General features: G+C 44.7%; 3 protein-coding genes across 4 annotated transcripts; 2 read left to right on the forward strand and 1 right to left on the reverse strand.

The window, feature by feature from the left end:
- Positions 1–232: 232 nt before the first annotated feature.
- MKRN1 (makorin ring finger protein 1) lies at positions 233–22,659 on the forward strand. 2 transcript variants are annotated; one of them, XM_086479476.1, is made up of 9 exons: positions 233–408; positions 8,623–8,751; positions 13,333–13,559; positions 14,954–14,997; positions 18,273–18,527; positions 19,011–19,225; positions 19,923–20,033; positions 20,478–20,616; positions 21,055–22,659. In XM_086479476.1, exons 1-9 carry the CDS (start codon positions 233–235, stop codon positions 21,265–21,267), a joined length of 1,509 nt encoding a protein of 502 aa, XP_086335602.1. In that variant the 3' UTR covers positions 21,268–22,659. The 2 variants fall into 2 exon arrangements, with proteins under 2 accessions (XP_086335602.1, XP_086335610.1); XM_086479484.1 differs by lacking the exon at positions 14,954–14,997 and having other exon boundaries at positions 18,292–18,527.
- Positions 22,660–28,206: 5,547 nt separating this feature from the next.
- Positions 28,207–32,180, reverse strand: RAB19 (RAB19, member RAS oncogene family). The gene is made up of 4 exons (XM_086467964.1): positions 32,168–32,180; positions 31,837–32,050; positions 30,783–30,966; positions 28,207–28,472 (listed from the first exon to the last, which is right to left on the reverse strand). The coding sequence occupies exons 2-4, from the start codon at positions 32,029–32,031 to the stop codon at positions 28,207–28,209; spliced, it is 645 nt and encodes a 214-aa protein (XP_086324090.1). The 5' UTR covers positions 32,032–32,050; positions 32,168–32,180.
- A 4,024-nt stretch (positions 32,181–36,204) lies between these two features.
- Positions 36,205–55,009, forward strand: SLC37A3 (solute carrier family 37 member 3). The gene is made up of 14 exons (XM_009954149.2): positions 36,205–36,305; positions 37,258–37,372; positions 39,899–39,991; positions 40,497–40,580; positions 41,808–41,953; positions 42,579–42,675; positions 43,793–43,877; positions 44,950–45,131; positions 47,668–47,809; positions 49,055–49,156; positions 51,091–51,138; positions 52,116–52,267; positions 54,005–54,070; positions 54,917–55,009. Exons 1-14 carry the CDS (start codon positions 36,205–36,207, stop codon positions 55,007–55,009), a joined length of 1,506 nt encoding a protein of 501 aa, XP_009952451.1.
- Positions 55,010–63,633: the final 8,624 nt, after the last annotated feature.

The following is a 63,633-nucleotide window of genomic DNA, read 5'->3' on the forward strand; positions in this document are numbered from 1 at the left end:
GCGCACCTCGCCCCTCCCCCCCCGCACGTTCCCGCCTGGACGTTCCCTTCCGCCAATCGGAGACGCCGTTCGACCGGCGGAGGGGCGGTGCCCGCCCGGCGCGAGGGAGGAGGCGGGGCTGGTGCGCGCCTCAGCCGCCCGGCCGCCCGTTGCCGCCCGGCCGCCGCTCCGCCCCGCCGGAAGGATGTGCTCCCGGAAGTTCCGGCGCTGCCGCTGTGTGGGATAAACAGTAATGGCGGAGGCGGTGGCTCTGGGAACAACGGCGGGCGCCACCGCGGCGGCCGCGGCCCTGGGAACATCCGCCGCGGCGGCCGCGGGAGCGACGGCCGCGGCCTTCGACTTCGCAGCCGTGCCGCCACTCGCCGCGGGGCCGGGAGGGGGCGGCTGGACCAAGCAGGTCACTTGCAGGTACGCGCTGTCCGCAGCGGGGACGGGCGGCGGCGGCCGCCCTTTCCCCCACCCCCCCCCCGGCCGCCCTTCCCCCCCCCACCTCCCTCGTGGCCGTTTCCCTCAGCGCCGCTCCCTCCCCTCCCCCCACGGTCACGTACGCGCAGCGCGCGGCCGCAGCGCCCCCCCTCCCCCCCTCCCTACCCCGCCCCGCCCGCCGCCCTTGGGGAGGCCTGCGGCGAACTGCGCAGCTGGACGGGCCGCGCCCGGCCCCGGGCGGGAAGCGGCGATGGCGGCGGCCCGTTGCCGGAAGTACCGGCCGGCGTCGGGCGCGCTCGGGGCCTAGTCCGCTGGAGGCGCGGGCGGGGGCGGTGCGGGCTGTGGGCTTTCTTCAGCCCCTGCCTTGGGGGGGAGGGTGTTCCCTGCGGCCCCGCCGTGCAAATGGCGTGTGGCTGCCGTGCCCTTGCCGTGCCGGGCGGTTGGAGGCCTTGCTGGCTCCTTGCGAGATGCCGCCGGCCGCTATTTATGGTGTGAAAATGTGCCGGCGGTGATCGGCGTGAAAGAGGCCGTAGGGTGGAAGCCCTGTAAGCGCGTTCCAGAAAATGCACTAAAGCAGGAAATATGGGACGGTTCAAGTTCCTGTCCGTTTGAATCAAAATTTTAAAATGGAAATGAATTCGTCATTGTTAGAGCAAAAAGTATTTATTGAACCAAGGAAAAGGAATAAGTCATGATAGGCTGCACAATGGGAGGAGTGCTGTTAACTTGCGTTACGTTAGGATTCTGTGTGCTGCGTCATTTTCTGTTCGTATTTTCGTTTAAACTGTGTTTCTGATAAATCTTTTATATAGGATTATGCAAATCATACTGCGTGTGGTAAAGCCTGCCAGATGGACTATTTTTAAACTTAAACGGCTGGTCTGTTTGCAGGCTGAGGGGAATATATAACAGTTTTATGAATATAGAAATATATTAGTCAGGTTATATGAAAGTGAGTAGTAATCCAAGATTAGCATCTAGGAGCACCTCCCGATGCTTTTTTCTAAATTATTCTTTTTTATTTATTTAAATAAAATAATAGATTACGTTTAACCTGAATATGTTTCTAGGCAAATACATTCCAAGTCACTTAGAAGCAAAAAGGAACATCCCTTGGGCAGAAAGGAGGAGGCTCTGCATCTTGTGAGCTCTGTATCTCTTCTGCATGTTTTGCCATCTGTGCCAATTGCAGATGGAAGTAGTGGTATTGAGAACCGTTGCTGGGCTCTCACGGGGAGCGTGCTTGCTGTATCTCTTTTGTGCTGTTAAATACGCCCTGCAGTATTTAAAGCATTCCTGTTAACTGTTGATCACTGTTTATTTTGGTTAATGCACTGTTAACGTGTCCATTTGGGAAGCACTGTTTGCCAGCTCTCCCTTGCGTACTTGTGCATACAAAGAGTTTTGCCTGTGAATACCCGGGTTAATATTTGATTCATGGTAGTTAAAGGTAGGCCGGTGATGAGGAAATGACCGGGAACGATGCTTAGCTCGGCTTTTAAGTGAGCTGCAAGGGTATAGGTTAGTGCTCCCTCAGTGCAGATTGCCTCATAACTTCTTAAGATCGAGAGGCTCAGTTAGGTGAAATGGATGGGCGATATCTGCGTTCTCGGGTAACAGACACAGTGAGTCAGTTTGCTGAAGACAGGGAGTGCCGTAGTACAGAAGCAGTCAAGTTCAGTGAGTGCGGCGGGCAGTGAGTCTGTCTAATGAATATATTTATTTACAAAACTCAGGACTAGTGGGAAGTTAAAGTTACTCTTTTGTAATGGTTAACGTGCTTTAATGTGAGCTTAAATAACAGTCAGATCTCAACTTTAGACCTAACGAACCTCTCAGTTCTTTTTGACTAATCCTCTTAGTTAATCCCATTTTTTTGCCTGCTTATTTACAGGGCCATTCGAATTGTAGGCAGAATAGCTTTCCTCAGACTTTAAAGTGAAATTAACAATTCTGGCTTGAGCTTCGGGGAGTGTATGATAAGAGTTCTGTTTTTCTAAGTTTGGTTTCAATAGGACGCGTTCATATTCAAGACAACATATCTCTTATTATTAAATCTTGTTTTACCTTCATAAATGAGCTTGAGGATGTAACAGGGATGAAGGGGTTGAATTTCAAAATGAAGGGTTTTTGTGTAGTAGGTAGAGCAGTTTATGTTTTGAGTAACACTGCACAATTCTGTTTATTTATAGGCTTTATTTAGTTGAGTCATCATATGGGCGACACTAAATGCTGCCTGAGAAACTTCTGGGAGATAGTAATCCCTTCAGTGTAAGGACTTAGGGCTTCATGGCTGGTGAAGCAATACTGCTGTTTTGCCAGAACTGGAAGTTTTAGTATTGGTAGAATAAGTTTTTGCTGCTCCTTTGAATACCCAATATGATAAATGGGTTGGCTAATGAGTTTTATTATGCCAGTGTGATATCCTTGGGATGGGTGATTGATATCTCAGTGAGACACAGTGACTAAGATGAAGGACTTTAATTTCTCCTAGACATCTAGTTTGGCAGATGTTGCCCTTCTGCTTTTCTTGCAGGTAAAGTTTAGCAGTCTCAGGGTGAAACACAGGAATTCATCATGTTCTTTAAGAGATGGTGAAAAATATTTTTCTTACATTTCTTCTATGGTTTAGCTGTTTTTGAAGCTTTTTATGGTGTATAATAATTTGTAATATTTTAATCTGGAATAATCCACAAGGGAATAAAACTGTAATTCGTTACTGTTTTTTATTTAATATTCTGATCCTTTTGTTATTGATATCTTTAAAATAAGAATGGTGGTTCTTACCAGGTTTCTCTATCCTACCAGTCTCAGATGGATATGGGGTTTTATTGAGCAGGGGCATAGCCAATTTTTTTTTTTTCCAAAGACTTGACACCGGTAGCTCTCCAGATGCTTGGGTTTCCAGATGTCATGCAATAATAGTTAAGGTCATCAAGTTGACGTAAATAGGTTACATTTCACTTGTTTGTTTAGTAACTGAACATAAATAAAACCCTCGGCAACTAATTGAGAGTTGTCTATGTGTTTGTGTCTTTGCTGTTCTTTCTGAAAACCTAGATCTGTCTTTTAATATGAAGAATCTGAATCAGTAAAGTGTGCCTCTTAATTCAGTGTGGCACTAGCGATAAGGTGTGGAGCACAAAGCTGGATCCCCCACTAGCTTCTTGCTGAAGGAGCTTATGGACAAGAAGGGACAAGGAGTTAAATGCTTTTAAGACCTACTTTTCTCTTTTTTCTTAAGGTTACTAACTCATGTAGAATTTCATCAACCACTTACGTGGCTGTACACCCACGTGCTGTGCTAGAACAGCGTGCCTGGCCTTCTCCCGCTACTGGTACAAAATTCGGAGTTTCCCAACCCCCTTGCTTTCTAACGCTCCTCAGGGAGGTGGGAGGCTAGGTGCAGCCGGGTAAGGATTCTGAGAGGAAAACTCGATAACAAGAGTGTTATTAAACAGGCATTCTTTATTGTGGTGCTGGGCGGCACTGGGGATGTTCCACCATGGTTGCTCCAACGGGTTAGCAAAACACATCAGTTCATATACCCCAAAATCATACATATTCGTCAGATTTCCTGAGAAGGGCAGTCTTACGGTGATAAGTTTCCGGAATTCGTTTACATAGTCCAAGCATGCTCAGTAAATTTAGGGTGAGGGTCTTTTCAGCTTCTGGTGGTCTCTCATAGCCTTCCTCACCCTGTCTGCTAGTTGAACTTTGGCCTTCCTTTGTCCATATATAGTCATTGAATGAGCTCATCAGTCCTTTGGCCTTGGAATGTTACAAGGGGTCGGTTTGAACTATCTCCTTGGGTGCTTATCTCAGCTGAGTTCATGTTATCAGTGACTTACACAGCAAGCCTAACGAACTTGCCCAAGGTCTGTTTAATCTTGCAGGTAAGATGTTACCTATGTATCAGCTCTGCTCAGCAAATAGTTAAAACCGTCCTTGTGGGGGAGGAAAAACTGGAAAACAAGGATGCAAGCAAAACTTAAAAAAAAATGCAATCAAAGCTTTCATGTATCACAGTGAGGTCTTAAGTCAGGGATTGTCAGAGGTTTAGCTCTTTCACTACCACCTTCTCTGGGACTTCTCAATCTCTGTATGGTTCCTGAAGAAGCTACTGGCTGTAGCTGTCTGTATTGTCCTGAAGTTCCCCGTCTGCCTGTCATGGCAGTGTCTCAGTTTTTGAAGGAGGTCTGTTGCCAGGTGTGACGTTCTAATTCAGCAAAACCAGTAGTTTAAAAACCAAAATGGGGTTCCTGAAAGCAGGATTGAGTGGGCCTGAAGTAAAGAACAAGCTACACCTGAATAAGCCAACCCATTGCAAGCTCCAAAAGCTATGGAGAGAAGTACTGTGTATTGATTTCACTTATAGGCTTGCAGGGGTGAAGACTTAATATATAGAAGGAAACGTCTGAAAGAAGCTAGTAAACGTTCAGGGTTTAACACTGCAGTGTCTTTGCAGATTCTTTTTCTCTGGCTTATGGCAAGTAATAGAAGTAATATTGTTCTAGCAGTGGAAAATAAAATCTTCAGTAGATTATTATACTTTGAAGCATCATGGAAATCAAGGTCACTGCAACCTGGATAAATGTGAAAATTGTAAGTGTTCTAGAAAATTAATTGTAGTGTTTGTGACATCTGACCTCCCTCCAGTGCTTGGAGTTCGGGGGACTTGGAGACACTATTAGTTTTGTGGCCTTGGGCAAGTGTTTTCTCTACACAGCTCCAAAAAATGCCCACCAGATCTTGTCTACAACTTGAGGCTTCTGGATGTGCAAAGCCTGGTTTCTATGATCTTTTTTTAAGTACCCCATGTAAATTGGGTTGTGCTAGTTCGATGAAGGCATCCATAACTAGACATGAATTGAAATGTTTTTCAGTGATAGAATGCCGGTGCAGGCAACTATTAGTTCTGTGTGGTTGTTCCATCTGTTGGTATCACTCGTGTTTTGTGTAGTCATGGGTTTGGATCCCGATGAATTCTCTGGTCTGGTTCCCCATGCAGCCCCACCAAGTTACGCTAGAAGACAGAGAGCACTGCTGCCAGAAGTAGTGCATTTGGGATGACAGAATCATCGGTGCTCTGAGAAAAAACAGTTCTATACTTGTCTTGATCTAGTTCTACTTTTTCAGATGAAATTATACATGTTCTCTGGGTACTTGACAATGCAAATTTCAGATATCTTTCTACGAGTCACTGAGTGAGGTGGGTGACTCATGTATTTCTCAGTTTTAAGGATCCTTTTTTCCTGTAACCCAGAAACAAGAGGCTGGTATTGCTGTTGTGTAAAGTTACAGTTAAATAGAATACTCTGTGTGTGTAAAGAAGCTCTCCACCAGAAGTTTTGTTACTTTCCACCAAAAATAATGCACTCTGTTTATTTTTTTACGTTACCAAAGCATTTTTTAGCCAAACAAAACAATTTCTTTTGTTAAATGTTAAATTCTTTGTGACCTTAAAATAAAAAAAATCTTACCTCTTGGTGGGGGAGGAGGGGGGAAGTTGGTGTAATCATTAGAGAAATAGATTTTTCTCTCCTCCCACCCCAGCCTTCTTGTTCAAATGATGCTGAGTTTGCTGCGTAGGATTGCAGGCCTTTAAAAGTGATGCGTGAATTAAATTGAGCTTCTGAGTGCTCCAGGTTTGATTTTTTTTTTTTTTCCCCCTTTGCAGCCTACCATCTTGATATAATGAATTGTGACAACTTTTAGAATTATATAGAATCTGCATTTGCAGATGACTTTCTAACATAAGCTTGGAAAGAAGGGACTTGGAGCTCTGTTCAACAAGAGTGGGAGAGCCTGATTTTGAGGCTTTTATATGTCTAGGATAAGTTATGTTGACCAAATACTTTCTAAAAGAAGTCGTCACTTCAGGCTGGTGCCTCTTCTTAGTCACTTATTTCAGCTGCAGTGGTGTCCCAACACTTTGTTGGCTTACAGAGCAGTGCGGCTGTGCAGTGATCTGATCTAGATTAAAAATAACCGTGGGGACAGCAAAAGCAATGTCAGGTTACATCTGAAGCCATTTCTTGATCTGAGTCAGCAGGTGGCTTTAAAATTGCGTGCCCGAACACATGGGGGAAGCAGTGCTGTGTGGAAATAAGGGTGGAGATAACAGTTGTTAACAAGAACAAACGTTTAAGAACATGAAGTATTTTTTACCCTATTGGTGTGACTCCCTCCCATTTCTTTTAAAAGGAAGCCAGAAATTCCAGTTATGTTCTGGTTCCACAAGTTCGTGGGTTGTTGGCTTTGAGGTGGCTGATTGTGGTGTTGTGGTGGGGTGTGTGCGGGTGGTGGGTTTTTTGGTGTGTTTTTCTTTTTTGTTCACAGTAGAGAGGTCTGTTTATGGAGCGTGGGGTTTGTTGTTTTGTTTTTGCAGCACCCTGTTGCTGGTGTGTGCTGGCATAGCTGTTTGTGCAGCCATCTGGCAAACCCAACTGGGGTACTCATCTCTGAGGAGAATGTCCTGCAGAGCCTGATCTTGGTCTTACACCACTTGCTTTTGTGTAGGACCACATTTCTTACCTGGTTACTGTGCAGCTACAGTGTACAGACAGACGATTGTTTTCAGTGTGAATTGCAGCCCGATGGCAAGTGCCAGCTGATGGCTTATGAAACCACTTCAGATTATTTTTGTCCTTAGTACCTTGGATACATCGCTGGTTTTGCGCATGGAGGGTTATCAGCCCTCTTGAGACTCGCCTCAGGTTTTAATATATCCCTGGTACTGGATTACAGATGTAGGTCTGCTTATGTCATTTGGAGAATCGTTCACTTTATCTGACTTCTTAAAAATAGAGCAGACTAAGAACCTATGCAGAAGTTCACACAGTTCAACAACTTGACACCTTTTAAGTTTAGGAATATCGACTTGAATGTGCCGTTTTGTGAAGAGCTGTCCTAACTTTAGTTTGGGCTGCTGAAAGGTGATCCTTCTGTCTCTTGCGCTGGCTGTACTGCTGCGTGGCTGCACAGTTGGCTGCTTGGGGGACCTGCTGCTTTTGGCTACATAGGTGTGCTAGCACCAACACGAAGTGTGTAACAGGGGACTGCCCCTTTCAGCAGCAAGGTGGGTTTAGAAGGGTATAACCTGTTTCCCAGTCTTCCCTCAAGTGGTGTTTTATAGGCAAGCGAAGAATTTGTGAGACCTAAACTGTAACAAATTTTATTGTTTACCAAGTCTTGATATTTCCAATGAGTTCAGAGTTTGCAGCTTAGTTGGTGTCTGGGGCTAATGTTTCTCTTTCTAAACTGAAGTATTGGTAAACGTGCTGATGGATTCGGTTCTTGCATGGTTGTTGGTCTTTGTCTTTCTGTTTCTTGGCTCGTGTTTCTGTGTTGATCACGAAAGATGTACTTAAACTTGTATTTTCAGTTGTGGCTTTGGTGTGAGCATGTTGAGTCTGAATAGTTACAGCGCTTTAAATGTAAAGAAGCTTGTGTCTCCTAGGTTAAAATTCAAACTAAATGGAAAATCACTGTTCAGTTTTCTTGAATAGCCAAATTGGAGGATGCTCAGTTAAACTTGTTTTTTATTGACATGCTGAAATTCAGTGAACTGCCCTCAGAAGCTTTGAAACTCTACTAAAGTCTTTCAAGACAGGTAGCACAGTCTTGAAGCAGGGTGCTTCTACTGATTATTTGGCTCCTATGGCAAAAACTAACATGTATGTTTTGTCAGATGTAATTGTCCATAACAAACATATTTTGTGTTCTCAGAGGGGAGATTACTTCTGATTCAATTACTTACAAATTCAAAATAGATTTAAGCCCTCAGGAAACTTTTTCAGGGTGTGGCTGATTTTGATTTTTGGATTCAGTGGTGGGCTTCTCTAAGGTTTTTGTTTGTGTCAGAACATAGGAGCTACAAGTAAAACTTTGTCCTCGTCTACTTTGTCCAAGACTTTCCTCTCTGTTACAGCCCAGGATAAGGTTTGCTTTGCAGGTTTTTTCAGGCATTTGTAAGTGTAAGTCCCTAAATGTGCAGTGCAGTTCACTGGAATAGCTAAGGCTTCATCTTTTCTCAAACCTTCTTATATTTTATATACTGGGTTATGGTCCCATGAGTCGTTAGTGGTGTTCTTAATTCAGCATAGCTTGATTTATAGAGTAACTTGCCGACCAAATACTTGGTTTATAACTTCAGTGCTTCTCCTTAATTCACAGTGATCTTCTGTTTTACAGATATTTCATGCATGGAGTTTGCAAGGAAGGAGACAACTGCCGCTACTCCCATGACCTCTCCACGAGTCAGTCTGCCATGGTGTGCAGGTATTACCAGCGAGGATGCTGTGCTTACGGAGATCGCTGCAGGTAACGAAACACAGTTGACCATGCTGTAGGGGAGTGATTTCACACTGAGTCCCTCAGTAGAGAGCTCACAGAAAGGTGATTTTTTTTTTTAATCACTCAAAGAAAGTTTTTTCCTCATTGCAACTTCAGAAATTTATAAAAATAGCCTCTTTTCACAAACTGCCTCCTCTTGATAAATACTATAGTGTGTGCTTTGCTATGGAAATAAATAAATAGCAAAGGCAAGGCAAGAAGAGAACTGGTTTTCGTAAAAGTACTAGTTTACAGGGTGTCGGGGTGGTTTTTTGTTTGTTTAATAATAACATGAGTACATGAATTAATTGAAATCTGAGACTACATTCAAACTAGGTGAACCGATGGAACTGAGTTACATTTGGTAAGTGGTCATAAAAGCCTGAACAGGTAAGCTTTTTTTTTTTCCAGTTGTATATGTGTCTTCAGGAATTGCTACTCTGACACTTGAACTGCCAATTTGGAAAAGTAACTGGAGTGTAGTCACTTAGGTTCTAAAACATTGCCTGTACAGAATGGCCCTACATTGTGAAAACATAGTATCACTTACCCCTGAAATTATTAAAAAGAAAAGAAAGTGTGAAGAAAGGAAACAGGTGCTTTCCTAGTGTAGCAAAGCTTTACAAAGGCTCAGGGATGTTTGTGTCATCTGAAGTTCACTTTATTAAAATTTATCGGGAGTTTTAACATTCTGTCTTGTTGCAGCTGTAATGCATGATTAAGTATTTGCATCATGATTTCATATGGTAGTTCAGTTAGCTTTATTTTCACATTAATATATGGTTGCTATGTATAGGAAAGATAACAAAAATAAGCCTCGTGTAGCCTTCTGTCTGTCAGTGTTGCTTTCTTGATCATGTAGATCAGCCGTCTCCAAACTTTTGATCACACACGCCATCAGTGAAAATTTTTTTCACCATATATATTTATTTATAGATTACACGTATATACTACTGTACTAATATATTATGTGCACTATAAAACATACACAAAAATCAGAATTTTAAAAGTATATAATAAAGATCAAATAAACATTATTTTATAAATATTTTATTAACAGTCCAACACCATTTTTGCTCTTGCTAAAAGCATCATTAGTGATAATATTTTTTCTGACAATAATGTTGATTGAATATCCTTCATTATTTTCTAAAATCCTAGGTTAACATTTTGTGATATAGTGATATTGAAGGTCTCGTTTCAAGTTTGGTTTATTTCAGTACTTGGTTTTAATGGCTGTCATAGCTGAAAAAGATCTTTCACAAAGATATGTAGATCTACAAGGAAGTGTATTGTTGGCTGCACTTACTAATGTATGAAATTCATTTTTCAATCTCATCCAGCAATTACCCAAAGATTTTTTTGTTAAAATTTGGCTAGTAATTTTCCATCTTCCCTGATGTCAATCATCTGTTCTTGCAGATGAATTGGAAGGCATTGCTTTTTTATATTTTTAACAAATGGGCCCAAAACCCGTTGAAATTCTGTTTGAAAGATTTTTAAAGATGTTAGAGAATTCTGTTTCCAAAGCTTTTTAAGAGTGCAAGGTGTGAGAGTGTAGTAGTTGACACACCTGCATCCCTTTGGCAACAAAGTTGCACAATGGTGGAAATGTTTCAGAACAGCTATTTTCATGATGTTGTCTCTATACTACAGATTTCTTTCGAAAAGCAGTTACTTGTTCTTAAAATATTGCCTTTACTTTGAAGGGACATGTTGAGTGTGTTTGTTTTTTTGAAAATACCTGCTGGGTAGCATGCTACTGACAGCAACTTGTCAGCACATTTGGAACACCTGTCTCTTTGTGAAAGAAAAAAGTGTAACTTATCTCTAATAATTTTTAAGCGCTTTGCCATGAGATAACCAGTAGACCTCTGTGTGGTACAGAAGATTTTCATGGTCGCTTTCCATCTCGTAACAAAGTGTTGTAAAGATTTGACCATGTAAAGGTCTTGGTTTAATAAAATTAACCGTAGTGATGAAACTCTGTAGCGTTTTGTGGGCTTCTGGCTCCATCATTGCTACAGTATCTTGCCTATGAAGGATGGAGTGAATGAATTTCTGGTGGTGCTATCTCTGTAACATTATCCTGGAATCTTTTTTTTTTTTTTAAATTCTAGTCAAAGCAGCAGCTCCATCAGTGGTTACACTTTCACAGTTTTTCCATGAAACACTTTTTATTAAAGAAGTCATTTACTGTTGAGAATACATATCCTCCAGTATATCTTTTTGTCTTTATTAAAGAAGTAGTTTGTTGAGAATATATCTTTTCTGGTACATCTTTTCTTTAGTGGCTCACAAAGAGTAGTTGTTTGTGTATTTCCTTAATGAAAGAGAACCTAGCGAAATATAAGCTGAGGCATGTTAGAAACGTCTGTACCTTCATCCAGCTGTACAGCAAGCTTACCACACTGAAATTTGTTCTAATACTTGCTTCTTCAACTCTTCAGCAATGTTTTCTATGCATTTCCTAACAGTATTTGCTGACAAAGTAATGTGTTTTACTTTGTCACTGTATTGTTTTCCCTGCGTTATTTCAGTCTTTTTTACCACAGCAGGAAGAACAAGTGATCCAATGGTATGTGGCTTTCTGTCTTTCAGTGTTATATAAGAAGCCTCAAAAGAGGCTTTTAAACATTTATTGTGAAGTTTTGCTAAGTGCTGGATTGAGTATTGCATGGCTTGAAATATCTCTGAAAAAATTGTAGAGGCTTGTCTTCATGTTTTGAGTGTTTAGATCTTAAATGTCTTGCTAATTGTGGTGGCTTCATAATGTCATTAGCGAGTATTTCCAGGCCCAGCATACACCGCGAACAAGGTTCATCGTTAATAATAGTGAATATAAATGTGTATTTTCAAATAGTCTTCTTGGTAATCTCTATTCCCCCTCAAGTTCTTGTCAGATCTGATTTCGCTGGCATTGTCTTTACATTGTAACGAAGAGCTCTTAGTAGGAGTAGGCGAACTGTTAGTTCTGATATTTTCTTGTTGTTTGCTTGTGCTCACTTTATCAGTATTGTCTTTGGCCCACGGTTTATTTGCAGGAATCTTTTTAAGCCACTTGTTCGTTTTGCCAGAGTTAGTTTGGGTAAAACAAGATAATATAATCTGTTGGTCCATTTAATGAGGCACAAACAAACTGCAATGTGTTGAAATATGCTGAAAGTGAACGACCAAGTGAGTGCCACTGCCAGTCCCACTGCCTGGTGGAACACCTACTCCTCCTTCAGGACACCTTGCGCACACCATACACAGGACCCTCTGGCATACAGACCGGGTGAGGACATCGCTGTCGATCTGTATGTTAAATATTAGTAAAACTTAATCTCTTATTTAAAAAAAAAAAAAAAACCAAACCCAAAAAAACCCAAAAAACAACCGACGTTCTAGTATTTTTTTCCTGCACCCCAGTGGATTGCCTTGCGCACCCCTGAGGGTGCACGCATACCACTTTGGAGGCCACTGGTGTAGAGGTCTGAAGACTTAACTTTTAAATCTGGGCTTCACAGCTTCCTTAGAATGTCAAAGTTGGCATTCAGTTAGGAGCATCTCTTCAATATGCAAGAACTGTGACACACTGTATTCAATTTGACACAAGGTAAATGAATCACAGTTCTTGGAAGTTTTGTGTGATCTCCAAAAATTCCCTACCTTTGTTCTTGAAATTAATCAGCAAATATCTAAGACTTCAAAGGTACACCTGTAATTTATTTTACCATGTAGTCTACTAATTGCTGGAAGACAGATTTTTTTGAGGGAAATGGTGCTTCTCTGTTGTTTGTGGGTGGTAGGGATCAAAGCATTCTGAGCATCATTTTCCACAGTAGTTTGAAAGAGTCATTAGAAATAACTACTGAAATTCAACATAAAATCTGAATGAGACGAGACACTTGGATATAGGAAAAGAATCACTTATGTTGGTGGGGATCTCTGGAGCCATGCTGAAGGCAGAACTGGCTTAGATCAGGTTGCCCAAGGAATTGTCCAGTCAAGTTTTGATTATCTGCATGGATGAAGATTGTGCAGCCTCTCTGGGCACCTGTTTCAGTGTTTCACTACTCTCACAGTGAATTTTTTTCCTACTATCTAATCGTAACCTCTCATTTTGGACTTATGTCTGCTGGCTGTCATCCTGTCTCTGAGAAGACTCTGGCTGCATTTTTCCTGTGGCTTCCCACGAGGTAGTTGAAGACAGCAGTATCTGCCCTTAGTTCATTCAGCTTTAAAAACAGAAGACTATCTCGTTCAGTAGTACTACACATGCATAATAGGTGCATGACCAGTTTTGGACATAATTGAAGTTCATTCTTTATAAGTTGAGTAAAAATTGTGCATGCTGCTCCATGTCCTCCAAAATCGTGGAGTACTTTCTGTTTCTTTGAGCAGTGCTGACAGATGACACGAGTGGAAGCATGTGTCTATAAAGGGTCATCAGTGGCTTTCTCTTCCAAGCCATTTCTAGGTCCTTCAGAATAGCATGTTTCCATCTTAATCGGTTAATTTGCAATCCTTGGCCTGCTTTATGGAGGTATTTGTGAAGATTTGACATGATGTGTTTTAACTTTTTAGATATGAACATACCAAGCCACTGCAACAGGAAGAAGTGACTGATGTGAATGCAGATGCAAAAATTTATCCCTCAGTATCCTCAGACTTTGCATCGCTCCCTGAAACAGTTGAAGAAATTATTGCTGAGATTGAAGATGAAAATGCAGATCTGGCAGCTGCTGGAGTAGGTGCTGAAGACTGGGTGAATGCTGTAGAGTTTGTTCCCGGGCAGCCGTACTGTGGACGTGGTAAGCTGATGGTGGGATAACAGTACATTTCTGTCATGTATTTATACGTAGTGCATTTATTTTAATGCTTTTGGTTTTGTTGAGTACAGGTGTTCATTGACCACTTCAAGTGATCTGTCATTAAGTTATGCATGAATTTCCTGATGTGAATAGTTGGAGCGTTCCACATCAGTTACTACGGCTGTGTCCTGATGTTCTGAAACCCAGTATACTTAAAGAGAGTCTCTGCATAACTGGCTTCTGCCTGTTATGGCTCTGAAGGACTTGGTGAATCTTCTTTGAAGTTTAGTTTGCATATATGACGGGAGAAGAAAATACTAGTGCAATTAATATTACTATTCTGGAAAGATAATCTGCCTATTGGGTGGGTGGGTTTTGTTTGTTTTTTGGGGGTGGTGTTTTTGTTTTTTCTTTTTTGTTTTGGTTTTTTTAGTCTTTTAAAGGTTTTCTGTGGAGGTTCAGATTCGTGTGGAATTAATTGAAGCCTAATGCTTGCTTTCATGAATCCCGTGACAATTCAGACCAGAGGCTGACAATCATTTATTCTAGTTACTTTACTGAGATTTGACTTTCTAATTCTGTGACAGCTCATGTTGAGAATGAGATTGGAGAAGCTCCTTATATGGGACCAGGCTGTTTAAGTAGCATACTTGTCATCTGGTTTTCCTGCAGAGAGATAGCACAAAGATTTAAAATTTAGGTGGAAAGTAGGCTGAATATGTTTGCTTTAGCATAATTTCTAATGTTTGGCTCTCTAACAGGGTGCTTATGGGCCTGAGTACTCAGATTGTTTGAATCCAAAATAGACACCTTGTGTCCAGAAGAATTTGGAGCTGTGTCATACAGCGCTCAGATTATACTTCTTTGTCTCCACAGCACTACTCAGTTTCTTGGATCTGAAAACAGGATTTACCTTCTCAGTGTTACAGGGTGCTGCTGGAGCCTGGTCTGATCTGTTTTGAGCAAGGGCAAAGAGGAGAGGAATGGTTACGCAACATTAACATTTTGCTAGCGTTGTTGAGAAGTTTGATTATAGAATTGTTCGCTGTATCTGTGACTTGGGTGCAATCCAAAGGAACGAAGACTTGTCTTCTACGTATTAACAGTTGTGAAAGATACAGCTTATGTGTTTGTTGAGACAAAGGTTCCCATTTTAAATCTTTTAATCAAAATAGAATCATTTAGGTTGGAAGGGACCTCTAGATTTCATCTAGTTCATTTCCTGCTCAAAGCAGGGTCACCTATGTCAAGTTGCCAGGGGCTTTGTTTAGTTGAATCTCTATTGTCAGAGATGTTCAAAATGCCATAACCTCTGGGCAGCTTTTGCAGTGTTGGACTCCTTTCACAAGGAAAAACTCTTTCCTATTATATAATTGGATTTTTCCCTGCTTCAGCTTGCCTTCTGTCTCTTGTCCTGTGCACATCTCAGAACATACTGGCTCGGTTTTATTTTTTTTCTATACCTTTCCATTAGGTAGTTGAAGACACCAATAAGATTGCTTCTTAAGCTGAACAAGTCCAGTTTCTTCAGTCTCTTTTCATGGGCTTCAGCCCCCTTAACGGCTGGGCAGCCTTCTGCTGGAATCAGTTCATTGCTGGTTTGAGCAGCTGGAGGTCTTTTAAATGCACCTACTCCTTATAGGAGAGCTGGTGCTTTCTTCTAAATTCCTGAGGTGTAAGAGCATTTCATTAGACCTTTAACTCACTTAGTTTTACTGAAGCAGTTCCTTTTTCTAGGAGGTCAGGCTTATTTTTCATGGAAACTTGTGGTTGCCACAGTGTGAGTCAAGTAACATTCTCTTTGATTCTTGTTCCAATTTCTCTGTTTTGTGTCCTTTGAAATTTGATATGTTTAATGTACAAACATACTCTGTTTCTGTTCTGAGCAGTGCTACATGATGTTAATTCACATGGTAACTTAAAAGCTGTGTTGTAAAAACTTTTCTGAAGCCACTGTCTTTATCAAGCTATAAAAATGAGGAACCTTGCTGTAGTGATTACAAGGATGTGTTCAGTGTGTTCCACAGTGTATGCTTTAAAGCCTTACAGATTATTCTTTTTAAATGTCTGGAGAAGCGTACAGGTGCTTGGAAACTTTAAAGTGGAAGCTATTTCTCAAGATTAACGAGAAGCCGGTGTGTTTTAAATTCTTAGAAATGCTGAAGATTCAGGGTCGGTAGTTTAACTATGCGTAGCTTGGGCTATAATGCTCATCTTTTACTGTGAGACAAGACATTCTGGTAATGCAGATGGTTCTCTGATTTGGGACTAAACCTGGTATCTTGAAGATGACCTCAGGGCCTAGCAAAAAAAAAATAGTGACGATTCTTCAGCTGTTCATGAGCTTGATATACAGATGAATCTCATTTCCAAATTTGTTCTGCTGCTACTGCTGCTAGATGTTCTGGAATAATTGAAGAAGAGTAGAAATGCAGAAATATAAGAAACACTGTGAATTGGGTGGCTGTTTCCTGCTGCTACGTGCTGAACGAATTTGATGCTACCAAATGTGTCCTAGAGTGAAAGCAGGTGGTGCGTGAATTGAAGGTAATGAACCATTTTTTTCACCAGTATCAATTTAACCCTGGTGACTGAAATGGGCAGTGAGAAGGTAGGTATTGGGTCCACCTACTGGACAGCAGTGGTTTTGAGAACAGTGCAAATGTTACTCTGAGGGATGTTGGATTTGGAGCTACTGAGGCAATGGAGTCTTGTGAGTTTCTCTAACTTTATTTTCAAAGAGGAAGCAAAAATGTAGCAGATACAGTGCAGCAGATGCAGGAGATATGCATGCAGGGCTTCAGGTTATGGAAGCTGAGATATTCAGAAGTGGAAATAGTAATTTAATTTTTATTTCATAGAAACACAACTCCGTCTGAGGGGAAGAGCTGGGCCTGGAAAACTGATGTAACTTTTAGCATGTTTTTCCTTCTCTCACCCTCTCACACTGTAGAAGTACCCAGAGCCATTATTACAGACTGACTCTTACAGGTCTGTGTCTTGTTGGTTAGATGTCTGGTCACTAAGAACTGGTTGTACTTTTTTTTTTATGCAAGGATGATGTGGCCTGAGCTGGAATTTAGTAGCTGTACTGTACTTGTTGACTGAAGTAGTTGTTGGGTTTTCTGTTTTAAGTGTCAACTCTGTACTTTTTTTGAGCCAAGATGTGAAGCCCTGCTCTTCTGTGGATCAGCATAGTAAATAAATGTATTTGTAAGTTGGTCTGGAGGGGTAAGACTTCAAAGCCTATATTCTCAAAGAACCTCAAGTAATAAGTGGTGGGTTCTTGTGATTTTTTTTGTTGTTGTTGTTGTTGTTTTGGGTTGGGTTTTTTTAGATGAATAAACCCCTTACTGAATTTCTTTTGAGAGCTACTATTTTCCTACACTATTCTTCAATATTTGCTTATCCCCCCAAACTGTGAGCTCTCAGGGAACTGCTTTTTCGTTTTCTGTGTATGTCCAAAAGCTACAGGCTGATACGTGCTTATTGTATCTCTTTGCTCCATGGGGATGAACACTGGGAGTGTGCAGCCTCTGATTCTTTTTGGGGAGGAGTCTGTCCTTTACTTTTACTGTTCCAAGTATGCCTTTGAAGTTTTTGCTTACACAGCTTATAAAAGTTACACAGCTTATAAAACTTACACTTCCTTATAGCATGGATGACATTTTCCTCCTGTAACAGCTACTGGTTATGCAAATGAAGTCCAGTTACTGTTCTTGGTGTTGATTCTGAATATAGCAACACTTTGGTTTTCTCCTGTGTTAATTGTATCTTCAGTTTCAAACTGCTTTTGTCTTGTAGCTTAGTTTTTCATCCTACTTATGTAATCATCTCAAAAGGCTGTTTGACTTGTGGTGACACAGACAAGTGTATGTCCAGTAGGTACATGGAGAAGTGTTAAGCAGCAGCTGTCTAAATGGGGAGGAGAAATGGTACAGATTTTAGTTCAGTTTAGAGTTAGATAAGGAAATTTACTTAGTCAGTATTTTGCAAAACTGATGACTAGCTTAGAATGCAGTGAAAATACCCAGAATTTCAGTTTGTTAAAGCTAGGTTTACATGTCTGGCTGACAGACCAGATACCTGTTTAGGATTGGGTTTTTTGGCAAATATCTAGAAAACAGTTATTTTGGTGAGGGGTGTGTACACAGCTCTTATGTCATTTGTAGAGGTGAATGGGAGCCTAGAAGTGAAAGTCTGTTGTTCAGGCATATCAGGCAGTGCTGGTGTGGGGTTTCCTTGCTAGTGTTTGGTTGTGCTGGATATGCGCCTTTATTGCTTCAGCTGTGTAATTTCTGGGAAAAAGCCTGTTAACTTCAGCCAATGTGAAATCGGTTACAGATCTCTCACTGCTTTGAGAATCTTATTGTTGCTGAACCAGAGTTTGTATAAAAATGTACTTAAGTTGCTGAGGACTAGTGAGATTTTTCTGGTGTGGACTTTGCCTGTAAATGCATCCAGATCTGACCACTGAAACCTTGATAGCTTTTGTCTTGTCTCGGTTGAAGGATGAAGAAGTTAGTCGTGCTTTCTTGAGTGGGAAAATAACTTCATTCTGGTTGAGAGTGTGTGAAGCTTGGAGTGAAATAAACCTCGGTTGATTTTATTATTCTCTTTGGGTAACTTGAGGAGGGTTACCCAAAGATTACTTTGCATTAAAACAATATATTCTCACTCACAGTGCTCTGAATCTGTATGTATTGCTTACAGTCCCTAATTTTGTTCCCAGCTGCCCCTTCCTGTGTTGAAGCACCCTTGCAGGAAATGCAGGAAATGGTGATTGAGGAAGAGTACGAAAAGCAGGAAGCAGACGTGGAGATAAAGAAGGAGCTGTGCCCCTACGCTGCAGTAGGAGAATGTCGTTACGGAGAAAACTGCGTGTATATCCATGGGGATGTGTGTGATATGTGTGGACTGCAGGTCTTGCATCCAATTGATGCTGCGCAGAGATCCCAGCACATAAAGGTAAGCAAACAACTGTCTGGTGTTAAACAGCTTTAAGTCGCTGCTTCCCAGCTCCCCACAATCACTTGTCCCTAATTCCCTTTCATTTGAAGGTACACGTGGGTCAGACAGTGAGTGAAATTTGTGTTGTAAACTGGACTGTTTCCTGTCAGGGCCACACTCAAAAGCAGCTGGGTTTCCTTACCTGTGCTGGGAGAGCAGTCTGATACTAAAGCTTTGTTCTTTGCCTAGTAAAACTGGATGGTCTTTTAGATTGCCTTTTTCATGTTTAAAAGCAATGTCTGAAGCAAGGAATTGAACTCTGAATTGATTCCTCCCCACTGTCTGAGCACTTTTTTTTTTTTGAGGGTCAAGATTTTTCCATTTAATCATACCGTGTTCGTTCTGCAAAACAGCAGGGTAAAACTAAGCTTAAAAACCTGTTTAGAGTTCACCGGGTGGCCAGTTGTCTCTGTAGTCGTTTTCTTTGTGTCTCCTTTTCAGTCTTGCATTGAAGCTCACGAGAAGGACATGGAGCTTTCATTTGCCGTCCAGCGTAGTAAAGACATGGTGTGCGGGATATGCATGGAGGTGGTGTATGAGAAAGCTAATCCTAGTGAGCGCCGCTTTGGGATCCTCTCCAACTGCAGCCACACTTACTGTCTCAAGTGCATCCGCAAGTGGAGGAGCGCTAAACAATTTGAGAGCAAGATTATAAAGTGAGGCACTTTCCCATTTTGATTGTGCTCTGTTACTATGGAAGAGCTTAGTAACTTGTGACAACTTGCAACAGACTTCCAGATGCAGATTGCATTTAATGCATACTGACTTTAGTTTGGAAGTGAAATAATTGTTAGGCATAACATTTACACTCTGATTTGGTTAATATGGGTTAAGCTTGCAAAATCCAGTTAGTAGCAGAAAATAACTTTCATTTATTTAGTAGCATGTTGTCCAGTGGTTACTGTTTGTCTTGGACACCCAGCCAGGCATCTGAAAACAGATTAACCAGTTCAGAATGTATGCTGCTTAATTCATTACCGCCCTAGTTCATTAGTCAGTTGGCAAAACATTTCTCCATATAAAGGCTGTTTTAAAAAAACAAAGTTCCAATCAAATAAATACAGAAATCAAACTAAAATAAATTTATTTAATTCTAAAGAAAAAGGAGTCTGTGTGAAGTGTTTTTTCAAGCTTTTCTGAGACAAACTGACCAGCTGCCATTGCCATTGAGCTCTTGAAGAAGAGCGTTTAGGTTATCTTCATGTGTAAGGGAGAATCTAGATTGAAAAGCTCGTACAGCAAGTATGCAGGTACAGTACATCTTTAGAGATGGACGTGTGCCCTGACGTGTTATGTTGGAGAGTGAGCGCCCTGTAATGTGGAATTTTGCAGCACAGTCTGTTCATTCCCCAGGTCCTGCCCAGAGTGTCGGATCACATCTAACTTTGTCATTCCAAGTGAGTACTGGGTGGAGGAGAAGGAAGAGAAGCAGAAACTCATTCAGAAATACAAGGAGGCAATGAGGTAGGAGCACTGCAGCCTTTTGTCAGGTTGAGACTGCAGAGATGAAGGCACACCTGGGGAAGGGTGCTGATGTAAAGCCCTCACACACTTCCTTTCCACCACCACATGTGAAGTGCATCCTTGCCTATCTGCCCGCAGATGCATGCAACCACATGGTCCCAGAGCTGTTCCTGTGTTCTTTGATCTCAGTCTTTCCCTTCAATACGCAGAACGCTGGTGGTGCCGCCGTAAGGCGGTACGAGCGTGCGCGCTGCCAGTGTCCCTATGCATGCATCGACCCACACACGTTGTGTAATGCATCGTTTCTGAGCCTGGGGGTTACACTGACCCAATACCTTCAGCTGTCAAATGGTACCTGAGATCCTTTTGGACTACAGGTAGATGCAATTCGAAAGTCTGGTTGGGGTCTGCTGTGAGTAAGGGTTGCGGTATTTTCCTTTCCAGCAACAAGCCATGCAGGTATTTTGACGAAGGCCGTGGGAGCTGTCCGTTTGGAGGGAACTGTTTTTACAAACATGCATATCCTGATGGCCGCCGAGAGGAGCCACAGAGACCCAAAGTGGGGACATCCAGTAGATACCGGGTCAGTGCTGCTGTTTTTTTTGTCCTTTCTGTACAGAGAGAGCACAAGAGGGGTCTGTGTTCAATCAGCTGCCCTGAGAAGAGGACAGGGAAATGTTGCCTTTTTTTTTTAAAAAAAAAAAACCCTCTGATTGATCTGTGTAATGGTGAATTTGAAGGAGGTGGTGCTCTAAAGCTTGTGGATGCTGGAGGCCAAGAGGGAAGGAGTGAATTTTAAAAACTTTCCTAGTACACCAACATACTGAAGTAGAAATATTGGGTAGCCATAATAGGGGTGTGTAAGTGTCAGTTCTACTGGAGGTCGGTATCTCCCTGAAAGAGAAACATGGTTTCTTGCATGTCAGAAAGTACGCCGGGGGCTGAACCTTGTCAGCCTCTGGGAAGACTCCTGCTTTGTACTGCTTGGTCACCTGGGGAAATACTTGTGTTCCACTTGCAGGCCCAGCGGAGGAATCGGTTCTGGGAGTTCATCGAGGGGCGAGAGAACGGTGATCCGTTCGAGACCGATGAGGATGAGGTGGTGACCTTTGAGCTTGGTGAGATGTTGCTTATGCTGTTGGCAGCAGGCGGTGACGATGAGCTAACGGATTCCGAGGATGAGTGGGACTTGTTTCATGATGAGCTGGAAGATTATTATGACTTGGATCTATAGCGCCTGTCAGTGGAGTGTGGACTGTTGTCTTGGCTTCAGGCAGTAGCTATTACCTGTGGTGTTGTGGCAGTGCCTGTGTTTCTCCTAGGCAGGCCGATCAATTCCAGGTGCTGTTGTAATAACTTTTACCCAGGGTCTGTCTCTTCCCATCCCCTCCCACCCCAGGAGTGTTGTTTTTCCTCTGTTTAAACAAATAACAAGAAATAAATCTTTAAAATGTTAGTTTTTGTAAAAATGAATTTAACTGTCAAACAGTTAGCTTAGGTTTGTTGCTTCATCTGTGTACCCAACAGAGTTCACCCAGTTCCAGGGTTAAAGTGTTTACAGGACTTCCACACTCATTTTGAAGAGCCCAGATACAAAAATGAGCAGTGGCCATGCAGTGGGGATGTAAATTGGCTGATGGCCTCTTTTCTGTCTTTGTACCAGTATTTCTGACTTCAAGCCAGATGCAAATACTCTCTTTCTGGCATCAGCTCCGTTCCAGCCCCCTCATGTACACGTCTTCATTTGTGATTTTGGTCTCTTGTTTACTTGCACATTACTATTACTACTGTGTAACCAGAACCAGGTGTGAACGTTCTGGGTTTTTACTGTGTTTAGCATGAAAGGAAAATGTCTTTGTGAAAGGAGAACTCTCTATGTGTATATACAGATAAATGTAGAGTTGGACCTCAAGGATGGGGAGACTCTGTGTAAGTTAAAAAATAACAAAACCATCTTTCATCCCCTCTTGGTGCATGAAGTCTAGCCTCCAATTGGACATGAAACTGGTTTAGTGGTCTCAGCCCAGTCTGTGGCAGTGATCTTAACTATCGCTTAACTTAATAGATGGCGCTCCCTAATACACCAGCTCTCTTTCATGTGTATGATTAGGGTTGTCCAGGAGCAGAAATCCGGTTAGCCAAGGTGGGGTCAGGGGAACACCAGAGAGGCCCCTTTAGCTTTATCGCTCTGTAAGTTTTAGAATCTGGTGTAACCACTTAAGCCGTGAGCTTTGCTAGGAAGTCACCGTGCCTCTCGGCTGGTTTGAGGTACACGCGCCTCTCGGCATCCGAGTTGGGCAGGTTGCCTGGTAAAGCTGTTCAGTTTACGTGAGTTACTGCTTACAAAGGCAGTCATGCAGTTTCTGGCTGTAATTTGCATTGAGAAGTTACTTTGCCACCAAAGCCCCAGCACAGGAATTTTAACCTTGCATTACGTTATTGCTGTTTTTTATTGACTCGTGGATGCCCCGTGATCTGTTCTCCTGCTGCTCTTGTCCCCTAGACTGCCTCTCCTTTCACTTTTAAATGGAATGAGAAATTGTTCTGAGGTCTATAACGTATTGTTTTGCAGCTGCCTTTTGTAAGAAGCACTTTTCCCAAATAAAAAAAACCCAAAAAAATTAAACAAGAAGTCTGTCTGTTCCTTTAAGTTTGAAGCTTCTGTGTTTCAGCTTGATTATTTTTGTGGGTGTGTTTCTGTAAATACAAAGGCAGTTATGGCACTTATTCTTAACTTGTGCAGAATCGTGTCACGCTAACATGGAATTTTCACGTGGTTATAACCTTTCCAGCAAAGAGCCTGTAACATAAGGAACACGTTCTGAATGGGCAGCTGAGACAGTTGAACTGTGGAACGAATATGTGGGGCCGTTGGTGGGAACAGACGTGGCTTGCTTTCTCAGAAGTGGGTTCTGCGCTATGGTGTAAGTTGTATTTGTCCGAACAGTCAATTGCAGTACGTATTCTGTTGATAGTTTCCTGTTGTAATGCTGTTTGGACCGCAAGTCCAAGCACTGGTACGGGCCATTTCCTGAGAATCCACGTGCTTCTTTAAGCCTATGTGTGTTCAGAAAGAAGCACTCTTCGGTGGTAATACATAAAGTTGGAAGTAAACTGCTAGAAACATACTTGGATGTGGAGGGATATGACCAAGAAAAGCTTAACTGAACAGTCTAAAACAGTCCTTGGTTTGTTTTTTTTTTTTCCAGAGGCAAGTAGTAGAGGCAGAAAATTATTTGAATGTCATTTGCACAAATGATGTTTAAAACTGATACAGGGAGAAACGGGAAAAAATGAAAGGCTTTGAAGTAGAGCTAGCCTTGCCTCCCCTACGTAGTGAACTTAAGTTGTTAACATGCTGTTGGAAAGCTGCATTCAAATGTAAGTTTAACAAAGGTGTGTTCTGGCAAGATGGAAAAAGGTGATAAATTTACCAGCCACAGCACATGCATCAGCTTTGCTTCATAAGGGGTCAGAAACGGCATGCTTTATTTCTTGTGTGGGTGTGTGTTTGGCAGCATGGTGGGTGCTGCTGCACCCAAGCCGTGTTTCTGCGCATGTTAGGGGAAGCTGAGAATATGCAAATAGGTGATTTGCTTTGGTGGAGTCTGTCCTGTCTAGCTGCAAGGTGGCCGATGTAGTCAAGTGCATCATGATGAGTGGTTTCTGTTGGTCTCTTGCTTTGAAGGGTCCTGTGCTTCTCGTTCTGTAAGGTAAAGAACTGTGTGTGTGTGTCGTCAGGTGGTGCTGCTGTGTGTCACTGCCAGTTGAATCTTGCTGGTGGTAGGCCTCTTTCTAAGCTTGCTGTTGTGCTGATTTCCACCCCCCCACACCCCAAACTGAAAAGAGTAGGCCCTTTGAAATTAGTGAAGTATGTTAGTAGGCTGCTGTGTTTTTCCTTTGTAAGCACAGGAATAAATTCAGTAGAATTAAGGCAAACTTTTAATATTAAAAAAATTCAGAGTGTAACGATTTAGGCTGTGCTACGCTATTTTTTTTTAAGCAAATACCTATGGTACAGAAACTGTAGAGGCCAGACAAAAATCTTCAGAAAAAGATGCATGCTCTCACCTGAAGTGCCTTGCCTTTACTCCCTGTGCAAGAATATATGTATACACACATAGTTTGATATAAAAAATTTTGCATCTCATGGTAAGTGTGAAATAAGTGTCTGCTGCCCATTCTAATGGGTCTGAACATGATCATACAAGCGAAGAGCACTTCTTGCAACCTTTGCTGCTTTAGTTCAAGTTGTGGTAGCACAGCTCTTTCCCGATTGTAGCCCAAGGCTACTGTGGTCTTGCTGGGGGGGGGGCGGTTCATTTAGTGAAATACGAAGTAACTCTCCACTGCCACAGCAGGTACAAGATAAATTTGTTTGGAGGATAGGGTGAGGCGTGGGGTGTCTGCTGACTGGAACTGGACTTGTGTAGGTGCTTCATGCTGCAGCAGCTTAAAACAGGAGGAAAACTGCATGTAGTCCCTTAAGACTGAGGCACAATACAGTGACTGTGCTGTAGGAGTCGGGCTGCTGCCAAAGTCAGTTCTAGGCTGGTGCTAGCGTTAGAGAGGCGTTGCTAAACGGTAGTTGTGAGTGTCGCTTCAGGTAAGCAAAACTAGACGGACGTGGTAGTGAAAACTAATAAGCAGTGATGTTCATGGGTGCAGCTGTGGCAAGGAAATAGGGGACTGCAAATATGCTGAACTTCCACCCTGCTTGCTGCTGTTGTCCTTGGGGCTGTTTGTCAGTTGCAGTCAAGCCAGAGTTGACACGTGTTTGGCAACAGCTTGATGTGATTGCATAGACAGAGCCTGTGCAGGCGGCTGAGTTAGGGTTGATTTTAGAATAACAGCTCTAGAAAAAGTGTTTTAAAAGACTTAAAAGTCTGACCTCTCTCAAACTGCAAGTTCCTATTAAAAGTTGAAGTACTCTTAGGTAAAAGGAGCTCTTAGCCTGTCTAAAACTACTCTCAGAGGATTCTGCTGTCCCAGCATTGCCTGTCGTAGTTCCAGTCCTTAGCACACTTGCTTGAGAGAGGTGCTTGAAACTGGCTTCAGGAGTCAGTACGGTGAGCAACGAGTATTGCAGCCCCCCTGCCTGCAGCCAGGTGCTGTGTTCTGGGAACTGAGACTTGTATAAATCTGCCTATTGGCAGCCCGCAGCTGGGAAGGGGCACCTCTAAACAGTGCTGTGGTTGGAGCACTCACCTGGCTGTGGGAAGCTTCAGGGTCAGTTCCCTGTCCAAAAGCACAGGCATGCATCTCCTTCCTGAAAGAAGGCTCCAGGATAGAGCTCTCCATCTCCTTTCAGGGCCTGCAAATGGCTGTCTCCTTTCCAGCTCTACTTAAACATTAACAGGAATGATTAGATGAGAACCTCAGCTTTTGTTACTAAGAGCCTGTCCCCCATTGTATGAAGAAAAAAATTTGACCACATAGGCAGTGCCATGTGCCTTCCACATCACTGGGTTGCAGTTATGTTTGCTTTTAAGCCAGTCAGCTTCTGGGAGGTGTCACAGTGTTTTAAATTAAGAGTTGAGAGTTGGCTGGATGGTCACACTCAAAAGTGTCGTGGTCAACAGCTTGGTGTCTGAGTGGAGATCAGTGATGGAGTGGTGTTCCTCAGGGGTCAGTATTGGGACCAGCACTGTTCAACATGGACAGTGACATTGAGTGCACCCTCAGCGAGTTTGCTGACAACACCAGGCTCTGTGTGTGGTCAACACGCTGGAGGGAAGGGAGGCCACCCAGAGGGACCTGGACAGGCTGGAGAGGTGGGCCCAGGCCAACCTCATAAAGTTTAACAAGGCCAAGTGCAAGGTCCTGCACATGGGTTGGGGCAATCCCAAGCACAGATACAGGCTGGGCAACGAGTGGATCAGGAGCAGCCCTGCGGAGAAGAACTTGGGGGTGCTGGTGGATGCAAAACTGAACATGAGCCAACAATGTGTGCTCACAGCCCAGAAAGCCAACCATATCCTGGGCTGCATCAAGAGAAGTGGGACCAGCAGGTTGAGGGAGGGGATTCTCCCCCTCTGCTCTGGGAAGACCCCACCTGCAGAGCTGTGCCCAGCTCTGGGGCCCCCAGCACAAGACAGACATGATGCTGCTCAAGCAGGACCAGAGGGCCCCTGGAGATGAACACAATACTGTTCTATTAAGGTCTCCTGGAAGAAGATATTTGCTGCAAATACTGTCTCTGGTATATCTGAAAAACAAAGCTTGCTAGCAGTTTTAAGTGTGGATACTAGAAAAAAGGTAAAACCTGCTACATTACAAACCGCTAGCAGGAGTAATTCGGAATTTGAACACAGAAGAATATTAAACTTGTATTTGACTCTTTTCCTAGTGATGAGGTATAGAAACTAGTTGCTTGGAAGCTGGATTGCTACTTGTTCAGCTGCTTTGAAAGGTGGTAGTGTTTACTGTTGCTTAAATACACAAACTGAAATGCACCTACTAGGCTAGTATCAATTGAAGATGAAATTAAGATTTAAGAAGTAAAGATCAGAAAGGGAATGCTTGAAGATGAAGTGTTCTCCACAGCAGGCAGTAGGAAAAGGCTTAGAGGCTAACACTGAAGACTTCTCCCCTCAGTTTACACATAGCTGAATTAACCACTGCTCTTCTCATGTGATAGCAAAGAATCTGGCCAGAGGAAGCTTTACTAATACTAGAAACATTTCAAGACTATAAATCAGTGATTCATTGGGCTTTATTTTTTTTTTCCTCAAACTACATTTTCCAGAACCATTTGCTACATGTTTTCCCCTATATTTCAAGAACTTGTGAAACATAGGTCTGCTGCCACCTGGTAAGCTACCAGCGTACCAGCCTTAGCTGGGCTTCTTTGCGTGTAGCCCACGTGCTATTGTATCATTACAGAGTTTGCGTTCCAGTTTGTAACTTAACAGTAAGTACTGCACTTTGGTACAGGTGGACTGCAGTCAAACTTCCTCTGTATAATTCTTTCCTGCCCTGTTTCTATCTACTGGGAAAAAAAAAAACAGAACAACACAAAACAAAACCAACCCCCCCAAACCCTTCATTCAGTTCTGGTACACAGAAGTGAGCCCCCAATAGCAGAGCTTGCATTTGGGAGGAGCGAGACAAAGCCCTCTGTCGCTACCAAGATGCTCAGTCTCCCTAGCAGTAGCATATACACTTGTCAAGGGGCAGCTTTCTGCTGTGCCCCATACCTTTTCCCTTGCTGCTGTAGGGCAAGTTACAGAATTAAACCCCCTTACCCCTTGCTGTGTTTTACAGGAGCTTGAATCCTGTCACACCCCCTTGAAAGCCTACAGGCATACTCTCAAGCTGCTCACACAAACTACAGAAGGCTTGTGATTACAATCAGCACATCAAAACATCAGGTTGGGGAGTGGGAAGTCCTTTCACCCCAGCATGGATTTAGGCCATTACTGGTGCCTTGGAAGCTTCACTACAAGTCGTATGTAGCAAGACAGAGGTCAATACTGGAAACAATTCTTGTAATTAGAGAGTGAAGTGAAAGACAACTTTTCCCACCCCAGGAAGAAGGTTGGGACCATCGTGTATCCTGTTCTGCCTGCTATGGAACCCCAGGGGTGTCTCCAGGTTTGTCTGGTGAGGAAGCCAGTACAGACCTGAAATCAAGTAGTCTTTCACAAATGTTAGCAAGTTCCTCGGGATGGGTGGCTACATGCCTGACGTCAGGACTGCCCTTAAATGAAAGATGAAGCAGCAGTGGGTTAGCACTGTCCAAGCATGTGTCAGACTTCATAAACCTACTGGCAAAGAGTTAAGTGCTCGCTCTATAACAAACAACATAGCTTAGAAGAGTCAAATCAGTGCAGAGCTCTGGTGCAAACTTATCTTCTGACACAGCCAGAAAATCGTTTAAAGGATATAATTATAAGGCAATAATTTTTACAGTTCTCTTTGGTTAAGGCAAGGGCTGGCAGCTTCCCGAGTCCTCTCAGCTCAGAAGTTTGTGTGAAAGTATCAGCTGCCATGTTCAAAGCAACCTGTGCTACCAACAGCAACAACGATCTCAGAAGGTACTTACAAGCCAAACTGCAAGGCAGAGATATCAAGAGGTGGCTTGAGACCACCTAGCACACTTTCATCAACTGAATAACGTTAAACAGCCTCAGAAGAATGACAGCTTCCAAGTTCTTCCTGAAATTTCTCTTCAGCAGAGGCACTGGGTCTTCTCCACACTTGGGCTGGCAATCACTGGCCTGGAATCAAGATAGATGCTGTTTGGAGGGTTTTCTCCGTGAAGTTGTAAGGTGTTTCGGGCTATTAGCTCCTTAGCCATTAACACGAACACCTCTTCTATGTTCTGAGCTTCTTTTGCCGATGTCTCCAGGACAGCCAAGAGCCCGTGCTTCTCTGCTAGCGTGCAGGCATCTTCAAACAGGACTTGGCGCTTATCCAGTGAATCCGATTTGTTCCCTTAAAAGGAGGCAAATAGATAATTTAATAATTTAGTGTCTCAAAAATTAATCTTTAAATGCAGTACATTAATTACATCGTTACAACAATAGATTTATGTTGGGAATAAGAATTATTGGGAACACATCAGAGCCACAAACCTAGAACATGGATCAAAACCACAGCTAATCCTATGATGATAGCAAGTAAGTTAAAAATCCAACCAAAACCTAAAAACCTGTGTTCATCTAGTTACCTGCTGTAGGTAGTGGCCCCAGAGGATTATTTGGAAGCAATTGTTGGTCCCTATTCCCTGGTGGTTTTAAACATTAAGTAGCATTTAAGTTAATTTTTTTTTTTAAAAAGAATAGAAATTTTGTAGCTATAGCAATTGCACACAGTAAACCAAAGCAGTGCTGCATCAAGGTTTATTCCTCGCTCAACCTTCAGTGGAAGCCACATATGTTATGCTGCCTTGACACATCTCAAAGTGGATGCTCAGCTCTGAAGATCTGGAATGTTGTTGGTCTAAAGCAAATCTCCTCCAAAAAACCCCCACTAGAACCCTGCGCTCAACTGTTAATCAGATTTTAACATGACCTATTTATACAAGCCAGTCATTTTAAGATGATGTCAAAGAAGAATTTACACCAGCTACCTTAATGCTTAAAATGTATACTTAAGAAGTTTCTGCACGTATAAATTTGAAGCCATTTAATCAAAGTCTGTCTGAAGTCATGAAAGACCTCAGATTAAATACCTTCATGTATTTTAGTTGTTGCAACACATGCAGAATTGTCATCAGTTCTGGTACACGCAGTACCTGGCTGAAGTCTGCATTCATAGTTTCCAGACAGCCCTTCATCAAATTCCAATCTTGAATTTGAAGCTTATATAAGCCAGCTCCCCTCCCATTAGTCGCTTTCAGGTTTTCTAAAAGGAAAAAGCCCAAACCAGCCCACCTCATAAAAGAAATCCACAACCCCCCCGCAAAAAAAAAAATCACCTTGCTTGAGCACTATTTGCCTCCTTCAAGAGAGCCCTCTCTCTTTCCTCCTTGAGTTCCAGGGGGAAAAGTTAGACATTTTAACCTCGTGCTAGAAAGGTGTATAACATGACTACCTGTAAGTAAATACACAAAGACTTCCTGCCAAAGTCAGTCAAGGAAACGGCACCAGCTTTGGAAGAAAACTCCGAAGTGGATCCTTGACAAAAAGCTTTATTTTTACCAATTTCAGAACTTCTTTATTAAAAAAAAAAACAAACAAAACCAGAACACACCAAAATACCAACACCCACGCCCCCTGATAGGTCTTGTTCTTTAGACTCATGAGTTAGAAAAACCCTACCAAAGTTTAGTGTGGGGTTCCCCCCCCCCCCCCCCCCCCCCCCCCTTACTCATTCAAAGCACCACAGTTAGTTACAGGCAGGTCAGAATGTGTTGTTTGTTTCTGCAGAGGAAGAACCACCCCAGCAGAAGCAGCCGCAGCAGCAGCTCGGGGCCCACGCCTGCTGCGCTGTGGGGCTCGGCGCTGCCTGTCCTCCAGAGCCAGCCTGGGCGGCTGCGCGCGTTGCTCTCGGCACAGTGTCGCAGCGGAGCAGGCAGCAGGGTGGAATGTAAATAAAGGCTCTGTCACTTGACTACACCAATTCTTTCATTTGCAGCTTCTTCCTTGGGGGGTGGGGGGGGGGGGTGGAAGAGCAACAATAACCTGAAACACAAAGGGAAAGAACCACGCTGCTTCCTATCAGCTCCACTCCCGGCAATTTCTACCCATTCCTTCCCTCGTTCAGGCATTTCCTGAATGCTAGTGGAATAAACCAGGAGGAGGAAGAATGCAAGCAGACCACTTCATGCTCTGCAAAAGCCACGTCCTCATCTACTTGGAGTCCCATTACAGAGCAACGCGCACACATCTCAAAAGGACAGAGAGGGAAGATGAGAACGGGGAGTTGTGTTGCTCTGTGCATTCCCCTTGGTCTTGAATTATTGAGCCGCTAAATTCCTGCACATCAGGAGCATGGGGTCACACTTACTGCAATTCTAGACTAGCAGCAAGCTTGTTGCGTTATTCTAGCAGGAAAGGAACAAGTAAAAATGTTTCACTGTCTGCCACGGGCTTGGTCCTGTCAGGACCAGGCTGTGGCTTTCCTCATTTTTTTTAAGCTTAGGCCAAATTGATACACTTTCTGATCTCTTTCAATTAAAACTGCATTGTTCTTTAATGCATAGTTTATAGATCCTTCAAGCAGTGGGGGGAAAAGTGAAGGGGATTTTATATACGTATTTAAAAAAGCTACATAACATAATATTTAAAACCAGATTCCTACCAATTAACATCATGACCAAGTTTGCAGCGCCATACTTTTCAATTTCGTGAATCCAGTGAGGAATGGATTCAAACGTGGATCTCCTAGTGAGGTCATAGGCAAGGATGGCCCCATGGGCGCTCCTGTAGTAAGACTGGGTTATTGTCCGGAAGCGTTCTTGACCAGCTGTGTCCCACACTTGGATCTGTAGGAGAAAGGACAGAAGTGGTAAAGGCCAGCAAATGCCACTTCCTAGGTGTTTGCCGTCAGCATCCACACTTTCGAAAGCATCTACACTTGTCTAGAAGGCAGCTAGACCTGTCCCAGCTCACTCTGCTACACCACAGCGTGGCTTTGCCCTCTCTAGATCTGCAGAGGCCTCTATGCTGCCTGTAAAGACAATCTACACAGACCAAAGAGAAAGCTGTATGGGTAAACCCAGCTTTGCAAAGAGGTCAAGAAACCCAGTTTCAACAACTGTACTAAATGATAATAGAGCATTACAGCCTTTTAACAGGAAAGAGCGAGCTAAGAAGCCCCGATGCAGGGCTGGGCAGAGCAAAGCTATACAAAGGGCAGGCCTCTGAACTTTCATCTGCGCACAGACGTAAGTTCTAGCTAACAGCTTCTGGTGTTTTGTCTTCCAAGTCTTCATCTTCCCTCAAATCAAGCACTCATCAAAGCGGAGCCTTTGCAAACTAGAGGGTTTTCCCGGCTCAGACCCCACACCTCTGAAGGAGGGATGAGACACCCACCTCCAAACCAGAGCCAGCTTCCTAAGAACTCCCCGCAGGCAAAGTGCGAGCCCTCTCCACAGGTAGATCCAGAGAAGCCACAAGAGCGAGTATGTACCCAAATTAGGGTGACTGCCTCCCCCGGGCCATCCCCTTGAGGGAAAGCTCCCCTCGGAAACACCCCCGGCAAGAAAGGCAGCCAGCTTTTGCCTGCTGCCTTCAGCAGGAGACGCTGTGCACCCCACCGCCTCCTTAACACCCGCACGGGAACGGCGGCACCGCAATGGCGACACGGTAATGGCGAGCAGGTGCTGCCCACCGGGCTCGCCCCGGCCACCGACCTTCACTTTCTTGCCGTCGATGTCCATCGAGCGCACAGTGAAGTCCACGCCGATGGTGTTCTGCTGCTTCTCGTTGTACTGCCCCGTCTTGAAGCGGTGCACCACGCAGGTCTTCCCCACGTTGGAGTCCCCGATCAGGATGATCTTGAAGAGGTAGTCGAAGGCATCGTCCGCGCTGGAGCTGGAGAAAGGCATCGCGGCTCCCCGGGAGGGCCTGCGGCGGGGAGGAGAGGGGAGGGGAAGAAGGAGCCCGCCGACAGGGCCCGGCTCACGGCAGCCCTGGCAGGAGTCCCTGTCCCGACCAGCCGCCCGCTCACCTGTTGGCGCTCACCTGCCGGGACAGGTAGCGCCCGCTTTGTACCCGCCCCGGCCCTCTCGGGGCCGGCGGGAAATGTAGTCCTCGCCTCCGCCTCCTCCGCCCGCCCCCCCCCCCCCCCCCCATCCCCCGCGGGCTCGGCTGGGGCAGCGGTGCCGGCGCCGCTCGCTCCCCGCCCCCAGCGAGGGGAGAGGCGGGTGGGGGTCCCGGCGCGCCCGGGGGCAGAGCCGGAGGACCCGCTCTGGCGGCGGCGAGGGGCCGGACTACAGCTCCCGCCGTGCCCGCGGGCCCCTCCCGCCGGAAGAGCCGCCTCCCTCGGACTTCCTGAGGGCCGCGCTGGCCGCCGCGCCCGGTACGCGGTGGTGGATGGTTTCCCCTGGGGCGGTGGCGGGGGGGGGGGGGAAGGGGGCGCGGGTCGGGCGGCGGGTTAATGGCCGTGGTTGGGCTAACAGTTATGTGGAGCCGGTGCGTGCCCTGCTGCTGCCGGCTCGGTTCCCCGTCCCGCTAAGGACGTGGTCGCTGGGCTACCTGCGCCGGGACCCGAGCGGGGTTCCCTGAGGCGGGAGAGCCGCGTCTTCATCGTCTGCCTCGGCGGGGGAGCCGGCCCGAGCGGCCTGGCCCGGCCTGGCGGGACAGGGCGGGGCAGCGTGTGGAGCCGGCGCCGCAGCCGGCCCCAGGTGAGCCGTGCCCGCCGGCGGGAGCGCGGCCTGGGCGCCGGGCTGGGCTGGGCTGGGCCGGGCCGGGCTGCTCGGCCCAGGTCTCTTCTGCTGGAGCTGGGTTACCGCCGGGGGCGGCGGGGGGCAGCCTGTCGCCTCCCTGCGCTGCAGGCGTGACCGTGCTCGGATCGACCCGGTGCTTGGAGGAATCCCTTTTCCTCCCCGAACGGCGTCCAGGGGGACAGGCGGGTCCGCTAGTGGTGGCTGCGAAGGGCCCCGTGTGGGTTTGTGTCTCTTTTCTTCCGTCTGTTTGGAAAAATGGCATAAAAGAGTGGGGTTTGGTTGTTTGGGTTTTTTTTTTTTAAATAATACCTTTGTTTGCTTTGCACTTTGGAGGTCCCAGGAATGTTAATTCTGGGCTTTCCTGCCGGCTTTGGAGGACGGCAGGGTGGTATTAAGGAAGTTTATTTTGAACTTAAAGTGTCTTGTTTTGACCTTAAGTGAAGGGATAAGGGAGCACGCGGAAAGCTTAACAAAAGCTTATTCAAAATATCGGTTAGCTGAAGGCAAATAGTGCTAAACAAGCAGACAAGGCAGTCTTAACACCCTAAAAGCAGTCCTCTTCCTTTCTGAAAGGCTTGTGCCTCACTGCCTTGAGTTCTGTGGTTTATCCTGCCTCCCAGCTTTTGCTCCCCCTCCACTACAAATTTAATGTGGTATTCTCAGAATAATTAGAAGACTAATTTGTAAGGCTAAGCTCCTAGTTGCGTACTCTTTTAGCCGAGGGAGAATGCCAGTTTTGAATATAAAAAGGACAGGATGAAGAAAGGAGGAAAAAAAAAAAAAAGGAAAACAAAATCTTTCATAGTCATCTCTACACTGTAAGAAGGTGAAAAGTGTCATCCTGTGCCGGAAGGTAGTCTTCTAGAAAACTAGCTGAGATTGAAAAGTTCTGAGGAACAAGTAATTTCAATAGTAAATGCTATAAAAAAAAAAAAGGTGACTCTAAGGCCAAAACCAGATCTTAGCTTTAAAAAGACATGGTATCTTGGATAAATAAGATCCATATTTGCATATGTTGACATGAAGCGAGTAGTAAATCTCGTGCTTCGGGCTGTGAACTGATTAACCGAGGAAGGAACTTTTTCCCGCAGTGTTGCACAACTGGCAGCATTTCGCTTTCCTCAGGAGAGCTCTGTTATCTGCTGGTGCCTGGTAGGAGGGGAGGGAGAGGCCGGGAAGGAGAATGAACTCTTGTGTTTGACCAACAGACTACACGGTTCGCAGGCCTGTAAGGGCGGTCGTGCTGGGAAATTGGAGTGCCCTGGGCTCCTTTCTCTTCTTCATGCAGCTTCTGTGGGGGGCATCCCTGAGCAGTGTTACTGCTGCCTGAAAGGGAGTGGCGCCGTGTGATACTTGTGTGGATGCTGAGTTTGCATTCGTTGATGCTGAGAAATTGTTTGGTACCTTAGGTGGAGGTAGCATCAAGACTACTTGCAAAGTTGTCTCTTCCAGGTTTGGCCTTGCCTTCCCACAGCTCCTACTGTAGGTCATTTTTTTTCCCTCTGCACGAACCCAAGCAGCCTAGAAGCGTGTCTCTACTAGAAGGTGCCCCTGGACCTAGGTGGGCTGTGCTGCACTTGGGCTGCGTAGATGCGGACAGTCTCAGATCTTGTATAGACTTGCTGCATTTGTCCTGGATGAGAATGGAGGTGTTCAAGTGTGGTGTAGGATAAATGTGACTCCAGTGACTCAAAGCTGTAATAGCTGGGTGCCTGTTACTCAGAGGATCCAACTTTGGAGGTCAGATGTGGCCCCAGTTTCCACGATGGTTGATGTATCTGTTTGTTGGTCAGGCATGCGTCATCATCAAGAGAACAGGAAAGGAAGACTTCTTACAGTGAAAGTTGTCCTGATGAAACATTTAAAAATTATTAGAAGGAAGTGCAGAAAGTCTCTGTGAAATACAGGGTTTTCAGCAGTGGAAGTTTGGATGAGAGAAAGTCTGGGCAACGACTTCTAATTTCTTCAAGCGAGGTTACAAAGCTGAACTTGAGAAGTCTTCTGTCAGATTTACAAATTGCTACAAGAAACACTTGTGGCTGTGAAAGTACACAAAGGCATGATGTTCCGTCTTATTTCAGCTCTGATTCTTTGGAGGAACAGGCGTGGTGCATTGTTTTACCTCTCCTCGGCATTCAGAATGTGTATGTTTGAATGTCTTCTGAAAGAGCCGTTCCCACCAGTCTTAAGCCAACTAGCGCCAACAGAATCAAGTTCTGCCTTCAGCAGTGATGTCAGTATACAGCGTATCTTTCTCTGCACTGCTCTCTCGGTTGCACGGACACAAGTGTTTGTGTAGCTGCTTTGTGAGCTGCGGCAGGGGAAATCTGGCTGAAAAGATCTCTGCCAAGAAAACAAAAGGAAGGCACAGAGAGAGATTCACCACCTCGCTGCCCAGCGGGGTCATTTCCCAGACTCAGTTTGCAGAAACGGCCGCTCAGCCACGCCAGGGCAGCTGAGGGAGTGGAGTAGCGTGTCACGAGCCAGCACTAAGACTCTGTGTGTCTGTCGTAGCCTTTACTCAGTACTGGTAATACTTGGTGTCTCGAAGTTTAGGCAGATGTTACCCGTGCCCTGCAGGTAGGGACAGGAAAGTATGACTTGCCGCATGCTGTACTAATGAGTTAGTGACAGATGGAGCTGTAATATAGGGCTTGAGAGTGAATAGGCAGGGAATCTAGCTCTTGGATTTCAGCACGGTCCTCAAAATTACTTCCCTTTTTTTCAGCTGTGCAAGTCCACTCTTGGGTATGTTCTTTCAACAACAGCTTAAACAGGCAGTTGGATCCAAACCCCCTCTCTACCAGTAGTCAAATGCTGCTCTCTTGACTTAATCACCGGACTATAGCCAGCCAGGTAGCGGTGGAAAGTCAGTTTATTTATGAGCACTCTGTAGTGCACCATGTATGTAAAAGGTGCAGAATGTCTTTATAACATAGGAACACTGGAAGCTGGTAGATCCTGGGTGAACTCCGTTGGTGATGGGCACTGAAGGGGCATCTGCTAGGGAGGAAAAAAAAAAAGAAGTGGTTTGGGGAATAACCACAGGGGTAAAAAGACATTTCTGGGCATAGAAGGTGTCAAGGAACATACAGGTGATGAGATAGGTGGCGATGTGAAACAAATTGGGAAGGAATGGCATAGAGTTGTTCCTGCTGAATTCCAGCTGTTTGGGGAACACAGCTGTATTTTTATACATGTGTTTTAATTCAAATATGCTTTCTTTTTTTCCTTCCTTCCCACCTTCCTCTGTTTAAGTGAAAAGAAAAATGACCTAAGCACCATCCAGCCTTTGTGGCCAAGGGCAGGAGCAGGGGTAGCGCTGCCAAGAGGATGGCTTTGCCTGGAAGCTTACGGAGGCAGCCTGCAAACAGAGGCCTTGTGTCCCATTGCACCCACCATCATATTGTTGTGTTCTTGCTGACCTTCTTCAGGTAGGTTGAGTGCATCTCTCCACAGAGAAGTGTTCATCTCACTGAATTTGGGGAGATGAGGGCATGTCCAAAGAAGGAGAATGAAGGTAGGGAAATAATCTTAACCTTTGGCTGTGAGCCTTGAAAACAAACTTAAAAGCTTGTAGTACCCATTGGTCTAGGAGTCATGCAGCAGTGAAGCTAAGTGTGCTCTGCCCGTGGGGAATCAGCCACAAACAGGGCTTGCACCAAAGGTGAGGCTGACTGTGCCGAGCTGGCAGCAGTCTGTTGTGGGTGGGTGTGGGGAGGAACTAGCTGAAATGAGGAAGGAAGTAAACCCTGATGCTCAGAACTGTGATGCCCGTTCTGACTGGTAGAACGTGCTCTAGTGGTTTCTGGGGTTGTCTTCTCTCCTGAAAGTGCTGCGTGCAGAAGGCAGACAGGCCTCTAGTACAGAGAGGTAGATCTGAAGGTCTGCTAGATTTGTTTGTTGAAATCTTGTCTGTTGCACCAGCTGACAACAGCTGGAATACCATACTGCCTCTCCTTACAAACTTTGCCTTGCTAATATCCTTTGATCTTCACAGCAATACTGCCACTGATACCTAATCTGTCTCTGGAAGAGCACTTGTCATGGTGGTTAGTCAGATGAGTGCGTTTTCTTTTTTTCTCTAGTGGATTTTTTTTTTTTTCCCCCTGAGGTACCTAGTTGTTGTTGCACAATCACCTACTCTTTTGGAAATAAAAGAGGAGGTGCTTTCCAGTTCAAGACCTTATTTCACAACTCCCCACTAAAATCAGTGTGTCTCCCCATAACTTGGGGGTTCCTGCTGCTGACCGCTATCTCCAAAACTGCCAGTCCTCTGCTATGCTGCCTGCTTAGCCAGCGTGTATCTGTATTTCAAGTCCCACCCTTTCACACTTGAGCTCCAGAGAAGATTTGGCCAACCTGTGCTTGTATGTTTTCCGGCAGTTATTCCCTGCTCCATGCTTCCAGAAAGACGTTCAGTAATGTCAAAGTCAGCATTTCCAGCCAATGGACTCCTTCCTGCCTAAACAGCACAGCCCCTGAGCTCCGGCCGTATGAGGTAAGGACACAGGGGATAGGCAAGTGCAGTGAAAGATGGTTAACTTGCAGTATGCTGAGCTTGTGGTGCTGTAGAGGCCCCTTTAAGTGTCCATCAGGGACACTCCTTGGAATGTGAGCGGGAACTTCAGGTGTCTGAATTGTAGTTTTCTGGATCATCAGGTGATGGTGAAATCTTACCTAGTGGTAACTTCTCAGGGAGAAGTTACAGTGTTCCAGTGGAAATGGGGACCCCAGGAGAGTCTCTGTAGTAGCCAGCAGCATGGAGGTGGGGGGAGGAGGGGGAAAGAGGGTCCCTACCTCTGAGGTGTCGGAGGCAATAAGTGAGAGCAGTTAATGGGCTTACAGAGATCTTGGCTATGGCTTTCTGGTGGCAGTGCTGCTGCTGCTGCCACCCTGTTAAAAGGATAGCCAAAGTAGGAGAGAGGACAGCTATCTGAAATTGCTAGCTGCTTATCCTAAATTGATACTGAAGAATGACATTTTGTCTTGCATCTAAAAGGTCTGATTTCCAAAAATGCTGAACATCCAGTACGCATTGTCTGTAAAATCCTAGCTTTGCTGAAAACAGTGGGAGTTTTGGCAGTGTTCGCTTGCAGAAGAAGTTGTTGTATACTGCTTGCATCTCACAAGTGGGAATGCAAGAACTACCTCCTGGCTCCTAGCCGTAGTCCTTTTAGGGGCATGCTTGGTTTTGGTAGTGGCTTGTCCCGATGCTTTTGGGAGGTGGCAGAAATCTTACATTAATGGCTTGGTCGCAGGCTGTGAGATCTATTAGAGCAGGGAGTTCCAAGTCAGTTGCTTGGATTGGATTGTCTGCATTGGAAATTGTCGGTTATTTGAATGCTTGACTAAGGAATGATAAATGCTGACTTTCTGTGATAAGTGAAAGCAGTAAATTGGGCCTGTAAAGTGTTCAGGATTTCATAGTATGGCAAAAAGGAGTGAGCATCTCGGGGATGCTGAAATGAACTACAAGGTGTTTATATTTAGTTCCTTAACTGACATTCAAACAACCAGTATGTTTCCAGGTATGTTTTGAAAGCTGCTCTGATTTTTTTTTTTTTTTTTTTTTTTATATAGGTGATTTAGTGTTTGCTGGATGTTGAGGTGTATGTGTGTGATCAAGAAAAATGGTCAAAATGATTCTTTCAGTGTCAGTTGAGGTTGTGTCAGTTAACAGTGAAATGTATTTAGGGAAATCGGTAGAAGAAATTAAGGACATGAACAGAGAAGTCGGGTGCTGTCAGTTTTAATCTTGGTGTATCTTTTTAGCTGCGGTTGTTCTTTATTTTTATACTTTATAATTTTTTTTTAAGGTATAACAAAATGTTTTGCAATTGTTTCGCGAGTAGGCCCTAGTATGATTTTATTAGCAGGACAACTTAGATCTATCCTTTTCAGTCTTTAAAGATTTGTGAGTTCTGTGGAGGTTGATTAATGAATGTAAGCCTAATCAGAAAAGATTTGACTCTCTTATCATTCTAAGACTCCTTATAGTTTGTGGACCTCCAGATATCTCTGGTTAAAAGTTGAAAGCTACTGGTGTAAGTAGGTATTGGTGGTCTCAAGTGGCAAAAACTATTTTTCAAGGGATTTGTTAGTTGTCTTGGACACATGAAACTTAAGCAGAAGCTGTGTCGATAGGCCTTACCAATGTTATGTCTTTTAAACTAAGTGGATTTGTGATTAGTGTTGTCTGTAGGGGATGGTCTCCTGGAGAGGCAGAATCAGATAAAACTGATGATGTTTGAGTTAGGTGCGTCTGTAGGTTTGGATTTGGTTGGTTTGTTTTCTAATGGGGACGTGGTGGGGAGGGGAGAAAACTTTGTCCCAATTAACTTTGTTCGTTCTTCAAGTCATCCTCAAAGCTTGCTATTTTCAGCTGATGTCATTAATCTTAGTTTGGGACAACTGAGTCTGTCTTTTTTTCCCCCTTTTTTTCATCATATTGAACATAGAAGCACAAAAAATAACAACATTAGTGAGTGGAGTTCATTGTAAATAGTTTTGAACCAGTCTGTTTCTTCCCCTTGTTCTTTTTTTGTTTGTTCTTTTCTGTTTGTGCTCTGTTGTTTCTTCTTATGGCTGCTGCCACAGATACTTTAAGGGAATTTTTCATTTAGTGAAGACAGCAAGATAAGTACAGAAGAGAGACTGCACATGAAACAGAATATGCCTTTATTGTATTATTCATTGAGATGCTCATCAGTGTTTCTGTGTAAGAGGCTGTCTACAGTTGCATGCTTGTTAGAAGTAGGGTTTGTTTTGCCAGTCATTTGTCTTGATCCAGGTGGAATGAGCATTTCTCACTTTTGGTTTGCTAACTTGCCCTTCAGAAGTGAAATGAAGCAGCAGTGGACATTTTCTGCAGTAGATAATGCCAGAATTGTTCTTGATTTGAGAATTAAAGTGTTGGAGGAATGGTAGGTTGCTGGGGCCAGATGCTGTTCTGCTTTGGAGTTGGGGCTTCCATTGAATGAGCTGTGCCTCTCCCTGTTCACCTGTTAAAATTTTCTCCCTGTAGCTCTGGAACAGCAGTCATTTATTTCCCGATGCAGAAGAAGCAACTCTCTTCTTGGGGACGCTGGACACTATCTTTTTGTTTTCCTATGCTGTGGTGAGTAAAACTAATCCAAAGCTGCTAAGCTTTGGTTGAATCTTATTGGGATGATCACACCCACATTGGAGAGGATGAACAGGATCTTCTTCTTGGTCTTGCCTCGCACTAATGCAGTTAAAAACCTTTGTTCAGAAAGAGATTTTTTTTTTTTTCCTTCAGTTTCTGTTAGTTCTGCCCATGCCTGTCACCCATGTGAAGGTGCATGTTAACAAATGCAAGAGAAATACTGTCACTTCAGAATTTCTCACATCGCTGTCACCAGTGGATGGGAGGCCTAGTTCTATTTCTCCAAGAGTTCTTGGCTGATTTTTTTAAAAATAAGAAATTTAATGAACAAGTATGAGCAGGATTTCTTTGGTGGTGGAAGAAGTGGTTAGAATCAAACTGTAAGTGGGTATAACAACAATGTTTGGATCAGCTTGACCCTTCTACATCATTTTAATTCTTGCAGATAACAGATGCAAGTCTTGTAGCTTTATTTAATGCTGTGTTTTGTTCTTAGGGTCTCTTTGTCAGTGGCATAGTTGGGGATCGCCTGAATTTACGCTGGGTTTTGTCTTTTGGCATGTGTTCTTCTGCTCTAGTGGTAAGTGGGAACACACTAGTGTGGTTTAGAAATCTCTCCTAGGCTTTCTGGATAGGGTTTTACTTTGAGGGAGAAGAGACTCTGTTTTTGTGTGAATCTACCCATGAGCTGTAGCTGTACCTCAATGGTCTCAAAGTCTGTGTGTTAAACTTTGTCCTGGATGCACTTATTGTGTTGTCTAAAGCACAGAGCTATGCTAGATGACTCACCTCTTCCTGAAATATCTATTTATGGATACTGTGTCCGAAGGAAGTTCCTAAGTTTGAGGCACCGTCTAGAGACTTGATGAACAGCTTTTGTACAAGATTGGCGTATTTGGACTTTTGGGGACTGTTTTGTATTATAACTGTTCTCCCAGCCTGCTTATGTTGTCATCAAGGCTTTTGCTTCCAAACACAATCTTTCTTCTTTAAAGGACATGCTAATGACACTAAGCCTTCATTTACTTATTTTTGTAATTGCTGGGAGGGCATGTGTCAAAAAAGAATGTCTGCTTAAAACAAAAGTGTTCTTCAGGTTCAAGCCACTGCAGATAAGTGTGAATCAGTTTTATCTCATTGTGGTTTTCTGGTTATTAAAGTAGTGGTAAAAAGCGTGGAGTGCTTTTGATTTACCCAGTGGCTACAGACCACACTATGGTCTGTTGCGTTCTGCAAACACATGACCACAAACATGCATCAATCACAGTTTGCCACCAAGTGTGTTTATTTTGGCTAGTTTGGATTAGGGCTCTTAGTAATCTGAGACCTGGCTGTAGTATTTATGTTAAATTTTGCTAAGATAAATGACTGCTGAGGGTTTTGTGTTTGCGTAGAGCCTTGTGGATTGGGATGTCAGTACAATAGCAGATCAAGAAGCTACTGTACTTTTAATCTTGTTACTGAAGGTGTTTGTCTCTTTCTTCTCCTCTCTTGTTATGACTGTGCTGTTTACGAAGATAAAAGTCTTTTGGAGTGGAAGTGCCGTGACAGCACATTTGTCTCTGGAGTTCTTTGGGCTCTGGAGTCGGTGCTGTGATGGCTCAACAGAGGGTGCTGTTACCTCTGAGCTGTTTCTTAAACAATGCCACGCTTGCCTCTGGCCTGGCCCTGCGGGGGACCTTCTCCCTGATATGTTATTTCTTCTTTAGGACCCCACTCCTGCCTGGCTTTCAGCAGTAGCCCGAGGCTTTCTTCTCTGTTTTGTTTTGATTTTGGTTTGGTTTGGGTTTTTTTTCTGCCTCTCTAGGTATTCTTCTTTGGCACACTCACACAATGGTTGCATTTCTACAACAAGTGGTTCTACTGCTGTCTCTGGGTTGTGAATGGCTTGCTGCAGTCCACTGGTTGGCCCTGTGTGGTTGCTGTCATGGGCAATTGGTTTGGAAAAGCTGGGTAAGTTGAGTTTTCTTCAGTGACTCACTTATTTGACCTGCTGAGTAGCAGATTGGGCTGAAAGTCTCAAACCAAAAAGGCCAACTCTTAGGTTAGAATTAAAGTTCTGTGGGATATGAAATGTGCCTTAGTTGTTAATATTATATCTTCTTTTTTTTTTCCCCTCTCCCTGGTGTGAGCACAATTGTGTGTGTGTTAAAGGCACAGGTTCAAACTTCAGAAGTCCCGTAGTGCAGAGTGGCTGAATTTGAATGTTTGTGCCACTGGTAAACCGGTTTCTGTCTACTTACCACTGAAGAGACCAAATGGAAACTGACTCGTTGTAGGTTCAACTCTGTCACTTTGGGGTATTGCAGATGAGCCCTTGCTCTAGCTTGTAACCCTGTTGTTGCCAGCTCACTTCTGTGTAACACAAGTGCTTTAGGACAGAACATTCCTTGCTTATCTGTTTGGGACTCCCAAGTTATTCTGTGGGTTTTAAGTGACCTTTGAGTCTCTTTGAAGCCGACTGGGAGAACACTGTAACTTTGTTCATAAGTTAAAGTTCATTCAAATGTATCTTTGTCTTTCTCCTAATTCACTTTTACCCACATTACGTTTTTCAAATTTTCTTCCCCTTCTGCAGGAGAGGTTTTGTCTTTGGACTCTGGAGTGCCTGTGCATCTGTGGGAAATATCCTTGGGGCGTTCCTCGCCTCCTGTGTTCTCAAATACGGCTATGAGGTAGGTGTTGCTGTCTGGCTTCTAGCTAGGACTGCCTATCTGATTGGGTTATGAGAGACTAGTTTCTTATCCTGTCTCTGAGAGATAACAGGCTCAGAGTGTCTAGTTTCACCTTCCTGAATTCTGTGGTAGCAAGCAGTAGGCAGGATAGAAAGGGTATTCCTTTCCTGACCCTTCCAAGCTGGGAGAGATGAGCCTGAGAGTTCTCTGTAAATGGGAATGTTGTTATGGAAGAGCCCTAGTGTCACAGTATACCCTCTTCTGATTTGGGTGGCTTAAAGTGCTCTTCAGAGTCATCCATCACAGGTTCTCACTTAACTGAAGTCTCTGCTGCTGAATAGTGGTGAGGTTCTGACAGGCATGGAGGCACAGCTTCTGTAACTGGGAAGAGGCCAGGCACACGCTGTGTCGCTGTAACGCAGCAGGCAGGCAACTGAATACAGGGAATGTGAGTGAACCAGCACATCTTGCAGCCTGTCACATATGAGGACAGGCTAACAGAGCTGAGCTCGTCGCTCTGGAGATGAGGAGGCTTAAGGTACCAAATAGCAGCCTTCCAAAGCCTGTGAGAGGATTGCTGAGAAACCAGAGCCAGACTCTTTCCTGCATTGCACAGTGAGAGCGCTAAAAAGCGGTGGGTGTGTAGTGAAGCAGGGATGGTTCCAACTGGATGTTGGCAAAACTATTTCACCATGAAGTTAGTTCAGTATTGGAACAAGGGGCCAGAGCCTGGGGGATCTGTCTTTGGAGAATTTCAAGAGCTGATTGAATAAAGCCCTGAGCAACCTGGTCTGGATTTGGTGTCTGACCCTTCTTTGAGCAGTCCCTTCCAATATAGCTGGATCTGTGGTTGTGTTGGGTGAGCTCCTTCCTCAATGCTGTCACCTCAGTACACTAAAACAGCTCTTTTCAATGTGGTTTTTCAGCCTAGGTAGAACTGAGTCTGTCCAGGAGATGCACAGATCACTTGTTTCGAAGTTTTATGGATGTAGTCTTGGTGATTGTAGCTGTGTTTACTCTCTGATAAGGTTGGAATGTAAAGAAACCCTCGCTAGTCAGGGAAGGCTATGTGACTGAAAGTGTTTTAAAAAAAAATTATTTATTTATTTATCTTCAGTATGCTTTCTTGGTGACTGCCTCAGTACAGTTTGCTGGAGGAATCATTGTCTTCTTTGGGCTCCTGACGTCACCGAAGGAAGTGGGTAAGTAGAAGAGGGCTGTGGCATTTCAGTCTCTTCATGGAAAGCAGATCTGCAGCTTTCATGTAGTACTAAAAGTAGTGCTCGTTCTGACAGCGCTTATCCTCAGGGCTTTTATAAAGTGGTCTTGCACTTTAGTGTATTTAATGGAGTAAATGCTTTACTCGCCAAGATCACACTAAATGCCACCGTGCATCATGTGTATAGAGTCTGGATATTTTCAAAGGCAAAATAAAACAGCCTGGCTCTAACATTCCATTAGGATGTGCCGCCTTATCAGTTTTTCTTCACCTGGAAAACCAGTATTTTTTTTAAAGAAAGAGTAGGCAAACTGATAACTGGCTATTGTAGGAGAAACCTATGGCAAGCCTTAACTGTGCAGTGGGAAAGGAAAGTACTTTTTGTCTGCAGGTCTCCCGCAGCCGGTTAAATAGCTCTCAGGTTGGATATGGTCCTTCTCTGAGAAGATGGTAGGCAAGCCAAAGTGTAACAGGAGAACAAAAGAACTTTTGGGCTTTGACAGAGCCATGGAGGAGGTTTCCCAGGTGCCTGCAAAGGCTATAAAGTTGGTAGCACTAAAGCTACCATAAAGAGTGCTCGTAAGAGCACTCTGCAGCCCAGAGGGTGCAGTGCAGTTCCTAGGGTTTCTGTTCCAGTGGAGGTGTTAACAGGCAGCAGCTGTCTGAGTAGCTGCTGGTGCGCTCAGCCTCCAAGCTCAATGGAGGTGGTACCCAGGAGAGCCAGGTCCCAGGACCCCAACCACTAAATAAGGGGGGAAATGCACTAATTTGTTGTGTCTTCCAACTAATGGCCAGACACTCAGAACAGACAAAGCCGACGCCAGGATCAGACAGAATACTTTCAAGAGCACTAGAAGACAAAGGGTAGAAACTGGCGACACTGCAGAACACCATCTAGAAGAGTTTCTAAGCCAAAGGAGGATGGAGGTATGGGAGAGCAAGGGAATTGCTAGAAGGGAGAATTGCTTAAAAGCAGCGAGCATAGCTTTAGAGCGGGGAGAGGGTGAACAGGCTGTGGTCCGTTTTTCCTGTTGCATATCCCTTGTAAAACCTAGGCCTCCCCGAGCTTGGAGCAGATGAAGATGGCAGTGTGGAGGAAGATGCCAACAGACCTTTAATGGGCAGTGATGATGCAGATGATGATGACCGGAATTGCTCTGTTCAAGTAGCTGACACTGATGACCAGCCAAAGGCCATTGGCTTTTTCCAGGCTTGTTGCCTTCCGGGTGTAGTACTGGTGAGGACACAGATTCTTAAGTGAGATCTGACTTATGTTGTTAAACATAAAGCTGACTTTCTGTGTTGTCAGCGTTTGTTGACATCACTGTTAATGTGTTGACGGTGTGTTGTGGTGGTTGACGTCTCACACTGTTAAAACCTTGGGGTTGGAACTGTTATCCTTGTGCACATGGAATGTAATACTCTGTGGGTATGTGGTTGCACGTTGCTCTTTCCATTGGACTCCTGCTTCATTTAGTGCATGTAATGAGCCAGCTAAGGGCGTCAGAGGTCCTGCTCTTTTTGCTGCTGAATTTAGAAGGGAGGCCATGAGCAAAGGTGGTCGTAGGATGCTTTCTTGGTAGGGTAGCTATGCTGCTCTGAGGAATGGGATTCTCACTGCCAGCTGAGTGTCACACAGAACTCTGTGGCACTGATAGTGGGGTTTGGTTTTTTTTTTTAGTTGCCTTAAAGCAGAAAGCTGGCCTGAAAAACCTTAATAAGCATGATGTAACATGTGGCAAAGTAGGCTGTTTTCTTTTTTTTTTATAAACAACTGGAAACAAGGCCTGGTGATGCGGTTTTCACATATTCTTATCCTGTCCCTTCTGTGAGAACTTGTACTTCTGCATCAGCAGTATTGCCCAAGTCATGGATTTGGTTCAGCTGAAAAATTAACTTGCCATTAAAAACAATGTTAACTTTCTGTGTCAGTGGGCTGTGTGCCCCCTGAATACTAGAACCAGTACAAGAAAGTGGGCAGGGTGGCTGGCTCAGTAGGACAGTGTGAACTGTCTGGATTTGATCATGAAGCAGAACTATTGAATGGACAGTATTGTCATATACTGTTAACGAGTAAAGCGGTTGGTGGTTAATGATTAAGGCAACACAAAATCTAGAAGGGGTGGGTGGATGGTCAGTGTTTAGAGTGCTGGACAACCACAGTTCTGTTGTTAAGACCTTGGCTGAGGGATGGCAAAATAAAGTACTTCACCACCCATCTTGATTCTTTCCCAATATGGCTAAAAGCCGTATAAACTATGGCTTGGTTTTGGCAGTGCTAAGAGTGGGTTGGTGTACAAAGAGCCTTTAGGCAGAATTTCTTAGTGGTGAAGGCTGCCTCAGTTGATGTGTGACTCTTTTTTTCATTAGGCAGAACATAAGGAGGTACTATACAACTGATGTTGCTCTTTCTGTGCTAGGGATTTTGAGGACATGTTCTGTGCATTAACCCAGCAACATGAACAGCTCTGAGTCTGTGAGTTTTATCTGATGTCAGATCAGTGCCCAGCCAAACCAGGATGCTATGTGAGATCAGCAAGAGACCAAATACCGAGAGAACCTCCAAAGCCTTGTCAAGATTCTACAAAGACTTTATTTGAGATATTTTTTTCTGTTCCTCTCTTCTCCTGCTGAGTGATATGGTGGAAGAGTTTTAGTACAGACAGTTTTCCCCCGAGCCTCTGGAAATCCAATGTTTAATCACTCAGACAATCTGGTAGACAGTTTCTAAGCATGTTGTAATACATATCACTTTGTACAGTGCACTTTTCACACCCAGAGGCAGGAGAACTCTAGCAAACATCCCCATGTCTTGCATGTATGGTAGAGATTAGTTTGTGTCCTTTAAGAGTGAAAAATAGTACAGCTAAAAAGGATGTATCTATTACAATATAAATTCAGAAGAGATTATTTTGTGGAGTTTAATATATAAAAAAATTTGCTTTTTGTATTCGAAGACAAGTGTATACATACAGTCTTAAAAGCTGTGATTCTAACAGGCTGCTTTTTCCACCTTAATCCTTGTTTACCTCTTCAAATACGGGTTCCTTGAACTGCTGTGTCAGGGTTTATCAGGAGGCCTTACTGAAAGAGAGTGCCTTGTCCCTCTGTGTGCTAGGCCAGCAATCCCAGAGAACAAATCTTTGCCACGCACGAGAGCTTTAAAGAAGGAGATCTCCTGCTGGCTAAGGAGAACTTGAGCCCAGCAGCCAAAAGCAGGAGCTTGTCTCAGCTGTTGGGTTTGGAAGCATGTGCTTAGCTTTGGCCAAATCTTTCATCTTGTGCCCTGGAATACCTGCCTGGGCATTATGAACGAAGCTTTCTCTTCTGGAACTGTAAGCAGATGAGCCTTCTGAGCAGCAGAAGATAGCGCAGAGGAACTACTTCATGTAACTTTTCTCAGCATGATGCACAGATGACTAAATCTCAAGCTTGTTTCATGTCACATGGCTGGCTCCCTTCTCTTCAGAAAGTGAATTAAATTTCCTTGGTTTTTTGAAGCCTGGTATCGTTTCCTCTCAAGATTACACTGGAAGTATTTTAACCCTTTGCATTCAGTGAAAAGAAAATAACCTTCTTGACAGTGATTTTTGTATTCCTGGGTTCTCTTTGATGTTCAGCATTAAGCTTTCATAATGCTGCTTTCTTTATGTGAAATGAGAAGCACTTCCCTCCGAAAGCTTTAGCTGGATACAAAGCTTTATGGGAAGAAGCAGAAATGCTGTTTGCACTTCTCAAGTGCTAACTGCTTGCTGGCCCTCTCTGTGTTCCAGTATTCTTTGGCCTATGCGTGCTTGAAACTGGTGAATTACTCGTTCTTCTTCTGGCTGCCCTTCTACCTCAGCAACAACTTTGGATGGAAAGAAGCAGAAGCTGACCAGCTCTCTATCTGGTATGATGTGGGAGGAATCATAGGTGAGTGTGCAAGTGAATGACATCTTCCTGCAGTTGCCATGCTGGCGTTTGAAAATGAAAGACAGCGAATGCAGCTCAGAGCGGTCATGTTCAGTGGGATCTAGCTGTTTACTGAATATATGAAAAGTCTAGTTAAGTATGTGGCTGCTTGGCAGGTTTTGTTTGTTTGTTTTTCTAAAACACAGAGCCCCCTAAAGAGTTTACATACAATTAAAGGGCACTATCTTATTCTTGGACATTACCATCAGTGGGCTTTTTTCCTTTCTCACTAGAACTTCTTGAAAAATGCTGTATACAAAATGATGTCCCTGCTGCTTGCTACTTCCTTTCTGACAGGTACCCTTGAAGAGAGAGTTTGGATCTGGACTTAGTGGGCTCTGTACTGTCCCTTTTGTCCTGTATTTTTAAGAACAGACTCAGCGCAGATCTTGGCAGGGCAGGCAGAACTGTGTTATGTTCAGAAATAAAATGTAATTGCACTTGTTTCTGCTGGCTGCAAAATCTGACCCTGTTCCTCCAGAAAAAAGAACATATTGTATATGTGTTTAGACTTCCACACTCTCCTCTGCTCAGTTTCTTACTTCATTACTTCGTCCAGTTAGCTTTCCTAGAATAAACATCCTTGTTTTGGGTATGTTCAGGGTCAAGTTTTTCGCCTCTGTGGCCTTTTCTATGTTAGGCTTTCATAATGTTCTAGCTTTTACCAGAAGAGCTGTTCCTACAGAGGTAGCAATAATACATAAGGTGATTTTTTTTTTTTTTTTATCAGCTGTCAGCGTTTGTTTCAATTAGTTGCACCTACTCTAAGTAGGTGAGACAGCAGGGATTGTGAGGCCCCTGTGTGCTAATGCTTTCCTTGGGAAAAAGAGCTACCTTTTCCTGCACTTTCTGTTAAAGAAACCAGCCAGAATGCTAAGCTTGCTTACCTCCAAAGTTGTGGTGATCCTAGAGCTGTGGTGGTCCTACAGGGGAAGAAAAGCAGGAGCATTGGCTAGTTGCGTGCCAGAAAAAAAAGAAGTAATAAATTCCTGGGAAAGCAGTATGAGTAGTTTTCCCTGCTCTGTCTGAGCCACTTAAGTTTATTGTTGTCTCTGTGTCTGGGGCAGTAAGGGCAGGAGACTTAGTATTCAGGATTTTAGAGAGAATGCGTGTTGATGAGAAGGCAAGAGGACACTGCACTCAGTGAAATGAGCTTTGTTCAAGATGTTAATATCCTGAGCCTGACAATGATTCATTTTTTTGCAGGTGGGACTATCCAGGGCTTGATTTCTGATGTGCTACAGAAGAGAGCCCCAGTGCTAGCAATTAGCCTGCTCTTTGCTGTAGGCTCTCTTTTTGGATACAGCCGTGAGTATGCTTTTGCTGCGCAGTGATAAGAGGTTCATTCAGTACTTCTTAGAGAGAACCATAGCACAGCCTGTTCTAATTATGTTTTCTGGTCTCGTAACTGCTTCTGGGTCAGAATGGTGCCTTTTGGTCTGTTTTGCCTGAAGTGTGGCACTGCACAGAAAGAAATGTGTTCTCTGCTTAATGAGGTGGAAAAGAATTAGCTGAGTGGTTGGATTTCTCTGTACTGGTGAGTTATGGTCCTGATCCCTCTCCAGTTTCAGTGAGATTTTTGGCATTATTGATTCAACACCACAACTGGCAGAACAGGAAATCTCAAGTGCATCCCTATAGTAAGAGGAAAGAGAATCTGAGGACAGTATGTATACACTACAAAGAGGCAGAAGCTCTTAGACTTTGCCGCTTACACTTCTGTAAGTAGTAAAATTGAAGAGTTTCTGCCTCTTTTATAATAGATACAATTCTCAGGCATTGGTTGTTGAAAGGAGAATGTCAGGAACACTCTCTAGAAGGAGACAAGCAGATCTCATTTCTGTGAAACATCTATGAAGCTCTTCTAAGGTAACAGTTTTGTGTCTTCAGACTTGGTATCCTGTGGTACCAGAGTGCTTTAACTCACTGGGATGACATTTCACTTCTTTGTGTCTTCCTCCAAAGTGGGGTGGTGATGCAGACTGGCTTTTATACAGCACTTTGAGATCTGTAGGCAGAAATAGCTGCCAGGGCTGGACAAACAGTAAAGTGTGCCTTCCAGAAGCGTGGAAGCATGCTGGCCTACTCAGATGGTCTCAAAGGACAGTCAGTAAGGCATAATCATTAAATAGCAAGGATTGTGTTTGGTGGAGTTTGGTAAGAGTTTTGTAGGCTCTTGTACTAATTCATTACTTCCAAAAGTGAATTGAAAGCAAATATAAAATTATTGCTGATGAAGTTTGAAGTTTGTTCTAGATAGCAGAGCAGCCAGAGGTCCAAGTGTCTTGTGCTTAGCTCTGTCCAGCCAGATACAGAAGGCTCAGGCAGGCAATACGAAGTTACTGCAGTTAAATTTCCATCAGCCAAACCAGGAACCTTTTCATGCTCATCGCGTGTTGCACGTAAGGGTAATAATGGCCTGAGAATATGTGAAGGGGTCTGCAACTTGCCTTACACATGGTAACTTGACCGTGTGTGGGCCCTAAATTGAAGGAGTAAGGAATTCGGGGGATGCCTGGAAGTGAGGGATCAGGGAAAACTGAAAAGCACTGAGGGACTGTAGTGGAAAACCAGCTGCATGTACACAGTATGATGCTGTTCCTGGAAAGGCAGGCAGAACCTGTAGGTACCCAAGCGTGGCCCTGTAAGGAGGAATGAGGATATGGGGGTTTGCCTTTTTTACTCTGTTGTGCAGCATTGTTTAGACAGTTGCTGGATTACTACCTCCAGATCTAATCTCTGTATTTTAAAAAAGATTTTTGGAAATTCAGGATAAGTGGAAGGGTGATTCAAGTGCTGAAATACTTTATGGTGGGAGAGATTGAGTTGAGTCCAACTCCCCCACAGAGACAGAGGGAAGGTTCTCTTACTATTCAAATGGACTTTCAAGGAGGGTAAATGTAACCTCTGTATCACAGAAAGAGACGTAATAAGGGCTGGAACCCAGAGCCAGGCAAATCTGATATCGAGCTAGGGCACAAAATTTTAATGGCAAAGGTGACTTTTCTACTGTAAAGTGCTGTTGGGAAACTTCTGAGTCTTTAATCCCTCAAATGCTTTTGCAGTAAGACTGACCTCTGTAGAAGTCTCTAGTCAAGTCGAAGATATTGTTGTCCCTATGTAGCTAATTGAACAGGCAGTTCAAACTGAGTGTTTGTGTGCTTCTCTCTGATCCTAAATAAGTGGCTTTCTCAAGTTCATTTGTTTTATTTACACTCATCTATCTGGTTTTTCTCTTGCAGGTTCTCCAAACAGCAAACCTATCAATGCTGTGATCATGGCAATTACAGGTATCTTATGAAATGCCACTGTTATGCTAGTAGACGTATATATGCACTGCAGAAAAATCACTAAGACCAGCCTCGGGTGGTGAGAATGCATTTGTTCCGTGCTGCCATCTCTGCTGGTTTTGCAGAAAGAGTAGAAGCTAGGGCCCAATTTCTGTTACTTTTGGAATACAGCTGTAGGAAAACTGCTGTGCAGAGGGAGGTATAGAATATAGACTGTATAGAATAATGCCTTGGAACTAAGGGGGTCTACCTTGGCTCAGTATGATGAGAACTGATTTGTGCCAGGATACCTAGCAGTGGTCTGGTATCTGTGGAAGTGTATAGATGGCAAAGTCATGAGCCGCAGCTCAAATCTGAGGGTGTTTGTCTGTCAGAACCCCAAATGCCCTGTGTGGTGAGAGGTCGCAAGCTTTGTGTGCTACCAGACATACTGTGCTGTGTTATGGAATTAAGATTAGCCTGCATGAATAGAGCCTTTCTTTTCAAACACTCCTACTTAGAACTCTCTGTCCTGTTGCATTTTTTTTTTTTCCCCTTCCACCTCCTTCACCAGTCCCTGGAGACTGAGGCAGTAGCATGGGGGTATACTGCTCCGAAGTAGAAATGTGTCTAGACCTGCTTCGTGTTGAGGGTTGCCATAGGTGTGCTGTTCAAAAGTAGCTCTCTGTATTCAGTTTGGTGTGTCCTGACTCTTCTTGCAGAGTGTGCCACAGCTAATTACCTCCTTTTTGCTGTTGGATGAAAATGTGCTTGTTGGCCGTTTCTGTATGCCTACTCCAAGTACACAGGGTGTGCCGTGACAGTACGCTTCAGCTGTGAGGGTACACCTCTACCTACAATTAGCCTGTGATCGCTGTCCCTGGACTTAATCCTTTTCTGAGCTTTGCATAGTAGAAAACCTGAGTTTTGAAGATGTTCTGTTGAGAATCTCTCTTCGTGCTTGTTTTGCACCAAGGCTCTTCTCTTGGCTGTTCCAGGATTTTTCATCGGAGGCCCTTCTAACATGATCAGTTCCGCAATTTCTGCTGACCTGGGGCGCCAGGATCTGGTGAAAGGCAGCAGCGAGGCTCTGGCGACAGTCACGGGCATTGTGGATGGAACTGGCAGTATTGGTGCTGCAGTGGGCCAGGTGAGGCTACCAGAGGGAAACAGACATCCGGGGGAGGGGGCAAAGAGTCTGTTGTGGTTAGAGATGTTAGCGCATTCCTCAAAAAAAAAAAAATTGCGGAGAGAGAGAGAGAGGGGGGTTGGCTTTTTTTTTTTTAAAGTATTTATTTAAGAAACAACCAAGGGAACATATGTGTTTTAAGCTTCCAGTGGAAGCAATTTAATTAAGAACTAAACTAAGTATTCATAGTGCTAATGTTATGGCACTTTCATAATTCAAATGAATTTTGGAGGCTTTCATATCCTGAACTCCAAAAAGCAGGTAAAAGTCAGCTTCACAAAGAGTAAAAACAAAATATTTCGAAGTTTGTTTGGGATCTTTTGTTCAAAGGTAATAGCAAAACCTTTGCTTACAGAAAAGTTTACATGTGTGACAGAGCAAAATTAGAATGCCTGTTATGAATGTTACAGTGTTTATAAAGTAATTTAAAAATTGCTCTTACTTCTGGTTCCCCTGTCTCTCTATGGATGTCTTTTACACCTTGTAAATCCAGCACCACTTGCTTTGATAGTCCTTACAGTATGCTGCCAGAGGTCTGAAGACTAAACTGTTGCAGAAAAGGAAGCTGACTGTCCCCACCGGGGACATTCTTTCTTCTCAAATACAAACTTTAACTATATGGAAGAACACGGTGCTTTGGGGAGGGGAGGATTTGGGAGAAAGATCTGAGCCAGTTCTGTTCCAGGCGTCCTCTAGTGCTGGTAAAATACCAAGGACGCAGGCAAGGCATACGAGTTTATTTTCTGGAAAGGGATTTGCATTTGTACTTGCCATTGATTGCCTGATAGATACAATTGCTCAGTTTTTATTTTGTAGGAAAGATGCCGCTTAGCTCCGTTAGACGTGGAAAATTACAAGTGCTCTGTGGACATCTTAAAGTGCGCTGTTGCACTCAGTGTTCTTCTTGCATTGTCTACAGAGTTTCTGTCTTCCCCCACACATTCCGTTCAAACTTACGTCATCATAAAAATTGGGTCTTTAGCTCTGAAAAATTCCACCTGCCTCCCGTTCTAACATTGCATTCGCTTCAACAGAGACACCCGTGACGTCATTCCGGGGGTGTGTGAATAACCGCAAATGCACAATGGACACGTTAGAAATTCAGATCCTGTTTTGTGCTGATGTACCCAGTAGTGAAGAAAGGAGGCCCTTTGGACAGCATCTGAATATAAAGCTGCTAAGAGGGAATACATTTTTCCCTTGTAGCCCGTGTAGCCCTGGTGGACTAGGATGCAGTTCAGAACAGACTGTAGTCTCGAGTGTCTTGCCTGCGATGAAGGGTTAAGTAGTTAGTGGTTGCACGGCTCTTGAAAATGCGTCCTGTGTAATTTATAAGCCATTCTAGAGCTTTTAGTTCTTCTGAGAGTACTTACATCCACTTATGTCCCAGTGCTCTGTGCAAAAACCTTGTGTTCAGCGTAGTCAATTTGTCACCCTTTGAAACTGTAGTTCAGTTCTGTCTTTATGCTGCTCTGAGTTACTGTAAAGCTTCAGGATGGTATCTGATTTGCTGAGGCTGTGGGTTTTATACAGAAGGGCTGCTGTCCTGAGTCATCTCTTCTGACGGGAAAAGATCAGCTGGAAGGTTTTGTGATCAGCTCTGTATGGAGTGTTAACAGCCCACGAATTCTAGAAAATGAAAGAGTCACGCCTGAAAGTCCCACTTTGAATAATTTTTTTCCCCCCCTTTCTTTTCAGTATCTGGTGTCTTTGATCAAGGAGAACCTGGGATGGATGTGGGTTTTCTATTTCTTTATTCTAATGGTAAGAAATCTCCTTATTTAAAGTTCTTTGTCAATTTGCAATAGAAGGTTTTTGTGAGAACCTGAAAATTGTGACTTAAACACGCCATCTATTTCTGCAGCAGCTGTGAACTCTGATGATGCCATTCTCAAAGTGGTCTATGCTGTGCCTTTGTCTCAGGGTGTCTGAATCAACTGGGTTCATTTTGGATCCTTTAAAGTCACCTTGGCCAACAGGAACTGAGATTGTGGCAGAGGCTTAAAAATACTTGCCTTAAAATACTTGTATGCATTTCCTAAAGCTCGTACCAATGACTGACTTCCAAGGAAGGACTTTTTCCTCCTTCATCTCTATGATGCGTAGTTCCCAATATTTTCAGGGAGCTGCTTGTTTGTTAGCGCTTGAAGATGAGCGGAAGGAGTGATGAGGATCGTGAAACTAAAATGAAAATGCCTTGCCCTGGTATACCGCTGGGGGGGGAAGACCGTTCAGACCCTGATCTCCTCAGCATTGCCCCAGTGGTGAATGCTGTGCAGTTCATCCATTCTTCCCTGCTGGAAGTGCCAGGAATTGTCTGTGTGGCAGTGCTGACAAGGGAAAAGGCCACTTTGGTAAGCAGCAGAGGTGGCCAGGAGGAAGGCCGTTGAAGAGGTGAAGAGCTCATCTTCTTTAGGAAGAGAGGATCATGACAGCTGAAATCGTATGAGCTTTCCTGCAAGCTCAGTCCTTCCATCTGCTCTGCCACTTTGTCATCACTTCTCTTAGCCTGTATCTTCCTGGGGAGGCCTTGAATGCATGCTGGTGTGCAGGATGGCTGTAGCTGTGGTCGCTCTGTGCTGATTGTCCTGGGTATGCTTCTTTTCACAGACGACTTCAACGATCCTGTTCATTTCACCGTTAATAGTGAGGGAGATCAAACTGCTTCTGCGTGAGCGACGCCTGCGAATGCTGGCTGAGTGACTTCTGCTTGCCTCTGGAAGGACTGTTGTACGGACCTGACAGCTGGGACACTAATCAAAACTCTGGGAGACTTGTTTCTTAACATCCTCCAGGTTCGGACTAATTCAAAATGGCTCTGCAAGACTTGATGGACCTGCCTTTGCGAGCTCAATCGCAAAGTACCAAATGCCCGTCCTGAGACCACCCGCATCATGGAGCTGCTGACCTAAGCAAGACAATCCACGGGACTGACGGGTTGTCCCGGCCTACCAGACTCTTCCATGTCAGCAGTCACACTAGGGTCTTCTCGTGGGTGGTCTCACTGCTATACCCTTTCTTATTTATTTCTGGATGTCCTGACCAAAGGTCGACTGTTTCAAACTGACGATGGAGAGGCTGTCTTGCAATGAATTTTGACGCTCTGTTGTGCCGGTGAAATCATACAGTGCATTTCATGGGTAGTCTAATGTTGCGATCACTTTAGCTTTTAGGAAGGGCAAAAAAATAGTTATTTGGAATTTGCGCTGTCCAGTTGTTTTAAAAAAAAAAAAGCTGTTGCTAAATCTCCGCGCAGACGGCCCTCTGCTATCCCTAGCTATTGATGGTCACATATTCCAGTAGAGTCACATGGAGAAGTTACCTCCATATTTGTTTTTTAGCTTTTTTTATTAATAATAATATTACTAATCTCTGGGAAATGAGCTTTCAGTTTTTAACTATTTAAGCAGACAAATAGTGTGCAATACTTTACTGTGATCTCTGAGAATAAGCCTTAATAGATCCTTTGTGTCTAAAGGATCCTTGAATGGCTTTGGGGATCACTAACGGGACACAAATACTTTCACTACTGCTTTGTTGTTTGAACCCTGATCAATACTGACCAAAATAGGACTGTCATGTGACCCTCTGAAGGAAGCCGGTGTCACTGGTTTCATACTCATTGGGCAATTGCTCATCTCCAGCAAAGGAGAACCAGAATGGAATTAAAGGAATTTAAGGGACCTGGATGCTCTCAGACATGGGCTTCCAGACAGGGACTGAAGCGTACTCGTGGGACAGCATCAAATGAGCAAGTGCTGCTGTCTTCCCCCCTGCTTCTCTGCCTGTGGCTGCATAGGAGACCTCAAGCTCCAGAGTTTTAGAGCTTGAGTTGTATCTTGAAGATCTTTAGTCAGCACTAAAACCGCGTGACTGCACGTAGTACAGTGGTATCCGAGTGTTTCGCAGTACTGCGGTAAGCAGGGTGACCGACTGACGCCTCTGACGTTTGTTGGTGATGTTAATGGGATCGTCAAGTCGCTTCTCACCAAATCGTTTTCTGCTTATGCTTTGGGATGTTTCAGTGTAGTAGGTGTGTGTTAAGCAGCAGAACTTCTGATCAAACGCTCACTCAAAGTAGTCAGTGATGCCTGGGGGGGGAGGAAAATTCTTGGAGCTGAAAATTTGAAACTTTTTAAATGGAGAAAAGTTGCCTTTTTAAAATGTACAGTGATTTTATTTTTATGAATGTCAATTTTTAGTCATGTGTTGATTGTAATGAGTGGAACATTATTAGTGCCTTACGGTTTTACTGTATTGAACGGTTGCTTGGTGATTGCTGCTTCTGCAGTGACAGCTCTGTGCACAGCTTTGCTTACTGTGAAACTCAGTTGCTCCATTTTATGCTTCTTTTTGAGACTTCTTTCTTGGTAGAGGTGATTCTTGCATTTTTGGCTAACCCTTGAAAAATTTCAGTGCTTGGGAAAATGATGCCATTAAGCTGATGATGGACCTGAATCCTGTTCTTGTCTGTTCTCATTCCCATTGCAATTTTTGCCTGTACAATTAGAGCAGGAGACTGAGAATCTATCATCCTGTTCTCAGAATTATGCCCTGGGGTTAGTGTTCACATCCCAAGCTACTCATTAGCCCCTGTACAAATAGAATCAAAACTCCCTGAAATTTAGTTCTAAAATTGATGGCGGCACCGTTTGCCCCAGCCACGGCGTCTGAGAATCTGTGGTTTCAAATTCCAACCTGGACGAGCTTTTCCTCCGGCCGCCTGGGTGCTAGATAAGCTTCTGATGAAAGGTGGGGTGGGAAAGGGACGTCGCCGGGGTCAGGGGGGGGAGGAGCGGCAGAGGCCCCTGTAACAAATGGTTTCCTGTAAACAGTGCTGTCCCCTCTTGAGCAGTCACAGGCTGCCCAGCAGCTCGCACGTAAGTGCGCGGTGGTGCTTTGAGGCCACCCTCAATTAGCGAGGCATGGCTGTGACTTCAGGATTGTTTTGTTGTTGTTGTTGTTGTCGTCGTCGTCCTCCTGGGTTTTCGGTTCTGTGTATTTCCTCAGCGTGCTCAGATGGAGAAAGGGTTTTCAATCTGATCATGTCCAAACTGATCTCATGTGAATAAACTTACTTTGACCTGATCGGGGCTAATTCTTCCGTGTGCTTTATTCCACTCTTCTCAGTTCTTCTTGGTTGTGCCGAGCGTGCATCTCTCCCTCCTCGTTACAGGCCTAGCTCTAGCAGCTGCTTTTCACTCAGCTGCTCTGAAGACTGTACTAACTGTTCCAGCCTGACTAACGCTGAAACTAAACCCTCATCCCAACCTAAAAGTGGGCCACGTTCCTGCGTGCTGTGGTCTGGCACTCTTCCTGATCTGTCTCATGAGAAGCTTTGTGAGAGTCCCCTAACAGAGATGCCCACAGCGGTGTAATTGATGGTCTTAAATCAAGCAGCCAGAACATATACTTGTTTTATTTATTTGTTGATCTGTCTGTGGAAGTCAGGTGTTGTCCCCTTGAAATGAAGTGTGCCATGTGGCTGCTGGCCCTGCTGTGCCTTCTCTCCTGTGGCTTCTCCTCTCCTGTGGCTTGTTTATTTAAACACAAATCCACACCTACTCTTAGCTGTATTTAAATGGACACAGTGGGGAACTTTGTAATTGTGCTCGTGTTTCATAGTTTACCGTAAATTCAGAGTTGAGCACAATACTGGATTGCTGGAGTGACCCCTGTGCCCGCAGGTTCCATCTAGTCCCTTAACTCCAAGTAGTTTGGTGGTGCTATGATGCTATTCTTCAAGAAAAGTAACAATTCATAGTTTTATCCCTTTTCTGTCACTTTTTTTTTCTTTTTTCCCCTACTCATGAGGAACTTTCCAGCCTACTCTGGAAGAGCTCTAAGGGAGTAGAGCTTTGCTTGAGTATCTGTTTGAAAATGCTGATAGCAGCAGTCCCCATCACTGCCACTGTGACCGCGATCTCCAGAGCCCCGTGTTTGGGCAAGCAGCAGCGCGGGAATCGCTGAACTTCAGAGCACAAAGAAAGCGCGTTAGGAGCCGATCTCCGGGGCCAGGATGTGACAGACTGTCTGACCAAATCGGGTGTGGCAGAAAAGGTGTGCCTCAGCCCCGTAATGCTTTGCCGTAGGAAGGAGGGTCCTTGCCATAGGTCCCCGTACAAGCAATGCTGCTGCGTCCTGGTTTTCCCAGGGGTCTGGAGCCCAATGGTGCGGAAGTCTGCCTGGTGGCAGCATCACGGTGCTCTCCGAAGGGGGAAGAGCTGGGCTTCTGCTCCCAATGCTGGGCAGCCTCAGAGAGCGTGTGAGCTTGTCCTCACCAAGCCCAGAGGAGCAGCTTTCCCTTCTGCAGGAAAGTGAGAGGAGAAGCAGCAGGATGTTTTAAGGGTCGTTGTTTCCTCCCTGAGACAGAAGGAGAATGTGTCTGTTTTGAGATAGTCCTACGGATCTCGCCAGTAAAAGCATGAGCTGTTCAGGGATGTCTCAGACACACCGCTCGTCAGTTACTCTTCTGTAATTTTGCCCTCTATCCAGCAGTGGCCAAAGTGCTCTGCCAAACCGATTTGCAGTTTCCCCCCTCCTCCTTTTCTAACTGAAAGTGCCTACAGGCATGTTTTGGGTTCTGTATTGCAAAAGTTTTCTAAGGCACAGCATGCCCACCTTCCTACATCTTTGTCAAGCCTTATCTAATCCTTTTAGTAAACAGCCTACCATTCTCCAAAGGCTGTAAATATGAGCTCTTAGACCATTTTGTGGGGCTGGATTGCGGGGTGTGTGGGGGTGTGTGTTATGTACAGGCCTATGAAAGCATCTCGGTTCTATTAAAGCCTTTCCTAAATGAGAGTTGTTTAGATGAATATTTATAGTAATGCAAAGAAGAAGAATTTGGGCATTTGCTGTCAACGTTCTCCTGCGCTGTGTACATCTGGATCCCAGGAGGTTCTCCTGGAATGTCTCCTTTGACCACCTCTGCAACAGTGTGCAGGTATCCGTGAAAACAAATGCAATGGGTAAATCAGAACATACTCCTGGAGCGCAGGAGCAGATAACAAGCTTTGCAGCGCTCTTGTTAGGTGTAAGATTACTGCTGGGAGAGAGAAGATTTCTGCTGAGATTACAGAAGAGCAGGTAAACTATTTGGGGACAACCTATGTTATTTCAGAATGGTTTTTAAAGCAGCAGATGGCAGTTGATGGACCTCTAGGTGAGTTGGTGAAGTCTGTGTCTGTTGGTGTTCTTGCTCAGTTGTGAAGGGTAGGAAGTCCATACACTGCCACTTCTTGTCCTTGTGATCTAGTAACGATATAATCCAGAGTGTACCAGTGGAATGATAGCAGATAAGCATGAGATTACTTAGATGTGCTATTTAAATCTTCTTTCCTTATAATGTGATAAGGAAAGTACTGCAGATTTGGGATAGGTTGGTTTCTCTGGGCTCCTGCATCCCAACACTATCTCAGAGAACTCTTACACCTGGAGACCTACATCCTCGCTCTGTTTGTCAGGTGGGACCAGTTTCTAGAAGCTCACTTATCTGCCCTGGGGTGTGTGGCTGGGAAAAGTGACATTGGGCTGACAAAAGCTGGTACTTGCCTGCAGCGAGTGCCAGAGATGACAAAGCAATTGGGTAACATCTGCCTGTGCTGTTCAGCTGGAAGGATGGGAGTACCCAAGAAGCAGTTTCACTGGGACTGGCTCCACTATCCATTCACCTCTTCTGCAGCCTCCTTGCCCTCTGCTGTAACTCTTTCATCCTTCTGGGAATATTAACACTTCATTTCTTCCAGTCAGAAGCAGGTTCATCCCGGGACTGCTCATCAAGTCACGGCGACAGGCGGCTGCGGTTCCTGCTGTTGAATGCAAAGGAGCTGTTACGCAGGGAGAGACACCAAGGTGGGAGCCCTGCCTGCAACAGCGTCAGCGCTGCGCCGGCACAGGTGACCTCTGAATTGGTGCGCAGCTCCGAAACATCAGGTGGGCGCATGTGCAGGGCGGGTAGAGTCTCTGCTGGAGGTGGCTTTTCGCAGCTTAGCTTTGTTTCTGTGCACATCTGCGACGCTGCTCGGGGCTACTGGAGCTCCCAGGCCCGTTTTTGACCACTATCTTGGCCCTGTGTTCTCAGGCAGCATCAGGGCTGGTTTCCCTGAGGGAAGGAGGAAGGTGTTGGGGGAAGATGGAGCCATGGCCCCAGCAGCTGGGCACCACCCGGGTTCTGAGGGATCTTTGCTCCCAGATGGCGAAATCCAAATTGCTTTGGGTGCCTGGTTCTGCTGTGCTTTGCCACTTGCTTTGGTTGCTGCTTTGTTATCAGTTGGAAGAGGATCTCTGCTCGTCTTCTGTGACTTCGTTGACTGCAGTTTTCTCACCTGCCTTCACTTCTCCCACAGGAAGGGAGCAGGGAGTTGTTTCGGACGGTGTATCATAAGACAAGGACTGGGTTTGCCTGACTTGCTCTTTTCTTCCTACTTCCACTGTTTCACCTCGCTTCACCCGTTTGGCCTCAAATGTGCAGGGCCAGATTCCTCCCTTTTCTGTCCCCAGTCCGTTTTCTTTGCTCCAACCTTTGTGGTAGCTTGTCTCCAGGACTAGAAAAGGAGCCAGTATTTTCTGTGCTAACAAAGTGAGCATTGTAATGCAGTTGCAGAGTGGGTGGATGTGATTGCCGACAGACGTGTTCCTTCTGCTAGGGTGTGGATTAAAGCTCAAGGTGACTTTGTTCCTGCATAAATTCACTAACTTTCCTCGGGGAACTGAAGGGGCAGGGTTAGGAGGGGAGAAGTATGATAAATGAAAGTGTCGGAAGGAAACGCACTTATGTAGCACGCGCTACCAAAGCATAAATGTGTGCTCTGTGAGGAGCTTTCAGCACAGCTTAAGGTAGCACTCCATGGATTAAAAAGTACCCAGGGTGATGTTTAGCCGAGAAGTTGAGCGTGGCTCTCTGCAGGCTGCTATCCCGGTGTAATTGCCTGGGTAAGTGGATTAGCGAGCAGCAGCACGGCTTGTTTGGGGTTAGGCAGGCTCTGAGGTGAGCGAGGAGGGCACTGTTCCTCCCAAGAGGGTGAGACGCTGTTTGCTACAGGAAAAAGCGTTGCTCTCTACCAGTCAGACCTGTTTGACACCGAAAGCTGTGGCTGACGGTTGAATTGTCATCGCGTGGGCTCGCTGGGAAAGGGTCCCATGGAAACAGTTCCTTTCAGAGCTATCACTTGTCCTTATCTGCCGCGAGGTGGGTATGGTGACAGCAAATCGCATCTTGGGACACTTCTTCTCTGCCTTTGTTGCCATGGGGATCGGTGTCTTCCGCAGCTTTGTCTTCTGTGAAAAGAGACAAGTATTGTTACCTCCCCCGGCTCACCCACCGAAATGTGTGGAGGGTGGAGGGGGGTTGTGGTCAGTCACGTTGCGCCTGGAGCAAAATGTTCGCGCCAGGGACGGGGCTGTGAGGTCGCTTGTCTTAAAATCTCATCTGGCCACGCAAGTCCCTCTGCGGTACTTCCCACGTCTGCGTTAGGGCGGGGGGGTTGATGCGGGGCACGAAGCGGTGAGGCACGCTGGCCCAGGTGGCCCTGCTCCGCTGGCGCTGGGTGTCAGGCACAGAGCTGTCTGACCTTGCCAGAGTAACGGGGCTGGGACCTGCCCTTGCACCCGCTTCACCCTTAGGTCAAAGAATCTGGGTCATGCAGACGGCTGACGCACCGAAACGTGATGTTGTTCCGAAAGTCTGGCACGGCCCAGGGGTTTGAGCACCCATCCAGCGGGGACTCGGGTGGGGTCCCCTGCCTTTGGGGGGGCTGCAGGGGGGGCAGAGGTGCACCAGATTCATGAAAAGATGTGCCGTGTTTCATCTCCCTCCTCGGGGTGACTGAGCAGCCCCTGGCAGGGATGTGGGGAGTCACACGGCCGGTCCTTCGCAACCGGGAGGCAAAGGCACTGCAGAGCGTCTGTAGGGACCCAAGTTGTTCCCGGGGAGCAGGACTCCTGTCGGGAGCCTGACCCAGGGTCTGCATCTCGCCTGTGCTTCAGCTCATGGCCAAGCCCCGTCAAGTGTGGTAGGGAGAGAAGGGAAACTGCATGGACAAAGCGAGCCTTGACTCTTAGGGGAAACCACTCGGTCCCTGGAATTTTCCATGCTGTACGGGGAGCCAAGTTCATTTCTCACTCTGAACTACCCTGAGGTGATACCAGAAATCATCTCGGTTCGGAGAGTTCCCCGCCTTTGTACTGCACGTTTCGTTTGTTCCTTCCTCCCAGCCCTTGCTTGTGTCATTTCTTTAGATTGTAACCGATCTCTATTTTAGTTGCGCTCCTCGAGCCGATTCCGGTACCAAATTAAAAGATATCTATTTGCCCAAAACTCCTACGAAATAAAGAAGTGGTGTTATTTCCACAGTACAACTGAAGAACTGAGTCAGCGGGAGACTAAATGACACGTCTGAGGTTACCCAAGAGGGCTGAGCGCTGCTGGGAACCGAATGTGGAAGTTCCTCTCCCCACTGCCAGAGCCCTCGCCCTCCGTGGCGCTGGGTGTGGGGCATCGCCCCGCTCTGCCCTCTGGCCTTTCATCTCTGCCTGGGCTCTTGGACTCCAAAACGAGCCATAAACGCAATCGGCCTCTTTCAAGGGGAAATAGTGATTTATCTTGAGCCCTAAACTTTTGGCACTGGAATTAATTTGAACTGGTCTGTGTAAATAATCCCACAATCACAGTCCAGTGCTTTTGCTTAGACTTCGGTGTTTGTGGTGCCACCTTCTCCTGGGGAAGTGGCTGAGATGCCTCCAACTGACAAAAGGTTTGTATTTGTGCTGAAGTCGATGTGGGTTTTGCGGCTAAAAATACTGCACGCTTTCAAACCGTGCTGTTTCATGCTATGCAAAGAGTCTTTGTGATGATCAGTCATTCAAACTGAAGTAGCTAAATGTAGAAATATAGATGAGAAATGTGGAATTCTGGAGCAGCAGGAGAAAAAAGGCCATAGCACTTTCAGCTGGGATGGAAATAAAACATACAATTCTCTCTCAAAAATGTGTGCAAGTGCTGTGTTTTAAAATATAAAATATATCTATTTAATAAGCTGTTTTAAATGAGTCATTCAAAAATGCAGGAAGTTTCACTTTCTCATCTAATAGATGTGTGTTTCTGTGTTTATCCTTTTGCATATGTATGGGTATATACACATGTATAAATACATGAAATGCTCACGCTGTTGTAGCTCGAACAGTTTTTCCATACTCCTCCTTCTTCAAGTGTTGTTGTTTAGTCTTCAAGGATATTCATCACAGAATCCACTTCAACTCTTGCACTGCTAATTTAACAGAAAGTGGCTTCAATTACAGCTTGAAGCTGTTTTTGTTGCCTTTGACCT

This window comes from Leptosomus discolor, chromosome 1 (genome assembly GCF_034619465.1).
Source record: "Leptosomus discolor isolate bLepDis1 chromosome 1, bLepDis1.hap2, whole genome shotgun sequence".
Lineage (NCBI taxonomy): Eukaryota > Metazoa > Chordata > Aves > Leptosomiformes > Leptosomidae > Leptosomus > Leptosomus discolor.

Coding starts and splice junctions, on each gene's coding strand:
- MKRN1 (XM_086479476.1), top strand. CDS start 233: ATGGCGGAGGCGGTGGCTCTGGGAACAACGGCGGGCGCCACCGCGGCG. Junction 20,034..20,477: donor AAATACAAGGAGGCAATGAG/GTAGGAGCACTG, acceptor TTTCCTTTCCAG/CAACAAGCCATGCAGGTATT. Junction 20,617..21,054: donor GGACATCCAGTAGATACCGG/GTCAGTGCTGCT, acceptor TTCCACTTGCAG/GCCCAGCGGAGGAATCGGTT.
- RAB19 (XM_086467964.1), bottom strand. CDS start 32,031: ATGCCTTTCTCCAGCTCCAGCGCGGACGATGCCTTCGACTACCTCTTC. Junction 30,967..31,836: donor TCGACGGCAAGAAAGTGAAG/GTCGGTGGCCGG, acceptor TTTCTCCTACAG/ATCCAAGTGTGGGACACAGC. Junction 28,473..30,782: donor CTTGGTCATGATGTTAATTG/GTAGGAATCTGG, acceptor CCTCCTTTTAAG/GGAACAAATCGGATTCACTG.
- SLC37A3 (XM_009954149.2), top strand. CDS start 36,205: ATGGCTTTGCCTGGAAGCTTACGGAGGCAGCCTGCAAACAGAGGCCTT. Junction 45,132..47,667: donor GCCTTCCGGGTGTAGTACTG/GTGAGGACACAG, acceptor TCTGTGTTCCAG/TATTCTTTGGCCTATGCGTG. Junction 51,139..52,115: donor TGTGATCATGGCAATTACAG/GTATCTTATGAA, acceptor TGGCTGTTCCAG/GATTTTTCATCGGAGGCCCT.